Source organism: Helianthus annuus, chromosome 15 (genome assembly GCF_002127325.2).
Source record: "Helianthus annuus cultivar XRQ/B chromosome 15, HanXRQr2.0-SUNRISE, whole genome shotgun sequence".
Classification (NCBI taxonomy): Eukaryota; Viridiplantae; Streptophyta; class Magnoliopsida; order Asterales; family Asteraceae; genus Helianthus; species Helianthus annuus.
The window spans coordinates 84688161-84760249 of NC_035447.2; the positions used below are offsets into that span (position 1 = coordinate 84688161).

Here is a 72089-nt window from a genome sequence, read left to right on the forward strand (position 1 = left end):
TGTTTAACAGGCAACTAGTTAGAGCTAGAGACAAGTCTATAACCACATGTCTAGAGTACATTAGGGAATATATGAAAAAAGATTGTTTATGTTAAAAAGCTTCAAACAAAATCAATAGGTCAACTAACCCCATATGCTAAAGAGTTCTTCAAAGAAATTAAAGAAAAAAGCCGCACAGATGAACATTCTCATGGAAACTGCTACAAAATACCAGGTTACTGGTCCTAGGTCTCAGTGTATGGTGAATGTGGAACAAAAAACTTGCTCATGTAGAAAGTGGGATTTGAATGGGATTACTCGTAAACATGTTGTGGCTACAATTTGGGACATGTCTAGAAATGGTATTAGGGTTGGAATACTAGAAAACTAGGTGTCAAAAGTTTACTGGCTAGATACATGGAAAAAAACATACGACCACCACATTGAGCCAATATGTGATACTAAAATGTGGACTCCATCACAGTACCCCACATCACTAGTTCCACTAAAACATCATTGTCACACCCCAACCGATGGCGGAATCATCGGGGCGTGGCACTGAGCAAAACAGATTGTTCAAGAGAATCCATAACAGCCATTAAATGACAATATATTTAACGTTAATATCCCATACTACTAACATATAAAGCAATAACAGTCATTACAGATAGCGAGTCTCATAAACAGATACTATTCCGACAACTCAGATTTATTTAGCGTGTTCTAGACTTCCTAACTTGATTCAGCAAGCATAGCGTCCTATCAACCTGTCACATACGTTAAAATAAAATCAATACATAAAATGTAAAGGTGAGTACACAAGTTTGCATATCATATAGTATGAGAAAGCATTTTACGCATAACCAGCATGTATCACGTAACCGGCGAAAGCAAGTAACTATCACACAATGATTACAACTTAACCACGAGACTGCGTTGTAGAGTATGCGCGACACATGTTCAGCGAACACGTGAAGTAAAGTGATGTGATCCCTAGCAACCCCTGTCCATGACAGGTGCTGAGTCCAAACTATAGTACTATCATTGCTAGAGGCGGTATAGTATAACACTGTATAAGCATAGTACAAGCATTCATAGATCACGTATAACATGCGGGAGCGGTTAACGTTATAAAGTGTTTGCGTTGTGTGTTGTTGTGTTTTGATAGAGAACGTATGTAACACCCAAAAGTGCGTTAAAAGAAAATGGGTTCGAGTATACTGACAGTGTGTGTTTAAACAAGTAACACAGACTTGATTGGATTAAAGGGAGCGCGTTGGAGTTAGCCTGAGCATAGAACAGTAGCGTAAGCGTTGAACAGAGGGTAAACAGAATGTCGGATGTGTTAAGTGTCGAAAGGTGATTCGATCGGATGGGTCTCCATTCGATCGGATGGTCATCCGGACGGATGGTCATCCGAGCGGATGGCCATTCGAACGGATGGCCATTCGAATGAGAAGTGTGTGTTTGTTTGTAAAATCATTTAAGTTCGAAGTTTTAATCAATATCGTTTTGAACAAGGATCAGTTTAAGGGACAGGCCACTTGGTCGAATGGCCATTCGATCGGATGGTCATCCAATCGGATGGCCACTCGAGTGGGCGATCTGTTAATTGAAAACTTTGTAAAATTTTCTAAGTGAAAGTTTTGAGTTTAACGGAGACGGCGTGACGACGTGTCAAATAACGGAAAACACACACCAAGTCCAGGTCATTCGATCGAATGGTCTCAGCCCATTCGATCAGACTCACTGATCTTGATGGAATTTCATGTTTGACCCGTAAATTAGTCATCTTTCCGGTGTAAATCCGTTTTCAAGCCGACTCTCAACTAAAAAATGAGTAGAGAGTCTGAATGAGTCTAGATTCCATCAGTTTTGAGTAGAAAAGTTGAAAACAGATGAAAAATGTTGAGATCTTGTTGAGATCAAGTTAAATGTGTGGAAATCCTTTAGATCTGAACCAATCTTTATGAATAAGATGATCCTTAGCCGTTTGCCAAAGCAAAACGGGTGGAAACCACCTTCAAGAGGTCCAAATCAGTGATTTCAGAGAAAAAGTAAGTGTTTGTGTGTGATTTTGATGGAGAATATGATGTAGAAGGGATTAGAGATGATGATTGTACAAGATTTGAGGAGCAATACTTACGAAATAGCCTTGAATCGCGATCAAAAGTGACTGAGAGTGACTTGAGTGTGTGTGGTCGGATGGAGGTGTCAAATCAGTGAAAGGGAGGTGTACGAGTAGTATTTATAGGGTGAGAGGAGAGTTAAGTCGGTGCGCGATGTGTGTTCGGTCAAATGGCTTTTCGGTCAAATGGCTTTTCGGTCAAATGGCCATTCGGTCAGATGGCCATCCGAGCGGATGTCCATTCGATCGGTTGTCCATTCGTTTGGCCATGTTGTGCGAGTTAGTTTTCCAACTTTCGTTTCGTGTGTTAAGCGTTGCGTTGCGTTTAATCGAGTTGCGAGTGAGCGTTTGAGCGTGTAAGCGTTGCGTTGAGATAACCACATAATATCAAACAAATAATCACACAATTAACACACATGATAACCAAGATGCATAAAGTAAATCCGAGTTTCGAGTTTGCGTTGAGTTTGCGTTGCGTTTGTGTTTTTAGTCTGTACAAGCGATGTAACATGCGATAAATAGCGTGTAAATATAATAGCATTTAATTGAAATAACTGCGTTCTGATTTAGCGTTGTAATAAGCGTTTGAAAACATAGTTTAAAATAGTTAACCCATAGCGATAATCAAAATCTCAGGAGTACAAGCGGTTACGAATAGAAACGATAACGACAATTAATGACCCGAAAAGTCGTGTTGTTACAATCATAGCTAGGTATGTATACATTACACTAATGTATTAATTAACATTGTATGAAACCTGAATTGTTTATGTATTTGATTCTAGGTGGGAACACCAAAGAAAAAGAGGAAATGAAGTGTTGATGAGGTTAAAAAAAAAAAACATTTGACAAAGGAGGAAAAAAGATAAGTAAAGGGAAAACCACAAAGTGTAACAAATGTGGTAACAAAGGCCACAACCGTCATAGCTGCAAAGGTCAAGGAGGAGCTACACAAACTCAAGCTAGTCAAAATGCAACACATGGTGCACCACAACCTACTCAAGATTGATGTTTATGATGTTAAGACATGTTTCAATGTTGTAACGGTTTTTAGAGAATTTCATTTATGCTTATTTGGTTGGTATGACTTTTAAGAAAAGTTTGACTTTAGGAAGTCAAATTGAATGTTGTGTTTTTTAAGACAATTTTAGTTACCTTTGTATGTTTTGACCGTATCTTGACTTTCATAAGTGAATTATCTATGGTATATGTTTATGTTGGTGTTGTGTTACTTGAATTTGTTTGGATTATTACCATTTGGATTGTTAGGCAAGTTGACTTCCGGAGGTCAAACTGCAATGTTACCGTCACATATGTTCAATTGTTCAATAGTTTGACTTCAGGAAGTCAACCTGCAATATGGGTCAAAAACTATGGGTTAATTGTTCAGCTGTTTGACTTTTGGCAGTCAACCTAAAATATGGGTAAAAAACTATGGGTCAATTGTTCATCGGTTTGACCCCAGGAAGTCAACCTGCAATATGGTATGGGAAACATATGGTAAGTAAGAACAATTACAATGTAAATTAGCCAACAAAATAGGAACAAAGAAACCAATATTTGTCATTCATAAGTTCAAACATTACAAATAAGAAAGTTCATATTCGAACCATTGCAACCATTACATAACATTATAATTCTCTACCATTACAATTCATTTCCAATGACAAACTTTGTTGGATCATTCAGATCTAATTCATGTTCTCCTTTGTACGGATTGTGATACTAGTCGTCCTCCTCCTCTTCGTAGTCCCAAGCCTTTTTCAAACCTCACTGTCATAATCCAACTCCGAATCCTTTTCATGTTGTTCTTCCACAACTTCTACAAAGCTGTGGTAATCCATTGGATACTTTGCTTGCAACTCTTCTTGGTGCGTGTCGAGCGTGATATAATTTATTAATATTTTAAGTTCGTTTTACGCATTAGTCAAGTTTTAAATTTATACAACACGATATTGTACTAACACTAAACACACACTAGGGCAAGTGCACCCATCGCGAGCGTAGTATAGTGTTGGTAAGATACCGAGGTCGTCCAAGGACACAAGAGCTTTTAATATCGGTTTATTGTCAACATCTAATCGATCCAAATTTTTGAAAATAGTTTTTAAACATGAAAGTAAATCTAAAAACTAAAAGATAAATAAAATGAAAAACAAATAGACAAGATAGAATCACTTGGATCCAACTCATCTTTAATGTACCCTTTGATGATTTTTGCACTTTCGGACTTTTTAAGAGGTTATCTTAGTTATAGTAGTAGGCCCCTCTTTTGAAGGTGACGTTACCTCAACCCAGTGGTTTGAGTCAGCAGAGATACAATCCCATAGGGTCGGAATTTTGAAAGATAATTAAAAAAGTTATTAATGCGAAAAGTGGTAGGCCCCTCTTTTGAAGGTGACGTTACCCTCGGCTAAGTGGTTTGAGTTAGCAAGGATACAATCCCAAGAAGTCGGTTTAATGTTTTAATAGTAGTTTACATATGAGGGGTTCAAGCAATTCGCACCCCCGCCATCCAATACCTTTGGGGTATTGAAGGAGGTCGTAATTAGCTTGAACCAAGTCCTCGCAGGATCTATACACTGAATGAGACAAGAACTTTACCAAACCACCCATAACCCCCTTCCAGGTAGTTAACGCACTTTATATAGACCGTAAGGATATGATGAGCAAATCAATGACATCATGAAGAAATGGTTAGGAAAATTCACTTTCAACATAAGAAACTAGTTATTAAAGTCATTAATACATACCCAATTAAAAAGTGCCAAAAGATTAAAAATCAAAAGTAATACATTAAAGACTTGTTTTCACCAAGTGATGTAAGAGATTAGCGAAGCATTGCCTTTGATTGACAAGACCTCTTACAATCAATCTTGGATCCCGAGACTACTACACACTCTAAAGATGAAAGATGGATGATGGTGGTGGGTGTTGGTGTTGTAGTGGTGGTGGCAAAGTGGGAGAGAAGTGGTTTGCCAAGGGATGCCTTTGAAGTGAACCAATCACCCCTATTCATAGTCAGAACAAAGCCCCGGCCACGGCCCCGTGTCTACTAGGCACGGCCCGTGGCCAGCTTCTTCTCTTCCTTCATTAAATGCAGTTGTCAGCAGAGGGCCCCGCACGACCCTGTGGCTCCTGGACACGGCCCCGTGGTCAACTCTTTGCTGTACTGTCAAGATTCTGCAAATCTAAGAGTTGACCACGCCCCATGGTGTCACACCCCAACCGATGGCGGAAACATCAGAGTGAGACAAAATAGATTGTAAGAGACTTCATAACACTATTTGTGACAAGTATTTAAATAATATATTTCCATTTTATTTCTAAAGAGTCAATTACAAAGATTTGAAATAAATACAACATGAGTAACGAAATACATTACAATAACAATACAAATTTAAAGTGTGTATCTAAGCATCCTACTAGATTCCATGCATCACCAACATCATCGCTAAACCTGCAACATGTTTTAAAAGAATTCAATACAAAAAGTATTGGCGAGCATACAAGTTTGGTGCGTAGTATATAAGTATAAAAATGATAAGGAACAATCCACATGGCGAACCTAGTTATCAAGATTAACATATTAAACTGGCATGCGATTTACAAGTCAACCCTCTGTTTACGCAAGTATAAATGAATAAACCTAACATGACCTCTCGTTCATGGGCGGTGCGTTACTCCTATGGCGCTACACATGTTAAGTGGAGGCTTGTACGAAGCTAATGACAAGTTCATCACATAAGAATCACCCAGAAAACACGAATCAAGCATAACAAATAGTAAGCATGTATTGGATTGTTTGTTTGTGTGTTTGCATAAGAATATGTATACTAAGTGTGTTTTGTATATAAAAACATGTTACACCCAAAAGTGAGAAAACGGTAAAATGGGTCAAGTATACTCACAAAATTGCTAAGTCTTCTGATTATCCAAGCGTTGATGAGTGTATGAGGTTGGGAGGATGAACGTATGAGGGTTAAAGTTCTAGGTATGTTTAGAGTCGAGATTCGGGATTTAAAAAGGAATATGGAAAGTACATATGCGAAAGTAATCATCTTTAACACATATGATGTTTTAGATGATGTAACCAATACTTTAACAAGTGAACATTAGTTAATCATCAAGGTTGATTACTTAGATAATATTTAGGCTATGTAATATGTTAATATATCAAATAGATCAAGCATGAGGTAGGAGGATGAATCCTCCATTTAGGAACCTCTTAAGTGTCATCGAATTCATGTAGGAGGTAGGAAGAAAAGTCTTCCATTTAGGCACCTCTAAGTGTTCACCACTACACTTGATGGAATGAAAATTCAAGGAGGGTCATGAACTTACAAGTAATAATAAAATAAGACTAACTAATCTAGGAGAAAATATCAAGCAATGTGTGGATTTACAAGTAGGATAGCTGTCACAGCCCCCGACCCCACCCTGGGAGCGAGAGCCATGAACCAACCAGTGGTATCGGTGTATATTAATTACGCAACGGAAAATTTTTCATCAGGATCGTAGTTAGGAGACAATTTCAGAGTTTGTAAAACACCATACTTTTAATATTAAACAAATGGGCTAAAACCCATATTTCATTCAATTGTTTTTATAGGGATAAACCCAAATAAATAAAACATATATTTCATCTTTTATTCAGGTATTTATAGCCACTTTATTTAAGCCTTCAGTGCTCCATAGCTGGCTTCTATTATCTTTATAGCAAGTTACCTGAAACACATTTTGAAAACATTTTATCAGTAATAAATACTGGCGAGTTCATTCAACTTTTATAAAATATATTGTTATACCTTACAGCATTAAGGGTTTTTATATTTGTTTATATTTACCCAAAACTCAATCAGTATTTGTCACATGGTGGCAGTTCCGATGTGATAGTGGTCATATCACTCATTGGCTCACTTTCGTCCAATAGTGAAGGTTATTAAGTAATTATATCTTAATATTATTCAAAGTATCTGTCACTAGGCGATTCCCGTGACGGTGGTCATATCACTGTTGATCATTTTTTCAACTAGTGATTGGGGTCATAACACTGTTGATCATTCTCTCAACTAGTGCCGGTGGTCGTATCACTGTTGATCGTTCTCTCAACTAGTGCCGGTGGTCGTATCACTGTTGATCGTTCTCTCAACTAGTGATTCTGGTTATATCACTATTGATCATTCTCTCAACCAGTGACTCTGAATTTAGTAGTATTCCATGACATTACTTTGTCAAATATATTTTCTATGGCATAAAACCAATTAGCCCAGAAAATGATCATTTTCTTTCAAATTAATAGCTATAACTTTATCAAATATGATATATTAATTAAATAATTGTGATATTATTACTTAATAAATTAATTTGGCTAAGATTTAAAATATAATCTTAGTATATTAAAAGTAGAATTATTTTATAATATTAATAGTAAATTTAGGTTTATTAAATATACTTTCTTTAATATAATTAATATATTTTAATAATGATTAATAAAGCTCTATTTAACATAGACACCATTTAAATTTATTTCAATCGTACATTAAATTTATTAATTATTTAATGTAAAAATGATATTTGTTATAGGCTGTGGCCACTGGGGCACAATTTCCCCCCGTGCTTGTGGTCATGCTACTATTGGCTAACTTTTGGGCCAATAGTAACGAGGGTCAAGTAATATATAAAACCTCCCATACCGGCAGTTATTGCAGAATACAAAAATTTAATCACTGTAAGTATAACTGATAAATATTTAGGATTTTGGAAAGCATTTTTAAATATAACTGTATCACAAAAAGGTGATAAAACTGTGAGAAAAGAGAATGGACTCACTTTGTAACTTTAGGGTCCAACTAGAAAGCCACCTGGTATAATCTTGGGTATAACTCCTGAGCTATTTAATAAAATATATAATGCACTCGTGTTAAGTATAATAAACCAAATTCAACTTTATCCCTATGTCACGAGACAGAACCCCAACGAACTTAATTGGGCAGAGCCTTGACATGCGTTATGGGATTCCAGATCAATCGGAAAGGGTATAAGTGATCAGAGGTTAAAACACTTAAAACGGGACAGGGCTTTGGAGTATAATAAATGAAATATTAAAAGAAAAAAATGAATATAGAATTTAAATAGAGGGAGATCGCAAGACATAAGAAGGAAAAGAAAATGGACACTGGATGTTATTGTACAAGGTTGTATTTATACTATGTCCTGAAAGTAATACACGTACACATATGAAAACACACGTAAACAACTTGCATTAAATGTCATATTTTGAGGATTGTTCCACGTAGTCATGCATGCTTTCATGCATTACAAAGAATTTTCATATTAGACGGTCGGGGGGGGGATAGTGCGCGGTCCTCCCAACCGCCGGAGTGATCTCACCCCGGGAGCCGCTACCCGACTAAGCTAGCTCCGCGGTGACTTTCCCCATGCCGAGTTCTTACCCTGGGCGACATATGCCACTACCAAGACTCGAACCCGGTACCTCTTGGATGAGGTGGGTGTCGGTGGCCAACTGGGCTACCCCAGTTGGTTTTAATTATTAATTATTAGACGGTCACTAGGCTCGTCTAGGTACTTCATATTTCTAACAGTTAACTTACCCGTAATCTACCCGTTTAATAATATAAGTTTTATATACTTTATTTTAATATAGAAAATAGAAATGTCACACATATATAAGCCAATTAATTAGTCTAACATTCCAACCAAATATATATAAAATAGTTTTTTAAACTATATGGGTTGAATAATGGTTTTAAAAATAAAACTAGTTACTAATGGTTAATAAATTTAAACAACCTATAACTCTTATATGAAAAAATGGATATGTTATATCCTCCCCACCTTGTTTTAAATCATGTCCTCGAGATTTGGGCTACGATGTCTCCTCTAGAGTTATGTTATGTTTTAGTCATTAAGAATATTATTAAGGTAAATGATATAGAATCAAAACATCAAATTTTGTGAATACGAGTTATACAATAAATAGGACTCAATGGTTCAACTGAATTAGTTCAAGAAATCGATGTCAAACGAATGAGATGAAATGATATAATTTCCAAGGTGACTAGGTTCAAGCCAAAAGAGATATATGATCAATAGATGTCTAAATTGAATGTTTACAAGTTGTGAATGACTTTTAGAATCAATAAAATTCATTTTCAAAAGAAAAATTACTTTGATTGTCAACTCAAGAAGATTCAGATTCAACAAGCTCAAAATGAAATATAAGCACGAAAATAATTTGTCAACTATCAAACCATGATATGAGAAAAAATCAATGTGTTGACATTTATTGAGTTGCAATGATACACCGAAATACAACAGAGTTAGTGTATCATTGTCTTAATACATAATTGCATTAAGACTATCTTTAATGATGAGTCAAACGAAAGACGTACGTTCTTTTGCATGAATTGTATGATTATAACTAGCCCAAGCTACAAGTTTATATCGACGCTGCAAGGTTTCATAATGTTTGAAATAGATCAATAATTACGGTGACCGAACAAATTCATCGTGTAATCAACTGAAAGTTTTAATGAAACAAATCTGGATATTCAATTCAAATAAATCTTATAGGATTTTCAATTGATGATGAAAGACCAAATGCATATCATAGAATTTTCGATCAATGATGAAAGAAACTTTAGAGATACACCGGAATATGATATGAATTTGTGTACTCTTATCTTAACACTTAATTGTATTAAGACTGTTTAAGATAATGAACCAACAAAAATTAAATAAGTAAATCTGTACATCATGTGTGAAAATGAGATTAGCGCAAGCTTCAAATTAAAGAAAACGCCACCACAAGGTGTCGTAACCAATTAAATGATTCAATGAAAGTGAAGACCAAACAAGTCTGTTATGATTCTGAATAGATGAAGTACTTGACATAATGCATTTATTTATAAACTTTTATATGTACTAGAGTCAAATAATAACTTAACTTAGATATTAAATATCAGCGATTACATCTGGAATCATTTCTGCTTCCTGCGTAGTAAGTACGAATGCTCATGCGTTCTTTTTAGCTACGTTTGTTGTTTTTGCCTGGTTATCGGATGCTTTGGTCAGTTTTGGGCAATATGGTTTGATGTGTCCTCTTTCTCCGCAACTGAAACATATATTTGTTTTCCTTCTACACTCTTCCTCTATATGCCCGGTCATCTTGCAGAAGTTACAGTAGGGTGTTCTCTTAAAGCGGCATCTTCCTGAATGCTTTTTGTTACAGTTTCTGCAGGTAGGTTGTTCCAGTGACGGTGCGTTGCGGTTCCTTTCTTCTTGAATTTTTAGGAAATTTTATGGGCTAACTCTTTCTTCTTGTTTTCTTCTCTTGTGCGGATTAGTCCATCTGTCAGGATGTTAGCTAGTTCAACTGTTTCTTCAATAGTCTGTGGTCTAGCAGCCCTGACCATGTCTCGGATTTCGCTAACCAATCCCCAAATATAACGAGAAATTAGTACGGGTTCTGGCGAAGCCAGAGTTGGTACCATTCTTACGTATTCGAAGAACGTTGTCGTATATTCACGACAATTCACACCTATCATTTTATGATTTAGGAATTCGTTAGCCATTCGTTCCTTTTCATAAGGGGGACAAAATTTCCTTTCTGCCATTTCCTTGAATTTTTCCCAATTCATGGCATAAGCTGTGTCACTTCCTTTTGCCTAAAGAATTGTATTCCACCATTCTTGTAGGATCGAGGAATTGATCAAATGAATCGATCAGAAGAGTTCTAGATCAAATCAGAGGCGGAATTCATTGATTTGATCTTCATTGCAGCTAGATATACACTTAGAAGTAGATTAAATGTCGATTGTATTGATTTGACACAGTTACACGTGCTGGCGACACTTCGGCAGAGCTTCGCTACCGGAATCAGAAGTTACAAATGAAGACACAAGACCCTCTATTTATAGGAGATGTCAGACCGCACGAACCTGTTTCACACGACCTGGTCCAGGTCGCACGACCTGGTCCAGTCCGCACGAATTGGTCACTTCGTGCGAAGTGGCTGGTTCCGGTCTGTTTCCCGTTTTTCTCGTACAACGTGTCCTGGTCTATCTATTCTATTACATGACTCGATACAAGACAAAGTCAACAGACATATGCACTAACAAACTCCCCCTTGGATGATGACGAGTCTTCAGTGTATTGAGTCTTCAGTCTTGATCGGTCTTCACGCTCTTTCCAAAGTATCTTTCTCTGGAAGCATCCTTATCAATCTCTCTTCTTCTGTCTTCAGACTCCCCCTTTTGATAAGTTGGGATCGCAGTCTGAAATTCTCTATCTGCAAGCTTTGAATCGGAAACCTGGCTCTAATCTGCATACACTTATGCGGAAAATCTTCAGGAGTCGAAACCTAGCTCTTTCAAAGCTTTTTACCTGCACATACTCTACCCAAAACATAAGGTTTTTTTTTTATTTATAACAATTTGAAACATTCTCAAATCAACATGATCTTTCATTTATGATCTCTGCTTAACCACTTGTATTCGTAAGACACAAAATTTGGTCTCAAATTAATAAACCATTTAATCATTTCAAAATCATTTCTCATTTCAAACAAGCTCTCCTAACCCTGTTATCGTTCATCATGTTTAGCACTCGGAATTTTGAAAATCAGCTTTCCAAACATCAGTTGTCGAAAATAAGATGAAATAAAATCTTTTTGAATTTTCAAAATTTTATGCTAAAACACATTCTTTTTGGTTTTTTAAGATTTTCAGTGTGTTAAAATGCAATAAAGAAATATTTACGGACAATATTTTTGTGAGTTTGTGTAAGAGGATCATATCAGTTTATGAGACAAATCACTAACACCGTTGATCTTGATTTAATTTTGAGTCTTAAACAAATTCACTCCTGATTGTCAGTATTGTTATCCACTTAAACTTCTACACAAGTTTCAATTGATTCGAGATACGAATTAGTGTTTTAAAGACATAAACTTATTCGCGTGTCCCACCTTAAAATATACTCCCGTATCAAAATTCCCTAGATTCAGTCTTACAGATGAGTATACCAGTTTGATATCTGTATTCTAGGTTAGTGCGAGACCTTGGGAGCTCAGGTATGAACTTCCGTTCAGTCAAAGAGATGAAGGCTCGACTTTAGGTGTGTTCCCTTTAGGGAATCTTTTCTTCAACTGCAATTGATTCATATCTTTCGATATTTTTCAATTTTTATGCAGAGGGTAAGCTTTTTAAAGCGCTTAAAGTATTATACGAGGTCTAGGCCATTACTTTCGCAATATCAGAAGACCAGGTATAATACCCCAGATATCAAACAATATAAAGACCTACTATCTCAGAATCAGGCAATCTCCCAAACAAAATTTCGGGGGTTACCCATATATCCGAGAGATGTTCCCCACGAGATAAGTAAGTATTGATATTTAGGTTTATATCTCAAATTCAATCTACTAGTCGTGCGAAGTCTACTGGCACATCATCAGTGAGACTTGTTTAAAAACATTTTGACTTTTCATTTCTTTAGCATATTGTGATAGTCTAGTGATGTACTATCATTTCCTCTTTTTCACAACAAAACTCATTTTTGATTTTTTGATGTTTTTAGATTTTTTATTTTATCATGTTTTTAGATTTTTCAAATTTTCAAAATTTCTAAAAATTTTTTACTCCCCCCTAAAATCAAAAATATGTTTTAATTTTTGATTTTCCGGAAAAATTTGAAAGTAAAAGAAATAAACTGTACAAATAAAATGACAAACTGATGTGAATTGCTCCAATTCTCCATTCTTTTGGCATAAACAATCAGAACTCCCCCTGACAACAATCTATTTTCCCATTATGATTTCAAAACACTTAAGTTTGTTTTAATCAAAATGGTTTTTCCGGAAAATTAGTTTTGTGGATTTCACACATCATGGGGTTTAATTCATCATTTTGTTTTTTTTTTCACAGCTTATGAATGATTCCCTTTTTTTTTAACCACTTGTACAAACTATTACAAAATATTTTTCAAGAATGATGCCGATTCATGCTCCACGATTACCAACTTAGGAGCTCCGGCAAGTCAGGATTTTCAGTTAAAGAGATTCACCAAAGCCTGACGGTCCTTGGGTGATTCCGAGTCATCATCACTCGGTTTCTTTCCTTTCTTATTCTTTTCATAGAATTCCTTTACCCCTTTGACCTTCCCGTCAACCATTTTTCCAAAAATATTTAGAACTTTAGGGTTAAAGGCTTTTTCCACATCAAATTCTTTCTTTTCAGAAAAGAATTGATTTGAAATCTCAACTTTGCCAATTTTTTCTTTTAAGTTTCCGTTTGACAATGGTGGAAAATTTACATCATCCATTGTCGGAACGGAATTATCACTTTTTAGCTCAACTGGTGGCTCCTCTGACTTTGATGAGTCAGATTCATTGCTAGAAAGTGGCTCCTTTGCTTCCGAAGAAACAAATTCATCGCAAGATTTAACATCTGATTTCTTAACAACCCACTTTTGATTGTTAAGATTCACATTTCTTTGGTAAAAACGTATTGAACTCTCACCAACCTCAAATTTTGAATTTTTGAACACTTTAAATTGTTCGATTGGTTGTTCATTATCAACCAAGTTTTCTTTCAAGTTTTCAAAGACTCCCTGTTTTTGTTTGGGTTGCCTTTGGACAGTTCCATGCAACGTGCCCAACTTTTTTACATTGATAACAGGTTCTCATTTCCTTCTTCTGAGCAACAACATTCTTCATTTCCTCTTGCTTCTTATCAAGGAATTCTTTGTTCGTCTGCTTTCTGAACAAATTCTCTTTTTCTTCTTGAGAACTTGCTCCTGAAACAAATTTAGTTTTTGGTTTATAAATTTTCTCATTTTTATGATTTTCTGGTGGAATAAAACCTAATCCTTTCTTTTGAAATTACTGTTATGGTTTGGTTTCTTTTGATAACCCGAACCAGAACTGTAACCCTTTTTCTTGTTCAATCTTTGTTGAACTCTTGAAGTGTATTTTTTAGGTTTTTTAGTAAGATTTACATCTTTTATTTCAGAAATATTAGTTTCTATTAGTTTGAAAACCTTGTTAATCATTTCAGTTTTAACACCTCTTATTGGAAATTCTTCATCAGAATATAATTTGTCAGAGTCATTCAAAGTATATGCTACTTTGAATGTTTTGTCATTCAAATTATTTTTTGATATTAGAAAATCATTATTGTAAACCCTTTTGACCGGTGTACTCGAACTTCTATCTGATGAATTCGAATTTTCAGATTTAGACTCTGACTTTGACTCTTCATCTTTATCCAACACCTGATCGACCACTTTCTTAATTAACTCGGACTCATGATCAGTGTCAGACGATGTGAATGTGATGTCAATGTTGTCTGGCAATCCATCTGAAGGTTCAGATTCCCACTTTAAATTGATTGCCTTTTTGACTCTTTCTGAATTAGGATTTCGTGGAGAATATCCTTCTTCAAGCGGAGGTGGACACCTTGTATAATTGGTACTATGTTTCTTACCAGTATTCTTTACTTCAGATTTCTTTTCTTTAAACGCTTCCATGCCTTCTACTATAGGGTAAATCCTGTCAATCACGTAAGAAGCACATGAATAACTTTTCAATAACCTGTTTACCCTTTCAGTTTCAATCCTCTGAGTTTCCAATTTTTGTTCAAGTTCAGCACATTTCTCAATGTACTGATTGATGATTTTCTGCTTTGTTATGAACGCTCCATTGAGTGTCTTCATAGCTATCTCTTGTTCATTGCTTGACTTGCTATATTGATTCATAGCTTTGTTTAAAACATCATAAGATTCTTTCAGTCTGTTCATGTTATGAATCAATTTGTTGTTATGCCTTTTCACAGTATCACAATTTTCACACTTCTCAGGTATCTTTTCAGTATCTGCTTCCTTCTCAACCTTGACAGCTGAAATTTCTTTAACCTGATTCTTTACTACTCGAACATTTTCCTCAGGTTTGACCTTTTCTTCAACAGTTGCTGCCTTATGATTCTTCTTTTTCGCAGCTTGTCTTTCTTTGATCTCTTCCATTTTTCCTGCAAAATACAAATTATACCTATCAAGTGAAAATTCTCTTTTATAATATTCAAGTTTTCGAATTTCTTCACTGTCATCATCACTCTCTTCATCAGATGAGTGATCAAAGATTGGTGCTTTTTCTGAAGCCTCTTCTGTTGAAACTGTTTCTTCTTCTTTCTTTTTAGGACGAATTACTGAGATTCGTAATAAGCATACACTAATTCATCTTCAGCAGTTGAATCTTCAAAAAATTGAGCAACAAATGCTTTAGAATCTGAAGTTCTGTTAGGATCATAATGATCCCAATTAAAATCTTTCTGAATCCTTTCATCTTCTTGCCTGTATTCCCAATACATATCAATTCCAACTTTATCGTTTTCCTTTTCGTCAAACATTTTAACCACAATTTCTTTGTTAAATGACTTGATTCAAAAATTGTTTTTAGTTCAAAGTCTACAAAATTTCAACTTTAACGAAGCCCGTTTGTATCCCAATTTTAATCCACAAGCTAGATGCCCACTAATCAAACCCGGTTTAAAACTCTTGTTCCAAATTTCACAAGCCCACTATCAAATGAATATTTGTGATTAGGCAAATAACTTGTATTGATCCTCTTAAATTACATGCAAATGGCCGACAACTTTAATTCTTGATGCAGTTTTATTGGACCTCAAATATTATAGATCTTGGGTCGATGAACTTTATTGGGTCAATCAAACACATGCAGCTGACAAAACTTCATTTATTATCACATGCAATCCTCGAGCCGATATTTGACATTAGTATTGATTGGGCCGAGACAATATGTGGACTGAATTATCACATGAATAAGTCTGAGTATCTTGGGCTGCACAATCTCATACTAAGACACATCACTATGATTGGGCCGTAGATATATGAAGTCACATGGGCTGACACATATTAAATGTATTCATGTGATGTTATGACAACTAATATTGAATGCTATAGAATGATTGGGCCGTTCATAAGAATCTATCAATTCAAGAGAATCACGTGACTTCTGTTGTAGTTATTAACGGGGCCGGGACCTGTTGACTGAATTGACTTTAATAATTGGAATGAGTGACGTGTGATCAACCCGTGCGACTTGGACAAAATTTCAAACTGTCTGACTCAAACCGTACGACCTAGAATTATTTTCAAGCGACCTGGTTCAGACCGTACGACCTGGAGCAAAACTTCAAACCGTGCGACCTGGTCACTTCAAACCGTGCGACCTGATCACTGTTTCAAATGACCTGAACTCAAATCGTACGATCTGAGATATATTCACACGATCTAAATGATTTTTCAAACGATCTGAATGGTTTTCAAGCGATTTGGTTCAATAGTTCATCATTTTGTCAAATTTGATCATGTTTTAGGTTGAATTTGGTTCTGATTTGTTCACGGATTGATTAAAACTCAGTTTTACGTGTTATATCACAAAATCAGGTCATTTTAACCGTAAATTCGTTGAAATTTTGAAGAAAAAGTGTAGAAAATGAGTAGAAAGAAGTAGAAATCAGATTTTATCCGTGAAAACAAGCTGAAATGGTAAGAACTCTTCCTCCTAAGCTCTGATACCACCTGTAGGATCGGGGAATCGATCAAATGAGTCGATCAGAAGAGTTCTAGATCAAATCTGAGGCGGAATTCATTGATTTGATCTTCATTGCAGCTAGATATACACTTAGAAGTAGATTAAATGTCGATCGTATTGATTTGACACAGTTGCACGAGCTGGCGACACTTTGGCAGAGCTTCGCTACCGGAATCAGAAGTTACAAATGAAGACACAGGACCCTCTATTTATAGGAGTTGTCAGACCGCACGAACCTGTTTCACACGACCTGGTCCAGGTCGCACGACCTGGTCCAGTCCGCATGAACTGGTCACTTCGTGCGAAGTGGCTGGTTCCGGTCTGTTTCCTGTTTTTCTCGTACAGCGCGTCCTGGTCTATCTATTCTATTACATGACTCCATACAAGACGAAGTCAACAGACATACACACTAACAATTCTAAGGCTTCTTCTTTAAAGAGGTTGGAAGCATACATCACCTTATCTTCTTTGGCACATTTGCTGATCTTCAGAACAGCTTCCGTCTTTTCCAACCATCGCAGAGCAGCTGTGGCTCCTTCACTGCCTGCGAACTCAGTTCGTTTACATGCTAGAAATTCTTTGTAGGTACACCCGAGAGTCATCGCCTTCATTTTCTTGGGAAATGAAATAATATAATCATTGCCTCCATTAACACTATGGCTAAAACTTTCGTCACGAGTATGCTTGCTACTCACAGCTTTGGTGGGTTCTACGTGGTTTTTAACAGCTTTAATTATTAAAGGTATAGCATTAGCTATTCCTTGGGCTATTATATTTTCTATAGCATTTTTATCCAAAGGATTTTCATTATTAGCATGAACTTCTGGATTATGTGATACTTCATTCGACATCTGAATTGCAAACATTTTCACTTATTAATATCACAGAATAATTAAAACAAAATAATACTTTCAAGAATCATATGTGCATATATATATATATATATATATATATATATACATACATACATATATTTAAATCTACAAAAATAACACATATGTTACTTTGTACTAGTGGAAAACCCGCGCGTTGCGGCGGAGTCGACAATACGTGGTGAAAGCATGATACGCATCAAACAATCAAGAGTGAAATGAGGATGTCATGGGCCGTCGTTGTAAAATCTATTACAAATATTAGATTTAATATACAAAAGGTTTATCCGTTTTGACGGTTTTTGGATCAAACTGTGAGCCAAACCATTAGTAACAATTTTTTATTATCGAAAATCGAAACCGAACCATTGTAAACGGTTTGCTTTGGGCTTTATTGAGCTCTTATATGAAATACACAAAATAAAAATACAATGAACTATCCAAAAATGCATAATACATGTTTTCATATAGTTGAACATGTTAGATGAAGTTTAGTTTTAGACTAAAAGTGATTATTATAGAAGGTGAGCTGATGATCATCAAATGCAAATTATGTACATTACATATATACAACCGGACAAGACAAGTGAAGCATTCACACATAATTAACCTCTTAAATTAGTACATAACTACATCTAACATGTTCCACAAAATAGTAAATTTCAACATTAGTCCTTGAGGTAATACAAAAGTTACAAATTAAGCCCAAAAGTTTCAATTGCATATATCAAAAGAAAATCTCATCTATAAGTTACTGTCCAAACCTGTTGGTGCATCCGTCTGTCGCCTACGTCTTATATCGAGTCTTGCGTAGAATAGGATAGAACAGGGCACCGAATCCAAGAAACATGTCTTAGGAAGTGATTCCGCTCCAAATGAAATCTTGTCATTTGGAGCGAAACCCCATAACATTCTGATTCCGTCCGAAGTGTTATTAGGCTGATTTCGCCCGAAATGTAAAAGTTTGATTTCGCTCCTGGTGACATTGCATGTTGGAGCGAAATCAGAACAACTATATATAGGGTTCTTAGGAGTGAAATCAGATATAGTTCTAGGTCTTTGTCATTCCGGTTGCCACGAAGTGCTGCCGAAGTGTTGTCAAAGATTGTAATCGATTAAGTAATCAATAAAACAACAGTTAAAAGTGAATACGGCTGAGATTGCACCAAAACATTAGTTTCCGCCTCTTGTTTTGGATAAGAAATCTTCTGATCGACTCGTTCAGGGCCAAAAACGATCCTACAAGTGGTATCAGAGCACAGGAGGAAGAGTTCTTGCCATTTCAGCTGTGTTTTCTGTTTTTCTACACCTTCTTCTTAACAAATCAAAATTTTTCACGGTAAAAACGGTTCAATTTCACACACAACACGCGTAATCATGTTTTGATAAACCCTTGAAATTTTCAGAATTAAAATCGAAGTAAAACTTAAAATTTGTGGGGTTTCGCTTGAAAATGTTCGGTTAAATGATGACGTCAGCAGCTATTTGGACTTGATTTCGCTCGAAATCTCAGTATACACTTGATTCCGCTCCAAAGTTTCTCTCTGATTTCGCTTCTACTCCTGATTCCGCTCCAAAGTTCAAAGTTGATTCCGCTCCTATTGACCATCAAGTCTAATTTCGCTCCATGATAATTTCTGATTTCATTCCAAAATCAGAACTGTGATTCCGCTCCAAGTTACGTGTTAATTCCGCTCCAAAGATCTAGCTTGATTCCGCTCCAGTTGAACTTTGGGATTCCGCTCCAAACTTGATTTCGCCTAAAACTTTGAATTCGTGAACTTTTGGACAATTGAACAATGGACAACGAATTTTACAATGCCTTTGCTAGTCCGATTACAATCACTCAGAATGCATTACTTGAAAATGAAACTGGAACAACTCAAAAACCACCTAAGCTTATGGACATTGATGATTATAATGCATGGTCCAAACGGTTTGGAAATTGGGTTGAAGCTTATCACTTGGATGCGTGGGAACATACAGAAGAACAATATGTTAGACCCACAAGGAATGGTATTCAGCAAACGATTAGAGAAATGAGTGCTGAAGAGAAAAAGAAATATAGAGATGAAAAATTGATGGTAAGTCTGCTTCAGCAAGCAATCAAAGAGGACATTTTGATTTTGCTTCAACACGATGGAACTGCTTATTCGATCTGGACTGAATTGGAAGCAAAATTTGTAGGAAGCGATGATATGCTTAAAAACAAAATGTCACTCATGAAGAAAGAATTTGATCTGTTTCGGGGTTTGAAATCTAAAAACACCAAGCAAATTATTGAAAGATATTGTAACTTGGTGAGAAATATGTCAAAACTTGGTATTAAAAAGGATACGGATGAATTGATTGAAAAACTTGCAGATGCGCTACCACATGAAATCTGGGGAACTTTTCTGATGATGCTGAAAAGTAACAGAAAAGAATATAAAAAGCTAACACTGGGAGAATTCATCAAACATCTGGAAGCTCAAGAGATGGAGCAGCGAAAGATTGCCAGGATGAAAAACTACGATGGAGAACAAGACATCAGTTTGTATTTCAAGAGTGGTGTTAGTGAAAAGACAAAAAAGACAAATTTTTCTCCAAAAGTTGAAACAGCTTACAATGCAAAAGATTCTTCTGAAAAACTATCTCAGGGATCAAGCAGCACAACAGGATTTTCTTCATTTCCCACATATGATCCTCAGTTCACTACAACAAAGAGTGGCAAAGTTCTTCAATGCAATATTTCCTTAAAGCTGGAAAATGATCAGAACTATACTGAGGAAGTTGCTAAAAGCCACATGTCTTTGTTAGTGACCGTGCTTGAATCCTACGGAGGCTTAGTTGCAGGAAGGATTGGTAATCCAATGCTCACGAAAGAGGATTACGATCAAATCGATGCCGAGGAGATGGAATTAATGGATATTAAATGGTGCATGGCTAGTGTGTTAAGACGGGCTGAAAAGTTCAAACAAATTACAGGCAGAGATGATTTTCGTGAGGCACATGTTTCAACTTTAGGTTTTGATAAGTCTAAAGTTACTTGTTTTCGTTGCAGGGAAAAGGGGCATTTCAAGAGGGAGTGCACAAATCAAGAAGCGAGTGGAGCTCAAAACCCTTTCGGAAACAACGACTATCACAAAAAGGCGACTTATCATCAAGTCACACCACAACCGTATCAACAACAACAGGCACAACATCAAGCACAAACTGCTCATGGTAGAATGGAGATTAAAGATTCAAAGAGAGCTTGTTTGGGAAAGGATGGTGGTTTCAGTTGGGATAATTACATTCCAACAAACAGCAAAGTGTGTTTGGCAAATCAAGAAGATGAAAAATTGGCTGAAGGCTTTAGTTGGGACAATTTCTGCCCAGACCAAGAGTTCGTGGCCAAATAAATGTCCAAGGACACGTCAAATGTTAAAGCTTTTATTGCTAATGCTTACGATCTGAAATGGGCAGAAAAATGAAGAAAAGTCAGGGAAGCTGAAGAAGAAAAGCGGAGAAAGATTGAAGAAGAGGAAGAAGAAGAAGAAAGATTAAAAGCTGAAGCGGAAGCCGAGAGAAAGAGAAGAAATGAATTTTTCCAACCAAACAGAACAGTCAAAGATGTTCCAGAGTTTGAGATCAAAGTTGATACTGAAGCAATCAAAGTTCCTGAAAAGTGTCTGAACTGTGATTCTTTGATCAAGCAAAACAATGAACTGTTGCATAACATTAACAGATTGAAAAGATCATATGATACAATGAACAGAGATATCAACAAGTACACTGAGTCAAACTGAGAACAAGCTCTTGCAATGAATACACTCAAAGGAGCTTACATAAGACAGCTTGATGATGTCAAGTTTTACACAAAGAAGTGTGCTGATCTGGAGTTGAAGCTGGCAACACAAAGAATAGAAACTGAGAGAGTTAAAAATCTATTGGATAGTTACTCATGTTCTACTTTTGTTGTTGACAGGATCTATCCGATTGTGGAGAATTTGAAGACATTTGAAGAAGTAAAGACTTCAGAAGAAAAGAAGTCCGTGACAAAAGATGAAGATGAAGTAAAAATTTCTGGTAAGAAACCAAGTGTGGTTTACAATAGATGTTCGCCCCCAGTCGAAAATGGATAATCGCCTCGAAATCCAAATTCCGAAAGAGTCAAAAAGGCAATTAACTTACAATGGGAGTCTGGGCCATCAGATAACTTGCCAGAAAATATTGATGTCACGTACACGTCGTCCGACACTTATCATGAGTCAAAGTTGATAAAAAGTGTGGTCGATCAGGTGTTGGATAAAGATGATAGTGAGGAGTCAAAACAGGAGTCCAAACTCGAGTCAAAGTCTGAGTCTGATGCGTCAAAGCCAACAATCAAAAAGGACAAACGGGTTTATGATAAAGAGTTTTTACTATCAAAATCTAATTTGAATGATGAACCATTCAAAGTAGCATATACTTTAAAAGATTCTGACAAATTATATTCTGATGAGATTTTTTCAATAAGAAGCGTTAAACTTGAAATGATTAACAAGGTTTTCAAAATCACAGAAATTAATATTTCTGAAATAAAAGATTTAAATCTTTCTGGAAAACCTAAACAATACACTTCAAGAGACCAACAAAGAATTAACAAGAAAATGGGTTACAATTGTGGTTATAGTTTCCAAAAGAAACCAAACCATAATCGTAATTTCAAAAAGAAAGGTCTTGGATTTGATCAAATGAAATATTATAAGAATGAAAAAGTTTATAAACCAAAAACTGTGTTTGTTTCAGGAAAACCAACAGAGGCTGAGAAAGAGCAGGCATTCAGAAAGCAGACAAATCAAGAATTCCTTACCAAGAAGCAAGAGAACATGAAGAAGAATGTTGTTCAGAAGAAGATAGAAACGAGAACCTGTTTTCAGTGTAAAACTGCTGGTCATATTGCTAGGAATTGTCCGAAAACATTCAAACCAAAACAGGAAGTCTCTGGTAAACTAAAAAAGAAAGTTGTTGAGAAAACTGAACTTTCAACCCGAAAATTTACAGGCTTTGAAAATTCAACCTTTGAGGTGGGAGAATGTTCAAAGAATGTTTTAAAAAGAAAAGAAAATTTAAAAAATCAAAAATGGTTGTTAAAGGTTCAGGTAACAGTTCTGGTGATGAATCTGATTCCATAAAATCAGAGGAGCCACGTGTTGAAAGAAAGGTTGAAAGATCAGTTCCAACTGTGAATGATGAAAATTTTCCACTTTTGCGTGCTGAAAAATTTATGAAGAAAGTTGGAAAAGTGGAAATTTCAAATCAATTTTATTCTAACAAGAAGAAATTTGATGTTGAAAAGACTTTCAACGGAAATGTGAAACACATTTTTGGACAAATGGTCAATGGTAAGGCCAAAAGTGTCAAAGAATTTTATGCTTCTAAAAGAAGTGTTCACAAGTTCGTTGAAAGAAAAGATGAAGAAGAAGATGTTGTTACACCCGAGGCTGGTCAGGCTTGGGTGGATATATTCTTCAAAGAATAGAAACCTGACTTGCCAGAGCTCCCAAGTTGGTAATTGCGGAGCATGAATCGGCATCTTTCTTGAAAATGTTTGTAAAATTTGTTTTTGAAAAGTGTGAATTGCCGGAACTCCCAGGTTGGTAAGTGTGGAGTAGGAATCGGCACCTTGAGAATTCAACCGACAAGAGGGTAATTGGTTGAAAAACAGGTTTGAAATGTTTGGTTTTTATCCTACAAATGGTCCAATCATCGATTCTACAAGTGGTTAATCAAGGTCATTAAGTTGAACTTGATTTAACTATTATTCAAAAGATTGGTAAACAATGTGATGAAATGACCCCAAACCTACAAGTGGTTGATAAACAAACTTATTTTCCGGAAAAACCATTCTGATTAAAACAAACTTAAGTGTTTTGAAATCTTAATGGGAAAATAGTTTGTTGTGAGGGGGAGTTCCGATTGTTTATGCCAAGCGGATGGAGAGTTGAGGCAATTCATGTCGTTGTTATGTTCCTGTACAGTTTGTTTTCAATTTCTTTAAATGTTTTTGAATTTTAGGGGGAGTAAGAAATTTTCAGAAAATCAATTTTCAGAAAATCCAAAAACATTAGAAAATTCGAAAAAGCCAAAAACATGATAAAATGAAAAATGAGTTTTTGTTGCGTAAAAGAGGAAATGATAGTACATCAGTGGACTATCACAACATGCTAAAGATATGTAAAGTCAATATGTGATAAACAATCTCACTGTGGATATGTCAGTAGATTTTTACACATTTAGTAGATTGTAACAAGATATAAACTTAAATTTAAAACTTGCTTATCTCGTGGGGAACAACTTCTTGGATATATAGGTAACCCCTAAAATCTCGGTTGAAAGGTCCCTCTTTCTGAGATACTAGGTCTTTATACTCAGTGATATCTGGGGTATTATACCGGGACTTCTGCTGAATGGAAATTCTGACCTAGTGTAATAACTCTCATTAAAATCCATAATTAGAATGATAATTAATCAAAAAGGAAACCCTAATTGAGACACCCAAGTGATTCCGCATAAACCCTAAAATTTTCAGAACAATCGGAACCAGGACCAGGGCCCCTAAAACTCAGGGGGGGGGGAACCCTAGTGATAATTATCTATAAATTACGTTGTCCAGATTGAAATTCGATTTAAAAGTGAGTCAGCAAGGCTAGTCCCGAACCCAGCTAGCCTATATAATTAGACTGCATCCCTTACGGACCGTAAAGGGAAATGGCATACGGTCCGTAAGCGTGTCCAAAAAATCACTATAAATAGCAGACCTTGGCATTTGCTTTCAGAAGTTGAAACGACGGCCAAAAGCTTTCTGTACGTCGAGTTATCATAGTATTATTACAATTAAACACACACTGATCACGAAGTGCTGCCGCAAAACAGGGTAATAACTCGATCGCTATTACGATTCATTTTCCGACCGATCAATATATCCAATGGATGTTTAAGTGCCGCCCACATTAGGGTTATACTTTGTCGTTCGTCGTTAAATCGATGGATGTTTAAGTATCGCACTTTGTCGTTCGTTGTGAGAATTTGATCTCGTGAGTTATCGTAAATGCTGTATTGATCACTAACCCGGTTTTGTGTGCATTATTATTTAAATTAGGTTAATAAGGCTAAACCATATTCTGTCCGTGTTAAATCTGCAATGTGAGTCATTCTCTTTTTATCAACTGTTTTACAATACTCCAAATTATTTCAGAATTATAATTACAGTGATTAAGTTTATGTAATCACCAAATTACAGCCAGTATGTGGGGTATTGTGCACATTACTACTGTTTTAATCACTTTAGGTGGGCGAACCTAAAATTAAGTGATATACGTCATTCATTGGGGCAGCCAATGGTGATATGACCATAGTCACAGATCCGGTCGAGTGACAAATACTGTGGGTAGTTGGTAGATATCAGAAACATATGTAAAAACTCTTAATACTGTAAATTATAATAAACGAGTCATTTTAAATAAATAGAATGATTCACTCAGTATTTCCCGCTGACAAAACCTTTTTCAAACATGTTTCAGGTGATCTATTGTAATTCAGGAAAAGTGCTGGGGAGCATTTCAAGCTTAAGAAAGTGGCTCATTATAAAATAGAGAAATATGTTTTCTAAAACTAAAGATTTCTCAGTAAAATCATGTTATTGTAAATTACCGGGATTTTATCCCGAGTTGTGAAATAAAATAATCGGGAAAAGTTTTTAGCTTTAAAAAGATCTTGTTGATAAACTTCCGCTGCTAAAGTCAATTAAATAAATATCACGGGATTTCTGTTCCGCAGCTCCTGAAACGGGTCAAACCGGGTCGGGGGCCGTGACAGAAATAAGGTGGTATCAGAGCCACTGAGTTAAGCTAATTAAGTATTTAGAAATACCTAATTTTTCCTGATTACTATTATGTGATTATGTGTTTTATTAAACTGACTATGTGTTAGTTACAGTATGGGTAAGAAAAAGCTGCAAAATATCTATCTTAAATTAGATAGGTCAGTCTATGAAGAGGGAAGTTCATCCCAAACCAAATCTTCAAAACTCCCTACAATTCCTGAAGAAGGAATATTTATGCGAAAAGCACAATATGAGAAACCGCTTTCTCCTAGAAAAAGGAGTATGATTATTAAGAAAAGTAAAGAGCAAATCCGAGAAAAGAAGATTAAAAAGGAAACCCAGGAATTAATCAATAAATCACCTTGGGAAGACAAGCTAGATGAGAAATGGGCAAATTTGTATATGCTAGCCACAGTAGCAGAACATGCAGATCTTTAAAAACCCTAAGTCTAGTAATAGCACTTCCCAGTAAATAAATAAATAAATAAATCCGAGTGTGTTCTTTCCTGTTATTTTGTACAAATAGTGTGCAATAAAACTTCAATGTTTATTCATTAAACTTTGTTCCAAAGTTTTAACTTAGCCTTTTTGTGCATTTTGCATATATGCTAGACAGCATGAATGAGATATCTGAAGCCTTTTAGAACCTCAATCTTTACCCGGTGAATATAGAAGTTTCCAAAGATTTTACTGGATACTTTGCTGATGTGGAACAACCTGTAGAATTCAATGCTCCACCTTTGACAAAACCAAAACGAAAGAAAAGAAAGAATTATGTATGGGGGAGTCATATACGAAGGAAAAAAGCCAGCTACGAAACTTCCTAAAATAAACAACCCTTTAGAAAAAGGAAAAGAAATTGTACTCAAAGAAAGTTCTAAACAGCAAGAGATGGAAACTGAAGTCAAGAAAGATTCTAGGCAAATGGAAGTACAGTTTGACGAATATTCTAAAGAAATAGAAATGGAAGTAGGACAAGGTTCTAGACCAACTCAGATAGAAATTGGAGAGAGCTCCAACCAAAACCAGGGAATAACTTTTCAGGAGGAAATAGATTTTCTATTAGCAAGCTGCGAGACTATTCAGCCTGTCAATACTAATGTTTTTACCTATCCTATTGAAAACCACTCCCTATGAATTTTGAACCAGCAATCCCAGAACCAATAGTCCACTCTCAACCTGTAGAAATGGACGAATGGTGGACGAATGATTGGCAATTTCAAAATATTGTCAACGACCCTTATTCATTTCTTCCCCAATTCGATCCAGAACCCCTACCTAATCCACCAATGAGTAACGAAAATATGGCGAAACTTCGCCATTTTGGTGAAGAGTTGATGGATGCAGGAAATAGAATCAGGGAAATAGGGGGACAAATTGCCTGGAAGTATGATGAAAGGGAACTTCGTTTTTAGGACGACAAGTGGCGAGAGATAGGAGGGTGGTAAAACTATAGTTGTGTAATAGTAAAAGTAATAGTGAAATCAGTCTGTAACATAACTACGAATAAAACTTTGTAAGATATTGGTGTGTATTGATGCATACTATAACGGATATAAAATGAAATCGAGAAATCAATAGTTTTGACTATACATGTATTATTGTCTGATTGTTTGTGTGTAATTGCTATTTATCAGATACTAATAAAGAAATTATATATATTATCAGATGGCAAATATTGGTAATGAACCGGTAAATGAGGTTAATCAGTCGGAGCAACATCCAAGGGATCAATATATGACTAGACAAGATATTGAAAATATTGTTGCTCAAGGGATAGCCAATGCTATTCCAGCATTCGTTGCTGCTGTAAAAAGTCCAATCGAACTGCAACATATCGTTCCTAGTAAACGTACTTCTGAAGATAACTTCAGTAACAGTATAAACGGGGGCAATAATCATGTTAATCATGATAATGAATCCCAGCACACGCCGCTCCCTAAGAAACTGAAAGCTGCAACACCTGGTTGCACTTTCAAAGAATTCCTTACTTGTAAACCCACTGAATTTGCAGGCAATGAAGGGGCAATTGCATCACTGCGTTGGTTAGAGAAAACCGAAGCAGTAATTGCAATAAGTAAGTGTGCCAAAGATGATCAGGTCATGTACACATCAAATCTGTTTAAAGAAGGAGCACTTGAATGGTGGAACACTGTGTTACAAGCTAAAGGAAGAAATAGGGCTTATGCTATGACTTCGGAAGAATTTAAGAATCTTGTAGAAAGAAAATTCTGTCCTGAGTATGAAAAGGAACAAATGGCAAATAAGTTCCTAAATCATCGGATGATAGGTGTAGATTGTCGTGGTTATACTTCGACATTCTTCGAATATGCTAAAGTGGTACCAACACTGGCTTCGCCAGAACCGGTACTCATTTCTCGCTATATTTGTGGATTAATTGGCGAAATTCGCAATATCTTAAGGCTGCGAGACCTCGCACTATTGACGATGCAGTAGAATTAGCTAACACCCTAACTGATGAACTGATACGCACAAGAGATGAAGATAAGAAGAAGGAACTAGCTCAGAAAATTACCCAAGGACTTAGGGTGGTTATATTTTGCCATTCTGCAAAATTTTCAAAAAGAAACATTTTGGAAAATGTAATAAAATTTGCAATTTTTGCAAAACGATAGGACATCGTGAAGAAAACTGCAGAAAAAAATCCATAATTTGTTACAATTGTGGAGAAGCCGGACATTTCAAAACAGAATGTCCTAAGTTAGTCAAACAAGTAGATAACAAACCCAAGGCAACCGAAGGAGCTACTAAAAAGAATGTCAGAGCATTCCAGCTAACCACTCAAAGAAGCAGAGCTCATCCCGGATGTGATAGCCGGTACGTTTTTAGTTCACGACGTTTATGCAAAAGTATTGTTTGACTCTAGTGCAAACCAAAGTTTTATAAATACTTCATTCTGCCAAGCTCTTGAGTTACCCTTAACTACCATTAGGCAGATTTTTACAGTCGAAACCGCAGATGGGACTTCAGTAAAAATTAATCAGGTTCTGCAAAAGGTAGAAATAGAACTTTCAGGTCATAAATTTGCTGCAAACCTATTACCTATGAAATTAGCTGAATTTGATGTTGTATTAGGAATGGATTGGTTAATAGCCAACCATGCTCAAATCATTTGTGATAAAAACTCTATAGAAATTCAATCACCTACTGGAGAAGTAATCATGATTACAGGAGATAAACCTCGAAAGCGACTGAAGTTCATATCAGTAATGAAAGTTGCTAATTATGAACGAAAACAAGGAATAGTATATATGATTTCAGTAATCATTAGTACTAAAGATAAAGAACTTAACGAAATTCCTGTAGTCTCAGAATACCCAGATATATTCCCAGAAGAGTTACCTGGGTTACCACCAGATAGGGAGGTAGAATTCAGGATTCATCTAATTCCAGAAACTACACCGATAGCCAAGGCACCTTATCGATTAGCTCCTACCGAAATGCTAGAATTGAAGAAGCAATTAGATGAATTACTAAGCAAAGGATTTATACAACCTAGTTCATCCCCTTGGGGTGCACCAGTGTTGTTTGTGAAAAAGAAAGATGGATCAATGAGAATGTGTATCGATTATAGAGAGCTAAATAAGGTTACAATTAAGAATCGATACCCATTACCTAGGATTGATGATCTTTTTGATCAATTGCAAGGCGCGAAGTACTTTTCTAAGATAGACTTGCGCTCCGGATATCATCAATTAAAGGTTCAAGAAGAAGACATACCTAAAACTGCTTTTAGAACTAGGTATGGACATTATGAGTTTACAGTCATGCCCTTTGGGTTAACTAATGCACCTGCAGCATTCATGGACATGATGAACAGGATCTGTAAACCATATTTGGATAAATTTGTAATTGTTTTCATAGACGATATACTTATTTATTCAAAAAGTCGGGACGAACATTGTCAGCACTTGCATGCACTCTTAACTTTGTTAAGAAAAGAAAAGTTGTACGCCAAATTCTCGAAGTGTGAATTTTGGCTACAAGAAGTGCAATTCTTAGGACACCTGGTAAATCATGAAGGTATTCACGTAGATCCTGCTAAGATAGAAGCAATTACCAATTGGAAGGTTCCGCAAACCGCAATGGAAATTAGAAGTTTTATAGGTTTAGCCGGGTATTATAGACGGTTTATTAAGGATTTTTCCAAGATAGCTGTACCATTAACTAAGCTAACCTGTAAAGCCATTAAGTTTGAATGGGGACCTAAACAAGAAGAAGCCTTTAGAATCTTGAAGCAGAAATTAACCAATGCTCCAATCTTAGCCTTACCAGAAGGAACAAAAGACTTTGAAGTATATTGTGATGCTTCAAAATTAGGATTCGAATGTGTGTTAATGCAACGCAAGAAGGTAATTGCGTATGCTTCCAGACAATTGAAGAAGCACGAGGAAAACTATACGACTCATGATTTAGAATTAGGAGCTATAGTTTTTGCCCTTAAGATATGGAGGCATTATCTGTATGGAAGTAAGTTTACTATTTATACAGATCATAAAAGTTTAAGGTATATATTTGGGCAAAAAGAGTTAAATATGAGGCAAAGAAGATGGATAGAAATCCTGAGTGATTACGACTGTGATATTCAATATCACGAAGGAAAGGCAAACGTAGTCGCAGATGCCTTAAGTCGTAAGATTTAATGGAACAATTGAAGGAAATTCAGGAAACAGCAATCAAGGATGATGGTGAAGGAATGAAAGGTTACCTAAAAGAATTGGGACAAGGAAATGATGGAATTTGGAAATTCCACAAAAGCATAATTTGGGTACCTGAACAGGGAAATTTAAGATCAAAGATTTTAGAGGAAGCTCATAAATCTAGGTATACTGTACATCCAGGAAACAATAAGATGTACCAAGATTTAAGAAAGAATTTCTGGTGGATAGGAATGAAAAAGGATATAGCTGAATACGTATCTAAGTGTCTAACCTGTTCACAAGTTAAAGCCGAACATCAGAAATCTTCAGGTCTACTACAACAGTTAGAAATGCCTGTATGGAAATGGGAACTCATAACAATGGACTTTGTTTCTAAGTTACCCAAAACCAGAAAAGGTAATGATGCTATTTGGGTAATTGTGGATCGGTTAACCAAATCCGCTCATTTTCTACCAATAAAGGAAACCTTTAGCATGGAAAGGTTAGCCAAGTTGTACGTAGATGAAATAGTATCCTTACATGGAGTTCCACTCTCCATTGTATCGGATAGAGATAGTCGTTTCACTTCCTGTTTCTGGACAAGCTTCTAAGAAGCAATGGGAACCCGACTCAATCTAAGTACTGCATATCATCCACAAACAGACGGACAAAGTGAAAGGACGATCCAAACTCTAGAAGACATGCTCCGAGCATGTGTAATTGACTTTGGTGGTAATTGGGATAACCACTTACCCTTAATCGAATTCTCCTATAATAATAGTTATCACTCAAGCATCGAAGCTGCTCCATTCGAAGCACTGTATGGACGCAAGTGCAAAACTCCCGTATGTTGGGCAGAAATAGGAGAAAGTCAATTATCAGGTCCAGAAATCGTGCAAGAAACCACAGACAAGATAACCCAAATCAAGGAAAGATTGAAGACAGCTAGAGATCGTTAGAAAAGCTATGCAGACAATCGCCGCAAGCCACTAGAATTCCAGATAGGAGACAAAGTACTTTTGAAAGTATCTCCTTGGAAAGGAGTAGTACGATTCGGTAAGAAAGGAAAACTGAGTCCAAGATATGTTGGACCATTCCCAGTGATCCAACGAATAGGACCAGTAGCTTATCAGTTACAACTACCAGAAGAATTAGCTGGAGTACATGATGTATTTCATGTATCCAATCTTAAGAAATGTTTATCTGACGAATCCCTGGTAGTACCTCTTCAAGATGTGGAGGTAAATGAAAAGTTAAAATTCATAGAAAAACCACTACAAATAGAAGACAAGAAGGTCAAGTTTCTCAAACACAAGTGACTAGTGCTAGTCAAAGTCAAATGGGATTCAAAGAGGGGACCAGAATATACTTGGGAACTGGAGTCAGAAATGAAGCGGAAATACCCTCATCTATTTCAATGAATCTCGAGGACGAGATTTTTCTTAAAGTGGGGAGGATGTAATAACTCTCATTAAAATCCATAATTAGAATGATAATTAATCAAAAAGGAAACCCTAATTGAGACACCCAAGTGATTCCGCATAAACCCTAACATTTTCAGAACAACCGGAATCAGGATCAGGGCCCCTAAAAGTCAGGGGGGATAAACCCTAGTGATAATTATCTATAAATTACGTTGTCCAGATTGAAATTCGATTTAAAAGTGAGTCAGCAAGGCTAGTCCCGAACCTAGCTAGCCTATATAATTAGACTGCATCCCTTACGGACCGTAAAGGGAAATGGCATACGGTCCGTAAGCGTGTCCAAAAAATCACTATAAATAGCAGACCTTGGCATTTGCTTTCAGAAGTTGAAACGACGGCCAAAAGCTTTCAGTACGTCGAGTTATCATAGTATTATTACAATTAAACACACACTGATCACGAAGTGCTGCCTCAAAACAGGGTAATAACTCGATCGCTATTACGATTCATTTTCCGACCGATCAATATATCCAATGGATGTTTAAGTGCCGCCCACATTAGGGTTATACTTTGTCGTTCGTCGTTAAATCGATGGATGTTTAAGTATCGCACTTTGTCGTTCGTTGTGAGAATTTGATCTCGTGAGTTATCGTAAATGCTGTATTGATCACTAACCCGGTTTTGTGTGCATTATTATTTAAATTAGGTTAACAAGGCTAAACCGTATTCTGTCCGTGTTAAATCTGCAATGTGAGTCATTCTCTTTTTATCAACTGTTTTACAATACTCCAAATTATTTCAGAATTATAATTACAGTGATTAAGTTTATGTAATCACCAAATTACAGCCAGTATGTGGGGTATTGTGCACATTACTACTGTTTTAATCTCTTTAGGTGGGCGAACCTAAAATTAAGTGATATACGTCATTCATTGGGGCAGCCAATGGTGATATGACCATAGTCACAGATCCGGTTGAGTGACAAATACTGTGGGTAGTTGGTAGATATCAGAAACATATGTAAAAACTCTTAATACTGTAAATTATAATAAACGAGTCATTTTAAATAAATAGAATGATTCACTTAGTATTTCCCGCTGACAAAACCTTTTTCAAACATGTTTCAGGTGATCTATTGTAATTTAGGAAAAGTGCTGGGGAGCATTTCAAGCTTAAGAAAGTGGCTCATTATAAAATAGAGAAATATGTTTTCTAAAACTAAAGATTTCTCAGTAAAATCATGTTATTGTAAATTACCGGGATTTTATCCCGAGTTGTGAAATAAAATAATCGGGAAAAGTTTTTAGCTTTAAAAAGATCCTGTTGATAAACTTCTGCTGCTAAAATCAATTAAATAAATATCACGGGATTTCTGTTCCGCAGCTCCTGAAACGGGTCAAACCGGGTCGGGGGCCGTGACACCTAGTCCCTGTATAATGCTTTCTGCAAAATGCTTGAAACATAGAAAAAGCCCTCAGCAAAATGATTAAACAATAAAATTGATAATCATTGTTGTTGTAAAAAAGATCCTCTAAGGGGACACACCGAAAGTCGAAGCCGTCATCTCTCTGCGTATACGGAAGTATCGACCTGAGCTCTCACGGCCCTCTCAATTTAACCCTTTTACAGATATCATCTGTAGTATACTCACCTGTAAGACTGAATATTGGGATCTGGATACGAGAGTATATTCAAGTGGTGGGACACACGAATAAGTTTAAAGTAATTAAGACAATAATAGCGTATCTCGAAACGATTGAAATTTGTGTGAAAATTTTAAGTGGACCAATATACTGACAATCTAGGTGAATTGTTTAGAGCTTAAAATGAAATCAAGCTTAACGGTGTTAGTGATATGTCTCAAAACTGATATGATCCTCTTGCACGAACTCACAAAAATATTGTCTGTAAATATTTCATTTCTGCATTCTCGTTTATTCAAAAGCCCAAAAAGATTTTAGTGTGTTTTAGCATAAATTTTGTAAAATCCAAAAAATATTTTCGACAACTGGTGTTGAAAAGTTGACATTCGAAATTCCAAGTGCTAAACATGAAGAACAGGTTTAGGAGAGAGTGAATGAAGTTGTGATGTTTACAAGTAATTTTCAAAGAACAAATTATTTTGTATATTATCTTCAATAGTTTCTATATTTTAAAAGATGTAATCTTTGAGAAACTTATATGTTGGGTAGAGATTGTGCAGATTACCTGAGCTGGAAGAGAGCCAGGTCAAGATTTTGTGAATTCCAGACTACGATCCCAGCAAATTGAGAGGGGGAGTCTGAAGGCAAAGTTGAGGAAGCAGTTAGAGCCAGTGTTGATCCTGGATTTGCTGATGCTGATGAAGTTTAAAGATTCAATATCCGAGGAAGAGGAGTTGGTTGGTGATAAAGTTTGTTTGAGAAAAGCACGAAGACTGATAAAGACTGAAGGTTGACAACCGAAGACTCGACACTGAAGACTCCGTCAACATCCGAGGGGGAGTTTGTTGGTGCATCCGTCTGTCGCCTACGTCTTGTATCGAGTCTTGCGTAGAATAGGATAGAACAGGGCACCGAATCCAAGAAACATGTCTTAGGAAGTGATTCCGCTCCAAATGACATCTTGTCATTTGGAGCGAAACCCCATAACATTCTGATTCCGTCCGAAGTGTTATTAGGCTGATTTCGCCTGAAATGTAAAAGTTTGATTTCGCTCCTGGTGACATTGCATGTTGGAGCGAAATCAGAACAACTATATATAGGGTTCTTAGGAGCGAAATCAGATATAGTTCTAGGTCATTGTCATTCCGGTTGCCACGAAGTGCTGCCGAATTGTTGTCAGAGATTGTAATCGATTAAGTAATCAATAAAACAACAGCTAAAAGTGAATACGGCTGAGATTGCACCAAAACATTAGTTTCCGCCTCTTGTTTTGGATAAGAAATCTTCTGATCGGCTCGTTCAGGGCCAAAAACGATCCTACAAAACCTTTTTTTCTTTTCAATGTGTCTAGCATCATTGAAAATCAGAGCGGGTGAAAGAGTGCAGTTCCAGCAGATGCTTCATTTGCAACAAGATTACTTCCAAAATTCTTGCGGTTTGAGGACATGCACACACTCACACTCATGCAGTCCTTGGTAGTCCAAGCCTCTTGTGGAAGTCCTCGTCCATTGGGGGAAGTCCATAACGTAATTTGAATGTTGGTTCCCAACCAAGCACCTCCTTTGGCTTGGTTATCAATGGCTTTATTTGTCGAGGATCATCATGCGTGTTTTCCACATGTATTATTTTCACTTTCGGGTTTATCAGCTACCATATGTGGTTTTCATACTCATATTAAAAGCCAAATTCAAGGGCATTTTGGACATAATAATAAAATTGTTAAAGAACTTCCAGAACTGACCTCTTTCACATTCTCTGCAACTTCAAGCATGGTAAATTCATCTGAGTGAAAAAGAAATCATAAAATTAGTCATCCAGTACACTACTAAAAACCAGCAATAGATATTCACGTAAAAAGATATGCATACCATAATGTTGACCTGGATTTCCAAGGTTGATTGGGCCTGTATTGTTTACTTCCGTAAGCCGAATATGGCCATCGACCTGATGAACAAGTGAGACACACACACACTAACCAAATAAACTGTTTGTCGCAAATATTGAGGGGCCAAAGATGTTTGATGTTGACAAAATAGCCTTTTAATATATATATAATAACAAGTCAAACCTCCTGATTGCTTGATTTAAAAAAAATAGAAAGTTTGTATTTATAAATAACATGCTAATTGTTTATAAGAAAGTTGAATAAAATAAGCACAGACGTGTTTGCAAAATCGCTCAGCCCGGCCCGTTTTAACTTTTCAAACAAAAAACTATATGACCCGTTATGCAACCCACCCTTTTCATCGTTTATAAAAAAAGTAATAAAAGAGCATGCAAGAACTGATATCTTCATCCTATTTCATGGCTGCTTTGAGAGAATACATGGCATGCTCGGTTTTCGGAAGATCCTCTGCGGGGGTCCATATTCTCAAGGCAACTTTACGACCCAAACACGTTGTGAACATATTGTCTCGGCTCGCTAACTGGCCCGCAACTAACGCGAATAGATAGCATTGTTTCTTGAACAGGTAGATAGCATTGTTTCTTGAACGGGTCCTCCCAAAGCACAAAATGCTTCCCACCCTATAGTGTTTAGATAAATATAAAAACTATAAAACTAAAACCACTAATGAACTATTGAGCATAAACGAACACGTAATCAAACGTTCACGAACATAAATGAACGAACACATCCTTTGCTCATGTTCGTTTATTTACATGAACGAACTAAATTTCTTGTTCGTGTTCGTTCATTAATTAAACGAACGAGCACAAACGTACTTCCTGCCGAACTGTTCACTGAACGCTTGGTTCGGTTCGGTTCGGTTCGTTTACAATCCCAAATACAATAAAGCTAAAATTTTGGGCACATGTTAAATTAAAAAACTACTGCAAGTCTGCAACTAATTATCTTTGTTACAATAAAACTAAAATTTGTTACAATTAAACAAGAAGCACAATAAAAAACAGATATCGAAACAACCCTTGGACCAATCTTCTAAATTAATATAAAATCTCAAGGTAAAATTATCAAAACAAAAACAATTGAAATTTCAATTAACGCTTAATATAGAAAAAAAATTTACCTCTAGGTCTCCTTGCTCAATAAGGTTTCCGTTGGACAACAATACCGGGGTACAGTGACTTATCAGCCTCAATACGACAAGTATATTTCGCCATAATATATGGACGATCCTGAAATAATACACATAACAAATTTAAACATTAAGAAAAAAGAGAGAATCATAAACATAAATGATACTATAATACCATTCTGCAATGTATATACGAGCAACATCTTCATCCAAGCAGCCTAAGATACAAAGTTTCACAGCAAGTAATAGAATAGAAAAAATGAACCTGGAACAATATGGAAGCATACAGGTTGACAGAAGGGCCTTTTTTGTGTTCCAAAGCAAGTAAGATTCCAATTACAATGAAAGTTAAGAGTTGTAACCACAAACCCCGTGGCTAAATCTAATTGTTGGATCTGAGTTTCTTTTTGATTGTATTTTGTGTTTGAAGTTAAGATGAAAATGGATGAGTTGTGCAGCGGAATTAAAATGAAAACAAACTTTGCATACAATCAAATGAGAGTAATACTTTAATCAAACATCTTTTACACAATGAACCAAATGATTGAATTTAATTTCAACAATGATTACAAAGATAGATGTATGAATGCAAACTCCCCCTCAGCCCGAGCTCAGTAGTTTGTTTGTGCAAAGAAGACGAATGATGTAAAGAGCTAATAGAACAGTACAAAGTACTGAACTATTTGTAGGCACTTGCAAACTACTAAGCATCTTTGCTGACGTCACCATGAAAGTGACATCTAACCTCCTAACAAACTCTAACCTCTGATCTATACAGACACTGCTTGTGTTAACTACTGCCAATACATTCTATTACAAAACAGACTTTAGAGTAGCTGCTGCAACCTTCTACTGCTGTGAACCCAGCAGCACTTGTCCAGATCAGCAGTGCTTGACTCAAGGCAGTAGATTGAATCAGCAGGACTTTAGTCTTCCATCAGATCTTTAGTTGAGCAGCAGTTATGGGTCAGCAGTTTAGCAAGATCAGCAGATAGGAGGTCATCAGTAGTTGTAATCACTTTCAAGGGGAGAGATTTGTATATCAGCATTTGCTTATTCAGAATCCATTGTTCTGATCCAGTTTTGGCTTTAATTATCTGTTCCTCTGATAGGGTTCAATCCCAACAATCTCCCCCTGGAACAGATAATGCCAAAACCCTTCATTATTTGTGGATATTTTATTGCCTCATTAACAGCTCCCTTATCTGACCTTTAAATTGTAATTCAAAGTCAAGGGCATCTATATCTTCATCATCCCTGCTAAGTGGAAGATCAAGGAGATCCTGCAAATCTTCAAGACTCAGGCCAAGAGCTTGTTCCCTTGATATTTTCTCCACTTCTCCACCAGACCTGAGCAAAGTCAATACGTAGGTCTGTTTTGTCAGTTGCCCACTTTTGTATTTTTGAGCCTGGTGGGTTTCTTGGGAGATGTTTATTTGCAGAAGTATTTGGTGAGGCTGGCCTGTTCATCACTGGCTGAGCAGTGGTAGCAGAGTTTTCATGTTCAAGTTCTTCTTTTAACGTTCTTAACAAGCCTTCTTTTAAAACAACATTTCCAGCAAGAATTTCTTGAATAGTTTCAGCTCCTAACTGGCTTTGTGTCCTTCTTTTGTAGATGGCATTACCAGCTGGAGTAGTGGATCTCCTGATTTGCAGCTTTGATGGTCCTTTTGAAACCGCTGCTTCAGGGTAGTCAGGTTTTTGAGGAATTTTTGGATCTTTCTTTCTTAATTCCTCCAACCTTTTGTAGGTTGACCTGACCAAATCTTCTTTCCATCTAGCAACTTGTCTTTTGGTGCCAAATTCAGCAACAACCAGTTCTTTTTTCATTCTCTTTAGTTCCAACTGCTTTTCAGGTACATTCCTTTTGAACTTTGCCCAATCAGGAGGAGTGTGAGTGACTTTCCTTTTTATCATATCTTGAATTCTGGCTGTTTCAGCTTCAAGCTCTGGAACAGTCCACTCTTTGTACATGTGTCTCTCTCCTTTGTATTTCTTGTAAAACATAATGCTTTCAATGTAGTCTTTCTTCAAAGTTTCAGCTGCTCTTTCTGAAATTTGTTGACTGACATTTTTAGCAAAACGTTCTAGGGAACTGACTTGTGTGAGAAAATATTGGTAGTATCTTGATACTTCTTTGTCAGATTTCCCTTGTGTGTTTCTTTTCGAGATATCCTCTGCTTGCTTGGCCTTTATCTTCAAATATTCTTCAATGTTTTTGGGCCAGGGATATCCTTTGATTGAAGGCAAACTCCTTTTGGCAGGGTCATCCTCAGTATAAAAGGATTTTATTTCTTCTCTAACTGCTTCCAGTTCAAGAGGAAATTGAACACCTGCAGGAGGTAAGAGCTTGTGCATTGGAATAGAAGAGAGTGGAACTGGTTTTGGTATATTGACAAGAGCTAAAGGTTTTGAAGATGTTGGGGATGGTGAAGTGACATCATATTTAGGAATTAGCCTTCTCCTCTTTATTTGAGGAGGGACTGATGATGTTTTGGATGGAAAGGTGGTTGTAGTGGCAGTGGTTTGTGATAGACTAACAGTTGTTGAAACAACTGGTGTTCCAACTATTGTTGTCTTTACAGCAGAAGTTATAACAACTGCTGTCTTCTGCCTTTTGACAGGAGGTGATTGTGATTTTGGTGGTGATGGAGGTAAAGCATTGGATGTAGTGTGTGTTGAAGTGGTGTGTGTTGAAACTACTGAAGTACCAACAGCAGCTGATACACCAGGAGTTACAACAGCTGTTTTAGGTGGTGGTTTTTGAGCAGACTTTGAACGTCTGACCGGAACGGATTTGGGTAGCCTTACTTTTCTAGTAGGCTTCTTCTTTTCATCAATGAGATTTTCATCATCTCTTGACCCTGAAGTACCCTGATCCGGATAATCCACCCTGGCTTTCTTTTTGGCCTCTCTATCCCTTTTTACACATGCAAGTGCTTCTGCAAGTGCATTTGTGGTCACATCAATTTTCTTACTCCCATCTAGCAAAGGAATCTGTTTGGTCATATTGGAATTTTCTGGTGCGAGGTAGAGACCATCTGTTATTCCTTTCCTTCTCCATTCCTAAATTTTCTCCCCCTTTTTGGCATTATCTTCGGGGAGTTGATCAATGAAGAACACTGGTGGAGGAGCAGTGCCAGTGGAGTGCAAGATCTGAGTTTTGAGAGCCTTTAGATCAGCCTGAGTGTCTTTGTACCTAGACTCCATAACATTTCTCAATTGTTGAACATGTTCCAGAGCTCATTTGTAGCAGGTGCCTATTGGAGAGCAGGTGCTTGAGGTGGAACAGCGGTGGATTGTACCTTTTGTACTTGTAACAACTGTTGTAGCATATCTTTGAGTTCTGCAACAGAGTTATCAAGTTTTTTAACACGAGCCGTCAATTTCTGGTACTTTAAACCATCACCCAATTTAATGGGATCATCTGATTTCCAACTAACAGTGGTTTCATCAGTGGTAGAAGTAGGGAGTTTACTCCAAACCTTAACCACTGATGCCCCTTTTTCTTGGTACTGGGGTCTTCTTCCTTCAACACTTGACAACCTTTTGATGTTGCAAGTAGGATAAATGAATCCACTGGTGGTTGGCAGAGGTGCTATAAAAGGAATTGCCTCCAAGGAAGTCTTATTGATGTAACCACTGTCCAACTGTAAACCTGTAGGTTCAACAGTTTTAGTGGCTGCTTCAGTTGGATTACCACAAGGAGTTACTTGTAACTCAATGGGTGTAACCTCCTCAGGTTGTGTTGGTGGGTTAGCAATGAATGACACAGCAGGCTCAGTCATTTGTTGAGGTATATTCTCATTGACAGGTGATTGAGAAGGATTGAGTAATGCCTGGTTCAAATCAATTGCATCCAACAGTAGTTGTGTTTTTGGTGGAATTGTGGATGTAATGGTGGGTTTAGAAATCAGATTTGCTCCGGGCATTGAGCTGTGGATGATGGAGACAAGTGTATCCAGAGCATCATGATGTGGTGGCCCTTTGTGTACAACCTGTTCTTTTTGTGAAGAAGCAGGAGGAGTTATGGTTATGGGTTGAGATATTTGTACCAACTGCTGTGAGGAAGAAGCAGTAGTGGTTTCTTGTGGCATTTGTGTTGTCACAGGCATTAACTCTGGTATCTCATCCTCCAGAGTTGCCAGTTTGATTGGTTTGGGGGGTTTTTGGTTTTTCTTTTTGTAAAGCTTTTTGGGTTTTGTAGGTGTGGGTTTTAAAACAGTTGGTCTGCTGCTTTGATCACCTAGAGTAGTAGGCTCAGCAGCAGATACCTGAGGAGCAGTGGTTGCTGCTAAATTCTGCTCAGGTACCCCTGCTTGTGTTTTGCAAGGTGCTAACATTCGTGAAAAAGTTTCAGATGCTAGGCAGTTTATTACAGTTATTTCACCTTGGTTTATTAAAGCTAAATCATCCTTACTGAATTTCTTTTGAAAATAATAGCTTAAAAACCTTGGGAATAGTAAGAATGATTTGCTTTCAACATTATTAACCAAATCTTTAAAGATTTCCCGAGAATAATTATAATTTTCTTCTTGAAGAATTGCATATCCCAGATTTTGAATCTTTATAGGGATCTCATTAAAAGAAGTGGTTTTGTTTGAAACACATAGGAGGAGGGTATGAAATAGAAATCTTGGTGCAGGAGGAAAATAACCTTTTTCTAAGGTTAGTTTCTTCATCATTGTGGCTTCATACCCTCTTTCAATGAAGTCAATGTGCAACTCGTTTTTAGTGAAGGAAGTTTTACCTGCCTGGTCATCGAGTTGAAAGACTTCGGAGATGGATTGTGGTGTAATGTGGACATCTTTACCTTTTATGGAAGATTGGATTGCAGTTGCAATGTTTCCTTGTTTTTCAAGGGTTGCATTCTTCCAAAATTCCCTTTGGGTCGCCAAGTAGATGGGTGCGTCGGCGGTGAGCAAAGTTTTGTACTTTGATTTTGCCATGATGGTGATAATGGAATCGAAAACATCTGTGGTTCCTGGTTTTGTGAGAAGACCCAGCAGATTGTGAGATTTTTTGAATGGAATTTCAGTGGTAGTTGCCTTTTGAGAGGCTGTTTTCGATGATCTTGATGAGGGTTTTGCAGAGAGCTTCAATTTTTTCATTTTTGAAACGAAACGATCGAAGAAAATTGTGAGAAATGAGAAGAAAAACTGCTTTAAGAAGAGAATTTTTAAGAATTCAATTCGACAGTAAAACCCTGTTTTGATGGTGAGTGGGGATGTTATAGGAAAGAGAATGAATGCTGACGTGGCAGCCGTTACAAAAGGTCTAACTGCTATGTACTGCCCACGTGACAACCACTGGTGAAAATGAAGGACAGTACTTTTGGTGAAAGCAACTGATGAAAGCAGTGGAAAGGGGGCAGTGGATGATTTTCACTATCAGTGGATAGCATATCAGTGGATAAGACACTGCTTTTGAACAACAGTGGTTATCAAGGAATGAGAGAACAGAGGTTGCCTTTCAGTAGTGGGCAGACCTTTTGAAGTAGAGCAGACTTTTGAACAATCAGTGGTTATGGCAGACTTTTAAGGATTTTAATGAAATTTTCATTTTTAAGCTATTTTTAAGGATGGATTTTTTATTTTCTGAAAACATTTTGTTGCTTTTATTCATAGAAAACAAGATGTTGCTTGTTATTCCATGTTTAGCATCCCAATCCTAGAGACCAAGCTTTCAAAAGTGGCTGTATCAAGTGCTTTTGTGAGCACATCTGCTAGCTGGTCTTTAGTTGGGACATGATGCAGAGAAATCAAACCTTTTTCATAGCAATCCCTCACAAAGTGATGTCTGATGTCGATGTGCTTTGTGGTAGAATGGGAAACTGGATTTTTGATGATATTTTCTGCTGCCTGGCTGTCCAACATGAGTGGTGTCTTTAAGGCAGTGATACCAAAATCCAGTAACTGATTTTGAAGCCACAGGAGTTGGGCTGTACAGCTTGCAGCAGCAATGTATTCAGCCTCAGCAGTGGATGTTGAAACTGCTGCTTGCTTTTTGCTTTGCCAAGAGACTAAGCAATCACCTAGAAACTGGCACCCTCCTGAAGTGGACTTCCTTGTGGTGTGACATCCAGCAAAGTCACTGTCTGAAAAACCTGAAAGCTTGATATTCCCATTAGCTGGATACCAGATACCAAGTGTGGGAGCACCTTTTATGTATCTGAGAATCCTTTTTATAGCAATGGGATTTGATTTTCTGGGAGCTGATTGACTTCTTGCACAGACACATGTTGCAAACATGATGTCTGGTCTAGATGCAGTTAGGTACAATAAGGACCCAATCATGCTTCTATAGAGTGTTTGGTCAATCAGCTCATCCTTTTCATCAGACATAACCAGCTTATTTGTGGCCATGGGTGTGCTGCATGGTTTACAATCATTCATATCAAATTTGGTTAAAAGTTCTTTAGCATATTTGCTTTGATGAATGAAAGTTCCATTTTGCAATTGCTGTACTTGGAGACCAAGAAAGCATTGCAGCTCACCCATTGCACTCATTTCAAACTCAGCTGTCATGAGTTCTCTAAACTCTTCACACATTTTGGTACATGTGCTTCCAAAAATAATGTCATCCACATAAATTTGGACAATCATTAAATCTTTCCCTCTCCATTTAAGAAACAGTGTTTTATCAATGGTACCTCTTTTGAAACCATTTGAGAGTAGAAAGTTGGAAAGAGTTTCATACCAGGCTCTAGGTGCTTGTTTCAGGCCATACAAGGCTTTGTTTAGCCTGTATACATGATCAGGATAAAATGGATCCTCAAAGCCTGGAGGTTGACATACATATACCTCTTCTTGCAATGTACCATAGAGGAAAGCACTTTTGATATCCATCTGAAACACCTTCATGTTGTGGTTGACAGCAAAGGCCAGGAACAGTCTGATAGCTTCCAATCTTGCAACAGGGGCGAATGTTTCATCATAATCAATCCCCTCTTCCTGTCTGTAACCTTGAACCACAAGCCTGGCTTTGTTCTTGACAACAATGCCCCTTTCATCTGTTTTGTTCTTGAAGACCCACTTTGTGCCAATGGGACTAACCTCTTTTGGCAGTGGTACAAGCTCCCATACTTGTTGTCTCTTAAACTGTTGGAGCTCCTCTTGCATGGCTTCTACCCAGCTGTTGTCTTTTAGTGCCTCTTGGTACTTGACTGGCTGATGAAGTGATAGAAAACCAGCAAAAAGACAAATGTTTTGGGTTTGGCTTCTTGTGAGCACCCCTTCATTGATGTTGCCAATGATTTGATCAGGTGGATGAGATCTCAAGAAGATTAAATCTCCTTGGTATGGTATGATGGCATTTGTTTGTGAAGGCTGCAAATGTGTATCATCTGAGCTAACCACTGCTGATGACTTTGATGACCCAGCAGTGGCTTCAAAAGGTGGTGGAATGGGTGGCAATGGAGTGGACCACTGCTGACTTTTATCCCTTGTTTGAGGATTTTTGTCAACAGTGTTTGAGGATGTGGAAGCAGTGGTGAATGGGCTACTTTGGTCAACAACTGTTGATGTAGCAGTGGTTGAGCTTTGACAGATGTTTTGAACAACTGATGCTTTTCCCTTTGTGGCAGACCTTTGAGGGATGATGACTTCATACCCATAGTCTGGTGTTGTATCCTCTGATGGACCTGCACTATTAGTCTTGACAGCAGTATTTTCAAAAGTGAATTTTTCAAGATCAAACAGTTCAGCAGGATTTGCTGGGATTTTCATTGATGAAAGTTCATTGAACTTTACATCCAAAGTCTCTTCCACTACCTTGGTCCGTGCATTGAACACTTTGTAGGCCTTGGCAGTGGTTGAGTATCCCAGAAAATAACCACAATCACTTTTGGCTGCAAATTTTGAAATGGAATCTTTTAAGTTCAAAATAAAGCATGGGCAGCCAAACACCTTGAAGTATGAGATCAGTGGTTTGATTTTATACAGAATTTCATAGGTCGTCTTTTTGTGCCTGGGGTTTATTAAAACTCTGTTCTGGACATAGCAAGCAGTGTTTACTGCCTCTGCCCAGAAAGTTAATGGCAAACCTGAATCTGCAAGCATGGTTCTGGCAGCCTCAATCAAAGTTCTGTTCTTTCTTTCAACAACCCCATTTTGCTCTGGTGTTCTAGGGATGCTGTACTGCCTTACAATCCCTTTCTTCACACAGAAGGCATCCAACTCCCTATTTTTAAATTCTGTGCCATTGTCACTCCTAAAGCTTTTCACTGGAAGGTCAAATTGCTTTTCAACCTGTGTCACAAAGTCTTGCAAAATGCCTGCAGTTTCATCTTTAGAGTGCAAAAAGAAGGTCCATGTAAACCTAGAAAAGTCATCAACTATAACTAAACAATATCTTTTCTTTTTGAGGCTCATGACTTGAACTGGGCCAAACAAATCCATGTGTAGCATTTGCAAACACTGGATTGTTTTGGACTCTTCAATGGACTTGTAGGAACTTTTATGCTGTTTTCCTTTTAAACAGGAAATGCAATGTTCAGGACATGAAAACAATTTTTGTGGTAGGCCTCTCACCAAACCATTTTTTGAAATTTCTGTTATTGTCTTAAGATTTGTGTGCCCCAGTCTTTTGTGCCAAAGTTCTGTCTCTTTGTTAGAGGCAGCTGAGAACAGACAGGCATCAGCTCTGGGACACTCTTTTGACATGTCAACAACATAAACATTGCCACTTCTTTGAGCAACAAGTTTAGTTTGACCATTTTTGATTATTGCTTCAATCTTTTTGACCATTTCTGGTCCAACAATCCTACAACAATCTTTTGTGAAGAATGACCCAAACCCTTTGTCACTCATTTGAGATACACTCAGAAGGTTGAATTTTAGATTGTCTATTAGATTGACATTTTCAAATTTTACATTGCCAGATTGCACTGTTCCAGACCCCAGAACCTTTCCTTTACTATTATTTCCAAAGGATATATCACCCCCACCATGGATTTTAAATTCTTTGAGGAGGGCTTTACATCCTGTCATGTGCCTGGAGCCTCCACTATCTACATACCAAAGACTATTAAAGCATGCAAAAGCTCCCTGCACATGAAGTAAAAGGATTAGTTCATTAAGGACTCCAAAGCCAATAGGGCTTTGGATGGAGTCTCAACAGTGTCTGGTATGGATGCAGTGTGATGGACAGTGGTTAAGTCAGGGGTTTAGACAGTTTTAGTACTGTTCCTTGCTAACCACCTGTTGAGGGTCTTGCCCAATCACCTGCTGGTAACCGAAAGGATGCCTATTCACTCTGGGTTTAGAGGGCTTTTTGTAGACCTCATAAACGTGTGGAATCCTTTGGTAGGACTGTTTTTCCTTGCCTTTTCTAAACTGATTGGCAGGAGGTGCATCAGTAACCTGAACATCTCTTTTAACAGATGTTTGGTTCAGCTGTTTTGTGACAGTTGTTTGAACTGGCACAAACAGTGGTTGTTTCTTTGTGAATTTGACAGATGCTGATGCTGATGGACTCAAGGATGTTTTAGCAAGGTACTCATTCTTTTTGATGTCAAAGTTTTTGAGATACACACATGCTTGAGTTTTGTGGTTTGTTTTACCACAAACAATGCAGCTTTCAGCTGAAACTATGACACTTGTTTTGTTTATATCATAAGCTTTTAAGTGGAAACAATCTTTTGTTAGATGGTTCCTTTTCTCACAAAATTCACAAAACAAGTTATCAATTTTTTCTTTCTTCTTCCTCTTTTCAGACTCCTTTGCAGCAGAGGTTTTAACCACTGCTTGGATGTCCTTAAGAGGAATGACTTTAGCTTTTGGAGCTTTAACACCATCAGTTGATGTAAAGTCCATTGGCTTGAAATTTTCAAGAATATCACACTCATCAGACCATTTTGGTTTAAATTGATGATTTTCAATCTCCTCAAAAGCAGAGGGGCCCATTGGTCTGTCAAGTGTGATTTTGTTACCAAGTTTGTCAGTGATTTTCACTTCTTGGCCATTCTTGTTTGTGGGGATGTACTCAGCAGTTACATCAGTGGTTGAAACAGATTTTTCAAAAGCAGTGTTTTCATCATCATGTTTTCTATAACCAACCCCAAATTTCACATTGCTTTTTATCTGTTTCTCAAGCATAACCTCATACCCTTTACATGATTCCACCCATTTCTCACATGTGATCTGGGTGGATTCTAACTCCTTTTTGCAAACTTGGTATTTTTCTACCATAGTTTGGAGTTGGGTTTTGGTTATGCTTTGCTCTTCTTTCATGGTGCTAATCTCTTTCTCTTTTTCAGCCAATTTGTTTTTAAGTTCTTTTAAAGATCTTTCAAATTTGACTTCATCAGTTAAGATTTTGTTCCTAAGGTTTTCATTCACCTCTTTGATGTTAGCAAAAGCAATAATGCAATTGTCAGAACATAGTTTTTCTAGAACTTCAGGTGATACCTTGGCAGCAGCCATCATTGCACAATCACACTGAGTATTCTCTTCATCACCAGCTCTCTCTTCTTTTTCACCTGCCTTTTCTTCTTTCTTATCTTCTTCAGACCATAGATCTGTCAGTGGTTCAATCAGGGTACCTGAACTTTCTTCCAACAGTACTTCATTAGCCACAGCAGTAACCACTTCTTCAATCACCTCATCCACTGTTTCAGAGACCAGCTGTTTCTCTTCAGATTCAACACCCTCTTGTATTGACTCTAATGCCATCAAACAAAATTCATCATGAGAAGAAACATTAGAAGCATAAAGTGCAAAGTTTTCATCACTAAGGTCTTTAGGCATACTGCTCCAGTCAACAAACTCTTGAGTAAAGAAACTTTGTTGATCTGGTTGTGTTGCTACTGGAGCAGTGGTTTGTGGTGCAGGTTGCACTTGTGCCTGGGGAGTAGGGGTTTGAACATATTGAACTTGTGGAGAAGCTGTTTGGACATAATGCACTGGCACAGGAGCAACAGCATAGTGAGCAGTGTTCACATGTGCTGCTGGGGCATATTGGGCATAATGCATAGTGTTTTGATTTTGAGGTCTAGGATTTGAACTAGGGTGAGTGATTATGGGACCAGTTATTTGACTCCTACACTCTCTAGCAAAATGTCCTAACCTGTTACCCTTATAGCACTTGATTTTCGATTTATCCAACTCAACCCTTAGATTCCCATGCAACCCTGGGAATTTTCGCCCTGTTCTTTTATAAAACTTGCTAGTTCTAACACTTAGCAAGGCCAGTTGATGCAAGATGTCCATTTCCTCTAGATCAGTGGGGTCAAAATGCTGTAAATCATTTAGTTCAAAGCTTAAATTGTCTGACATCTAGTTTTCATTTGCAGTGAATGCATAACCTGTAGAGTGAGGATCAGGGTTGTTAAAATTTGCACCAACAGTTATGTCAGTGAAGTGATCATAACCCTGATTCTTACCACTACCACCAGATTCTTCTTGACCCAGAAGAGCAGTGTTACCGAATGAACAATCATCAACGGTTTTCCCTGACTCTTGTAACTTCCTTTTCTAGTTCAACTCCCTTTCGTAGGTCAGGAGTCGACCATGGAGTTGGGTCAAGGTCAGATCCTTGAACTCAGGTGAATTTCGGGTGACAAACGCTATTGTGTCCCATTTATCTGGCAGTGACCTGAGGAACCTGCTGTTTTGAGTTGAGTTTGTAAAAGTGGTTTTAACAAGCCTCAGTTCACTGATGAGACAACTGAACCGCTCAAGTTGTTGCGTCAGTGATTCACCTTTAACATGACAAAATGTTTCATACTGTTGGTTCAGGATTTCCCTATTGTTTTCTATGACCTCTTCGGTACCTCCAAACTGTTCCTTAAGCGCATCCCACAACTCTTTGGCATTGTCACAATGTAACAATCCAGCATATATTTCGTTGGGCAGCGCTGATGCTATGATACTAAATGCTTTAGCATCTAGTTCAAACTTTTGATAATCCGTTTCAGTATAATTTTCAACAGGTTTTGGAACTTGTTTTTTAGCATCTTCAGCGCTTGGCACTGTAGGAACATGAGGACCAAAGATGACAGACTTCCAACAACCTGTGCTTTGTTGAGCGAGGATGTGACCCATCCTCCTCTGCCAGATGTTGTACTCATTTCTTTTTAGCATAGGTGGTTTAAAGAGAGAACCAATGTTGTTTTTATCGTCCTGAGATTGTGACGTCATTCTTGTTGTTTTACAGGTACTGAGAAATCAACTTTAGTGGTGATTAATCCTTACTCTGTTTTTCAACGACGAACAAACGATCAGTATCAACTGTTTTGAGCTGAACTATTTACGTCAAAATGATTGTTAAATCAAATTTGACTGTCCAAGCTCTGATACCAATTGTTGGATCTGAGTTTCTTTTTGATTGTATTTTGTGTTTGAAGTTAAGATGAAAATGGATGAGTTGTGCAGCGGAATTAAAATGAAAACAAACTTTGCATACAATCAAATGAGAGTAATACTTTAATCAAACATCTTTTACACAATGAACCGAATGATTGAATTTAATTTCAACAACGATTACAAAGATAGATGTATGAATGCAAACTCCCCCTCAGCCCGAGCTCAGTAGTTTGTTCGTGCAAAGAAGACGAATGATGTAAAGAACTAATAGAACAGTACAAAGTACTGAACTATTTATAGGCACTTGCAAACTACTGAGCATCTTTGCTGACGTCACCATGAAAGTGACATCTAACCTCCAAACAAACTCTAACCTCTGATCTATACAGACACTGCTTGTGTTAACTACTGCTAATACATTCTATTACAAAACAGACTTTAGAACAGCTGCTGCAACCTTCTACTGCTGTGAACCCAGCAGTACTTGTCCGGATCAGCAGTGCTTGACTCAAGGCAGTAGATTGAATCAGCAGGACTTTAGTCTTCCATCAGATCTTTAGTTGAGCAGCAATTATGGGTCAGCAGTTTAGCAAGATCAGCAGATAGGAGGCCATCAGTAGTTGTAATCACTTTCAAGGGGAGAGATTTGTATATCAGCATCTGCTTATTCAGAATCCACTGTTTTGATCCAGTTTTGGCTTTAATTATCTGTCCCTCTGATAGGGCTCAATCCCAATACTAATAAATCACAAAATCAATTAAATCAAATTAGAATATAAAAAAACAAAAAATAAATCAAAAAAATCAACATATATATTGAAATTATGTTGGGCATCTCTAATGCCAAAACAGGGGAAGAAGCAGCAGAACAAATGAGCACCCATATTAAACACGCATCCAACGGCACCTGCAGACCTCTCTATTTCTCTTGACTGCAGCACAGACTGACTTGCGGTAGAACCCTACAACCACCGTTATTGGGGCTTCGCGTTGTCCACAACCTACCACCGCCATCATCCGAACACCATCATCACTGACTCGACGTCATCTCAGGAGGACTTCTTAATATGTGGGGGTGGCTGGAATTAAAGAATCTATTGATTGCATTGAAAGAGGAACTGTTGAGTTTAAGAAACTGGTAATGGCATTGAAGGGGAAGGGAACGTCATAGAGAGAATCAATCAATATTGATAAATGGTGGATCCATTTTGTGTGAGGAGGGGCATAAAGGGAACAAAATTGATATAAAATACACATTTTAACTTGACCTGTTACCTGCCATCTTAAAAATTGTGTAGAAAATTACATTTCAGTACATCTGAAATGCTTTATAGAGGTTTATAGATTAATCTCCTAACTTTATTGTTTAAGTTTAGGTATTAAAAGAACACATAAATAGCTTAAACAAGTGGCTCTGATACCACCTTTTGTCACAGCCCCCGACCCCACCCTGGGAGCGAGAGCCGTGAACCAGCCAGATGGTATCGGTGTTTATTAATTACGCAACGGAAAATTTTTCATCAGGATCGTAGTTAAGAGATAATTTCAGAGTTTGTAAAACACCATACTTTTAATATTAAACAAATGGGCTAAAACCCATATTCCATTCAATTGTTTTTATAGGGATAAACCCAAATAAATAAAACATATATTTCTTCTTTTATTCAGGTATTTATAGCCACTTTATTTAAGCCTTCAGTGCTCCATAGCTGGCTTCTATTATCTTTATAGGAAGTTACCTGAAACACATTTTGAAAACATTTTATAAGTAATAAATACTGGCGAGTTCATTCCATTTTTATAAAATATATTGTTATACCTTACAGCATTAAGGGTTTTTATATTTGTTTATATTTACCCAAAACTCAATCAGTATTTGTCACATGGTGGTAGTTCCGATGTGATAGTGGTCATATCACTCATTGGCTCACTTTCGTCCAATAGTGAAGGTTATTAAGTAATTATATCTTAATATTATTCAAAGTATCTGTCATTAGGCGATTCCCATGACGGTGGTCATATCACTGTTGATCATTCTTTCAACTAGTGACTAGGGTCATAACACTGTTGATCATTCTCTCAACTAGTGCCGGTGGTCGTATCACTGTTGATCGTTCTCTCAACTAGTGCCGGTGGTCGTATCACTGTTGATCGTTCTCGCAACTAGTGAATCTGGTTATATTACTGTTGATCATTCTCTCAACTAGTGACTCTGAATTTAGTAGTGTCCCATGACATTACTTTGTCAAATATACTTTCTATGGCATAAAACCAATTAGCCTAGAAAATGAAATATATCATTTTCTGTCAAATTAATAGCTATAACTTTATCAAATATAATATATTAATTAAATAATTGTGATATTATTACTTAATAAATTAACGTGACTAAGATTTAAAATATAATCTTAGTATATTAAAAGTAGAATATATTATAGTTGACATATTTTATTATGATATACATTTATTGACTAAACATTATTGTATAATGTTAATAGTAAATTTAGGTTTATTCAATATATTTTCTTTAATATTGTTGGTGCATACATCTGTCAACTTCGTCTTGTATCGAGTCTAGTACTAGATATGTTAGATCAGGGCACATTGTACGGGAAAATAGAGTTGTAGAGTTGATTTCCCACGAAATGGTGATTTCCCACGAAATGGTGATTTCCCACGAAATGGTGATTTCCCACGAAATGGACATGTCATTTCGTGGGGAATTAGAGAATTACACTTTCGTAGGGAATCAGAAATTAGTCATTTCGTGGGGAATCAGAAATACTATAAATAGGCTTGTGACATTGTCATTTGGGGGGGGAATCAGAAAATCATACCGAGGTGCTGTCGGTTTGATTCTTGAAGGTACAAGCTGTAACATCAATCAAATTAGTGATTTAAGTGAATTGCCTATTGTTTCTACATCAGTTACTTGTTTTCCGCACCTGTAACTGATTAAAACTCCTCTAAACGACTAGTTCGGGTCAACAAACGATCCTACAAGTGGTATCAGAGCTGAGGAGGAGGAGTTCTGTCGAATTCAGCTGAAAAATTCTGATTTCTACTCATTCTTTCATGTTTTTTTTTTCTGATTTTTACAAAATCGAACGGGTTTTTACGGTCCAAATCGGCTTATTTTTGGATTTGTTGTGCGTAAACATGTATTAACAAAGCCTTAAAAATTTCAGCTTTAAAATCGACCTAAAACTTGCATTTTTTCGTGATTCCGCTTCAAATGCTCGAACGTATGATGACATCAGCAATAAGTTAGATCTGATTTCGCTTTAAATCATGTTGTTTTGCCTGATTCCGCTCGAAACTTCAGCTTGATTCCACTCGAATTGAGGTTCCGCTCGAAAAATAGTTGATTCCGCTCGAAAGTTCGTTTAATTCCGCTCGAAAGTTAGTTTAATTCCGCTCGAATTGAGGTTCCGCTCGAAAAAGGTTGTTGATTCCGCTCGTATCGTGATCCCGCTCCAAATTAGATCTTGATTTCGCTCCAACAAGTATTATAAGTCAGACTCAATTAATCAGTTGTCGGATTAGTGGTTTAAAAGGTCCAATCATATTTTGTTTTAGAATTGAATAGGCCCAATCAGAATGGAATCATATAAACGGCCCAATCATATCATATTGTTACCAATCAATGTTGCAGTACAATCAGTTTAATTGAACTTTATTGTTGTCGGTTAGTGGATTAGGCGGCCCAATGGGATTTGTTTAAAAAACAGTTTGTCGGCCCAATGAGTTTAGTTGAGTATTAAGAATTTAATTAAACATTTCTTATCTGCCGTTTGCATGTGAAGAAAAGCGGCCCAATCAGACTCACTTAACCATACGGCCCAATCACATGTCTTGGATGAAAGTGTGCGGCCCAATCAGATTTATTACTGATTGACTTTGTCGGCTACTTATATTTGAGGCTCAATCACAGTTTGAGGGCATCAAGGCTTCGGCTCAATAAGATTGAAGTTTAAAACTGTTAGTCGGTCATTAAAAGCCCACAAGAATTTGTCCGTTCTGTAATTGTTTATCACTTGGAATTTGTGTTTGAATTGAGTATGTCAGGTCCATTTCTTCGGCCCATGTGACTTGGATTTGTGTCAGATACATAAAGTTGAGTTTGGCCCAATTGAATCAACTTGTATCGGCCCATTCACTCGGTTTGCACGTTTTGGAGTTTATTCAGTCCGCGAGTCTTCGACACGAGTCCTAGATCGATTCAATCGTCACACACATTTCACATATTCAGTCCATTTAAACTGATCATTTTGTTTGATTGTTTGCAGGTATTTTTTTACAAGGTGATACAGGTGTTTTACGAGGTGAACCAGTTAGTTTGAAAGCTTGTTTGAAAAATTCTTCAATACCGAAACATGGATTCTGAATTCTACAATGCGTTTGCTACTCCGACTACTCCAGCTGCTGTGGTTCAAAAGATGAACATGGAATATGAAACCGGAACGTTGCAAAAACCCCCAAAACTTATGAATATTGAAGAATACCATAGCTGGAAAGAAAGATTTGAAAACTGGGTTCAGGCGAACCATCTGAAAGCTTGGGAAAGCATTGAAACTGAATATGTTAGACCACAAAACGCTATGAGAGTTGATAAAATCATTTTAGAATTCACAGACCAAGAGAGAGAAAGCTATAAAGGAGAGAAAATGATGATAAGTCTGTTGCAACAAGCTGTCAAAGAAGATATATTTGTTTTGCTTCAGCATAATGGAACTGCGTTTTCAATCTGGGAAGCACTTAAGAAAAAGTTTGAAGGAAGTACCGAGATGCTACAGAGCAAAGCTTCTTTGTTGAAAAAGGAATTTGAATTGTTCACGTGTAACACCCCAGAATGTAATTATGTGCGTTATATATATATATATATATATATATATATATATATATATATATATATATATATATATATATATATATATATATATATATATATATATATATATATATATATATATATATATATATATATATATATATATATATATGTTGTTACAATATGTTTAAATTCTATTTTTAGAATTAACTAGAAGGTAAACATAGTTAGAAAGTGAAAAAGGGTTCTTAATTAAAAGCAGCAAGTTTCAGCCATTTAAAAACAATTGGGCATATATGAGGGATGGAATGTGTAATTAATGAAATATAAGTGATTAAAAACAAACAAAACACACAACTCACACACATACGTGTGTGGTTGGTCGCCAGGAGCAAGAAGGGAAAGAAAACCCTCCTTTCCTTCACAAAATTGAAGAATTGAAGCACAAGAAATGGCTGAAACACTTGCATGTTAACAAATTCGTGATCCTCTAGTCCTAACAAAGCTCAAGGTAACAAGAATTTTATGTTTTAGTGATCTTGGATAATTGGGGTTTCAAAGAATCCTTGAGTTTAAGTGAAATTAGTATGAGAACGAACTAAGATCACCCTTTAGAAACATGACGAATGCTTGATTTATGTTAATTTGATGTTAGAAAAGAAAACCCCATGTAGACTAAGATGATAGTGCTATGTAACATGGAATTTTGATGTAAATGGGTATAATGATGTTGTATGATAATGTTCTTGTTAAATTGTTACTATATGAAATCGAATTAGGATGAAGGTGATAAGAGACTTTGATAGAAATTGATGTTTTTGATATTATTGATATGAACTAGTCATGAATATGCAAATAATACTTGTACGCTATGCTTGATTAGTAGTACGCACGCCAAGTGTTTGATAAAATGCTTGAATGAGGTGTCCAAATGATTTCCAAGGATAAATGGTTAAAATTAGAAGTTTGTAAATTGTTAATTTGAAGTTGTCAATTTTGGAATGAAAAGGATGACATGAGCTTAAAGTATGTAATTTTGGATTGTAGGGATTAAAGAAGAAAGCTCAAGTCATTCCGGAACGCAAACAAACCACGACAAAGTTAGGTTTTCTTGCTTACGAAATGTTATTAGTATGTACTATTATAAATAACATCTTTGTACATGTTGAGATCGTATACTTTTAATGAGTTAGTTAAGGACGAAGTGTGATAAGAATGTGATTTGAGTTAGTAGAAGTGATTATGTATCAAGTTGAGAAATTCATGTTTGGAAGAAGGTTTATATGCTCTTTGAAGTTGACTAGTAAATTGATGTTGAATAAACTTATATTTTAAATTGTCTAATGGATCGGTTATATGTAGGTAAAGGAACTTGTTAGCGGCGCTACTTGGGTCGAACACACTCATGATGCACGCTTCCGCGAAGATCCTAGTTTGGTTTAAATCTTTGGGTTAAACGTTTTTGTTAAAACGGGTCTTTTGTATGTAAGTTAACCCGGTAGTGGTTAGATGTTAACTTGTAGTTAAAGACATGGTTAATATTTTGTAAAACATGTGGGGTATGAACTCTTTTATAACCATTTTACTTAGTTAAAATGAAGTTGAGTGCAGAATTTTGCTTATAAAATGACCCGTTTGGTATTTTTGTCTAATGAAGCTCGTTTGTCCCTTTTCAAAGTTTAGACCTTACAAGTTGGTATCAGAGCCTAGGTTTGAGAGATTCGAGCACGTTATGGTGCTCGGACTCAAACCGAAAGCTCTTATGAAAGTGTGTTCGTTCCGAAGCGCCACGCAAGTAAGTGATTAAGGTTTTCGAGTTACGCTTAAATGGGAAACGGGAAGGGATTATGATTAATTTGCAATAATGGGTTGGTTAAGATGTTGAGAAATGCTTCGGGGGACTTCGGGACTCCGCGGGACCGTTTCGGGTTGAGTAAAGGCCAGAAAATGGAATTTTTAAGCAAATCAGCTCCTGCAAAACGGAGAGACCGTCGGCCACGCACATATGTGCCGTCGGCGACGGCACCCTTTCACCCTACACCCTAACTCCCTGTCTACGGACATTGTCAGCGACGCAACTATTCAGAAGCCGTCGGCGACGCACATATGTGCCGTCGGTTACGGCACCTCCTGAACCACTTTTCTGATTTGCTTGTTTTGTTATGCCAAACCCTTTTAATTTAGTCCTAGCATTCCCTAAACGCTAGGAACACCTCTAATTGACTATGAAACTAAGAAATTCAAGATAATTAATGTGTCTAAATGATGAATATGTGAAAGAATGGGAGTCTTGTGCACGAACGAATGAAGTAATTAATGCATTTAGAATGTTGTAAAGAAAGATTTAAGGGGTTTACGAATTATGGGAATGAGTTATTAAGAACGAATGATGTATAGAAAGATAAGAAGAATGAATGTAACGACGTTTAACATGAAAATTCAATTGTAGATGGCAAGTGGAGGAAACACGGATACCACAGAACAGATAACTCGAAACGAGTTAAACAAGATGATTTCGGATTAAGTAACGAAGGCATTTGATGCAAACGTTTCAAAGCTAGCACAAGAAGTGGAGGGCCTGTAGGATCGCGTGCCGACCTATACGAGTCGTTCAGAGGTAATCTATTGCGTTTCAGATGCGGAATAATAAGAAACACAAGTAGAAATAGCTTGTTCTTCTCCCTAACTGCTTGTTTTATTGATTTGATAAGATTTGCAGCTCAAACGTCATACCGGCAGAACTTCGGTGCGGAAAATATCAACACGTACAAATGACTCGCTCATGTGACCTATATATAGTGGATTGGGTCCGCTTATGTGTCACCAGACCATAAGAGCGGACCATACATGTCCACATAAGCGGACCACTATGACATATAAGCGAACCATAAACCTAATGTCCCTATGAGTGCACCTAACTCATAAAACACATACAGACTCCTGTTTTCTTGTATTTCGTGCCCTAAGCTATACAATACAATGTAAGACTTGATCCTAGACAGCCTAGATGAAATCAACAGATGTAGTGCACTAACAGACTCCCCCTCAGATGTTGATGGAGTCGACTACAAAATCCTGTGTCTTCACATCTTCAGTCTAGATCAGTCTCTGGGCTTCTATATTTCTCTATCTTCAGACTCCCCCTCTCGATTTACTGGCATTCTTTTGTTCTTTAGTAACATCTTCAGGATCTTTGTCTGACTCTACACAGGCTTTCAGGATCGATCAACCTGGCTCCAACAGAGGTCTTCAGGAATTGAAACCTGACACTCTATCTTCAGATCCAAAATCGAAATCTGGCTTTCCTGCACATTCTTAACCCAGAAATAAATTTTCTAATTTTATCAATTTTATGTGCACCAACATTAACATGTAACCGCACACCAACACAGACTCCCTCTCAAACCAAACCCAAATTCTGATAAACCACATGAAAGGATATATTATGAAAACATTTAATTTCATACAAACACTTCCCCTCAAATGCTCATCATGTTTAGCATGTGGAATTTTGAAAATCAGCTTTCCAACATCAGTTGTCGAAAATCTTTTTGACTTTTTCAAAAAATTTATGCTAAAACACACTGAAAATCTTTTTGGATTTTGAAATAAAGAAACCTGTAATGCAGTAAAGAAAATATTTACAGACAATATTTTTTGTGAGTTCGTGTAAGAGGATCATATCAGTTTATGAGACATGTCACTAACACCGTTAAGCTTTAAACATACTCAGTTCTAAACAATTTACCTAGATTGTCAGTATATTGGTCCACTTAAATTTTCACACATATTTCAATCGAATCAAGATACGATATTAATGTTTTAAAGACTTAAACTTAATTGTGTATCACTCCACTTGAATATACTCCTGTATCCAGATCCCAAATATTCAGTCTTACAGGTGAGTATACCACAGCTGATATCTGTAAAGGGGTATATGCGAAACCGTGAGAGCTCAGGTAAGAACTTCCGTTCAGCAGAGAGATGACGGCTCGACTTTTGGTGGGTCCCCTTTAGAGGATCTTTTTTACAACAGCAATGACTATCAATTTTATTGTTTCATTGATTTGCTGAGGGCTGCGCTTTTTCAAGCATTTGCAGAAAGTATTATCCGGGGACTAGGTCAGTACTTCCATACAGCAGTAGTCCCGGGATAATACCCCAGATATCACAGAGCATAAAGACCTAGTATCTCAGAATACGGGACCTTTCAAACAAGATTTCGGGGGTTGCCCATATATTCAAGAATAGTTACCCACGAATTAAGCAAGTTTGATTTAGGTTTATATCTCGTTTCAATTTACTAAATGTGTGAAAATCTACTGACACATCCACAGTAAGATTGTTTATCACATTTTAACTTTACATTTCTTTAGCGTGCTGTGATAGTCCACTGATGTACTATCATTTCCTCTTTTTCACAACGAAACTCATTTTTGTTTTTTTTATGTTTTTGTGTTTTTCAAATTTTCTAATGTTTTTGGATTTTCTGAAATTTTCTTACTCCCCCTAAAATGCAAACACATTTCAAAGGAAATTTGAAAACTACTAGACTCTTGACCCACTAGAAACATGAAAAGTAAAACAAACTGTACAGAAACTGACAACTGACATCGAATCACATCAATTCGCCATTCATTTGGCATAAACAATCAGAACTCCCCCTATCACAAATCATTTTCTCATTTAGATTTCAAAACACTTAAGTTTGTTTTAATCGAAATGACTTTTCCGGAAAATGGGTTTGTGTTGATAAAAACCACTTGTAGATTTATCATTTTTAAGTACGGGGATGTGGTTCATCATCTTGTCTATCTTTTACCCATATGTAGTAAATCAAGTACAACTTAATGTCCCTGATTTACCATTTGCAATCAAGCAACCTAGAAACCAATTGTAAAAATAACCACTTGTAAAAACACATAATACCACTTGTAGGAATGTTACATCTACATCACCATTTTACCAATCAGGATGCCGATTCCTGCTTCGCACTTACCAACCTGTAAGCTCCGGCGTAGTCCTTTCACCTGCAAAATTCAAACACTATTCAAAATCTTTCAAACAAACTTTTTAAACACTAGAATGATGCCGATTCCTGATCCACGATATAAACTTGGGATCTCCGGCATAGTCCTTCGACTATCATGGAAAACAAACTTCCATCCTAGTCTTTTCAGACTTGATGGATTTCAACTCTTGAGCAGTAGGGTTATATGTCGCCTTTTTAGTTGCATAAAAATCTTTAACCCCCTTTGCCCTTCCACTTAACATTTTCCCAAATATCTTTTTAACATTCCCGTTGAATGTTTTCTCGACATCAAAATCTTTTTTCTCATTGTAAAACTGATTTGAAATCACAGTTTTTCCCACTTTCTTTTTAACTTCAAACTTCAGCGATGGAAACTCTTCATCATTCACTGAAATTTTCTCCTCAACCTGTGGCTCTTCTGGCTTTGTGGAACCAGATTCATCGCCGACATTCACATCAACCTTTTTAACAACCTACACCTGGTTGTCTTTTTCTTTCTTTTTGTAAAAATTCTTTTCCGAACACTCACCAACCTCATATTTAGAATTTTCAAAACATTTAAGTCTATCGGTTGGTGGTTCAACATCAACAACTTTTTCTTTTAGTTTCTGAAAAACTACCTATTTTGTTTTTGCATTTGCAGAACAGTTCCATGCAATGTGACCAGTTTCATTGCATCTGTAACAGGTACGAGTCTCCCTTTGATAAAACACTTCAGTTCCATTCTTCTTTCGCTCAGCAAGAAACTCTTTGTTTGACTGTCTCCAGAACGGTTTCTTCTGTTCCTCCTCAGCACTTCCACCTGACACAAATTCAGTTTTTGTTTTAGAATTTTTCATATTTTTATCATTTTCTGGTGGAACAAAACCAAGACCTTTCTTTTTGTAGCTACGATTCTGGTAAGGTTTCTTTTGAAAACCAGAACCAGAATTGTTGCCCTTTTTCTTATTTAAACGTTGCTGAACTCTAGAAGTGTATTTTTTAGATTTTTCAAAACTTTTAATTCTGGAATATTAACTTCTATAAGTTTGAAAGTTTTGTTTATTTGTTCCGTTTTAATACTCATTATTGGGAACTCTTTATTATAATATAACTTGTCAGAACCATTAAAGTGTAAACAACTTCGAATGTTTCATCATTCAAATTTGCCTTTGATAATAAAAATTCTTTACTATAAGACCGTTTGACCGACGAATTTTCCCTGTTGACTGATGATTTTAACTTTCCAAACCCAGATTTTGACTCAGACTCCTCATCAGTATCCAACACCTGATCGACCACTTTTTTTATTAACTCAGACTCATGATCAGTATCGGACGAGGTAAACGTGACATCAATGTTATCTGGTAAAGCGTCAGTTGTGTCAGTTTTAAGCTTTATATTGACTGCTTTTTCCAATTGCTCCTTATTTGGTCTCCTAGGAGAATAACCATCCCAAATCGGAGGCGGACACTTGTTATAGTTAACAGTCGGTTTCTTACCACAGTCTTTCTTCTTCTTTGGCTTCTCGTCTTGAAAAGCTTCCAATCTTGCAACAGTTGGGTAAATACGGTCAATGAGATAATCAGAGCTAGAATAACTTTGCAGTAAACGTCTAATTCTCTCATTTTCGATCTTTTCTGTCTCCAACTCTTGCTTCCACTTAGCACTCTCTTCGATATAGAAATTTATTGCCTTCTGCTTTGTCATCATGACTGCATTCATCATCGTCAGTGCTTGTTCTCTTTCTGAATTTGTCTTTTGGAGACCAGTTACTGTTTTGTTCAAGACATCGTATGATTCTTTCACATAGTTGAGATTGAACAGTAACTGCTCCTTCTTCTTCTCATACTCAGCAATAATGTCGTCTTTCGTAGCGCAATCTTTCCAAGCTTCCAAGCACTTCTCACAAGGCTTGACGACTTCAGCAATCTTCTCAACTTCAATTGTTTTATCAACTTCAACCACTTTTTCTACTTCGATCACCTTTTCTTCTTCTTTTTCAACCTCGGTACTTTTCTCAACAACACTTTCAGCATTCAGAACAACATCATCAGATTCTTTCTGTTGTTCTTTAGCAGCTCTTTTCTCCTCTAGTTTCTCTACCCGATCTGAAAAATAGAAATGAAAACTTTCATGAGAAAGATGAGTTTTAGCAACATTTATATGTTTCTCTTCGTCATCATCACTGCTACTGTGATCTAGTGATTGATCAAACTGTATAGATTTTTCAGAACTATCATCTGATATATCAGAATCAGTCGGTGTTCGATCAAACACAACTTCTTTTTCTGGAACAACTTCATTCAGTACACTTTCATCTGAACTCTGTAAACCTTCATCTGAATCTTCTGAAATTTCTCCAGATCTTTCTGAAATTTTATCAGTACTATTTGAACTATCATCAGATGACACAGACTTTTCATCTTCACTTTTCACTATTTCTCCAATAGACTTTATCCAAGTAGCAAATAGATCTGGCTCTCGTACGATCTTGGCAATGAAAGCTTTAAACTCTCCCTTCTCATCCACAAACATATCCCAACTAAAACCTTCTGGTAGTTTCTCATCATCTTGATCAACAATGCGTGCTGCTTTGCCTTCAGATGATATATAATCACTCCAGCTAAAATCTACCAAACATGCTCTTTTGGGATCTTCAATCTTTCTCCCGTGAGCTGTCTGTGGTTCTTGAGATTGACCAACTTGCTGATAGATAGCTTTGCGGTAATAATCATCTTTTCCGAATGGATTCTGTGCTCCGCTAGCTTCTCTTCCCTTACATTCCCGTTTAAAATGGTCTTTCTCCCTGCATCGAAAACAAGTAACTTTAGATTTATCAAAACCTAAAGTAGATACATGAGCATCAAGAAAGTCATTTCTCCCGGTGATTGTCTTGAACTTCACAGCACGTCGCAGAACACTTGCAAGACACCATTTGATATCCATGAGTTCCATCTCTTCGGCGTCTATTTGATCGTAATCCTCTTTGGTAAGCATAGGATTCCCGATCCGACCAGCAACAAGACCTTCATAGGATAATAGTACTGAACCCAGAAGTGCCATGTGGTCTTTCGCAGTGTCTTCAGAGAAGCTTTGACCTTCTAGAAGGTTGAGAGCTATGTTGCATTGAATCACGTATCCATTTCCAGTTTTTGTACTCTGAGACTGAAAGCTTGTGTTTGTCTCTTTAGGATTCACACTCGGAAATGATGAAAACCCGCTGCTACTCTTGTTTGAACCCTGATCAGCTTTCTCAGATGAATCACCAGCACTGAAAGCGGTTTGAATCTTTGGACTTCTCTCAGACTCAGTGGCTGTAATACTACCCCTGTAGTACATCTTCACATCCTGTTGACCACTTGGACTATTCATCCTCGCGATCTTCTGCTGTTCAAGATCCTGACTTTCAATTTTCTCGATAAATTGTGAAATCGTTAACCCATCATAAACACCCGTGTTTTTCAGAATCATCAAATACGTTCCCCACTCCTTTTGAGGTAACGCATCAGCCAACTTATCCACCCACTCTTCACGACCTTTCTCAACACCCAACATGGACAATGATCACACTAAGTGACAGTATCTCTCTATCAGTTTCTTAGTATCCTCCCCTGGCAAACTGCTAAACAGATCGAACTCCTTTTTTAGTAACGCTTTCTTGCTCTTGATCATGTTTTCGCTTCCCTCGAACTTGACCCTAAGAGCATCCCATATTGACTTAGCAGTTTTGTCGTGCTGTAACAAGATGGATATATCTTCTTTTATCGCCTGCTGCAACAAACTGATCATCATTTTCTCGGCTTTATACATCGCTCGTTCTTGATCAGTGAATTCAGATATCTGTTTGATAACTTGCAAATCTGTTCGAGGCAATGTGTACTTCTTCAATATGCACTCCCATGATCTGAAATGATTTGCTTGAACCCAGTTTTCAAACCGATCTTTCCACCCATAATACTCCTCGATACTCATCAATCTAGGGGGCTTTTGAGTTGTTCCCGTTTCGTTTTCTAAGTTCATTGCTTTAGCAATCGCGGCTGGAGTAGTCGACGATGCAAATGCATTGTAGAACTCAGAATCCATATTGACTTAGCACGTTTTTCAAGACAGGTGACTTATAAGCGAACCAAACTTGAACACAAAAGCGAAATGGATGCACTATAAGCGGACTAGATCACTGTCGTTCGAACGAATCTGTCTTTAGAGCGAACCGACCGTAAAAGCGAACCGGATAAATACTTGGAGCGAACCAACCTCAAAAATGTACTTAAAAACGGACCAGACAGCACCTTGGAGCGAACCAGACTCAAATATGTTCAGATGAGCGAACCAGAATGTGATCTAAAAGCGGATCTCTCAGATGTACGTACGAGCGCATCTCAAAACCAACATGATTTGACCCATTTTTAAGCTGTATTTTGGCCTGAAACTTTCAAGGGTTTGTCTTTGTATGATAATACACAATCTGTGAACTTTTGAACCGATTCTGACCGTGATAACTTCCCGAAATAAGAAAAAAAGTGTAGAAGTAAGAAAAAAACGTCGAAAATCAGCTATATTCTGCAGAGAACCTCCTCCTATGCTCTGATACCAATTGTAGGATCGCGTGCCGACCTATACGAGTCGTTCAGAGGTAATCTATTGCGTTTCAGATGCGGAATAATAAGAAACACAAGTAGAAATAGCTCGTTCTTCTCCCTAACTGCTTGTTTTATTGATTTGATAAGATTTGCAGCTCAAACGTCACACCGGCAGAACTTCGGTGCGGAAAATATCAACACGTACAAATGACTCGCTCATGTGACCTATATATAGTGGATTGGGTCCGCTTATGTGTAACCAGACCATAAGAGCGGACCATACATGTCCACATAAGCGGACCACTATGACATATAAGCGAACCATAAACCTAATGTCCCTATGAGCGGACCTAACTCATAAAACACATACAGACTCCTGTTTTCTTGTATTTCGTGCCCTAAGCTATACAATACAATGTAAGACTTGATCCTAGACAACCTAGACGAAATCAACAGATGTAGTGCACTAACAGGGCCAAGTACTAAGTACAGTGGAGACTATGATAACAAGCAAAGTGGATGAGTTGAAAGAAATGATAACCGGGATTCAAGGCAAGAAGGAAGCACGACAGTGCACATATAAGGATTTCATGGCGTGTAAGCCTTCGATTTATAGCGGAGAAATTGATCCTATTGAATGCCAAAGATGGATAGCTAATATGGAGGGAGTGTTCCTTCGAAGTCATTATGATAAAGAAGATCAAGTCATGTTCACCACGGGGCAACTTTTACGGAGGGCTAAAGATTGGTGGGATACGTACAGTAAAGAAATCGGCGAGGAAAGAGTTCAAACCTTGACTTGGCAAGAATTCAAGCAACCTTTTACAAAGTACCATTGTCCACAATCAGCCGTGGATCGGATCCAAGAAGATTTCCTCCGACTCTGACAAAAAGATGAATCAATCGATGAGATCACGAATACTTTCCTTGATCAATTGAAGTTTTGCGAAGAAATAGTCGGAACAGAAAGGAAGAAGATTATCCATTATCATGGCATGCTTAAGGCGGAATATCGGGAGTTCATAACTCCTTCTAAATGTGAAACTTTGGACGAGATTATTGACCTGGCAAGGGATAGGGAAATTGAGATAAAAAGGCAGGCTGAACGCGGGGAGAAAAGACAGGCTGAGAAAGGATCAACACAAGGATCTTCCAAGAAATCTAAAACACACGATCAAGGAAAGAAAGAAGCTTCCAAAGGAGGGTTTCCACGATGTAAAACATGTGGAAAACCCCATTCGGGTGAATGTTTATTGGGAAGAAAAGGGTGTTACAACTGCAGACAAGAAGGGCATCTGTAGTATAATTGTCCAAATCCCAAGAGAGTGTGCTACAACTGTAATGAATCAGACCATGTGAAGGCCGAATGCCCAAAGCTTAAACAAGGGGTGAAGAAAGAAGGAAAGAAGGAAGAACCCACTAAAGCTAAGGGAATAATATTCCAAATCTCTACGGAAGAAGCTAGAGCTCACCCGAATGTGGTGTCAGGTATCTTTATGATAAACTCTATACCCACTTATGTGTTATTTGATACTGGGGCTAGTAGGTCATTCATTTCAACTGAGTTTATATGTTCCCCTCTATTCGTGATAGAAAGAATGCCTATACCTTTAGAGGTAGAAATAGCCGACTGTAAGAGTTACCTTTTGCATGAGATATGTAGAAATTGTAAAATTACTATCGAGGATGAGGATTTTGACATTGATTTGATTCCCATGGTCTTAGGAGAATTCAAGCTAGTAGTAGGTATGGATTGGTTATCCCGTTATCATGCGGAAATCTTATGCGAAAGCAAAATCATTCATGTGTCATCTCCTAGGGGGAGACGGGTAAGTATTCATGGGGAAAGGAAGATAGAGGCAAAACTTTGTACTATTTTAGAGGAGGTTAAGTATGCGAAGAATGGAAGTAAGGCATTTTTAGCCTATGTCGTCGACACAAAATTAGATGCTTTAAGAGTCGAAAATACTAAGATTGTGAATGAATACCCGGATGTGTTTCCGGATGAATTGTTGGGACTTCCACCCGAGCGGGAAGTCGAATTCCGTATCGAGTTGGAACCAAATGCCAAACCGGTAGCTAAAGCCCCTTACCGGTTGGCACCCGCGGAAGTACGGGAATTAATGGTCCATTACAAGAACTTCTTGACAAGGGCTTCATACGCCCTAGCGTGTCCCGGTGGAGAGCACCTGTTTTATTTGTTAAAAAGAAGGATGGATCGATGAGAATGTGCATCGACTATCGTGAGCTCAACAAACTCACGGTAAAGAACCGATACCCTCTTCCGAGAATAGATGATCTTTTTGATCAACTACAAGGGGCAAGTTGGTTCTCAAAAATCGACTTGCGATCGGGCTACCATCAAGTACGAGTAAGGGAAGAGGATGTACCTAAGACTGCGTTCAGAACCCATTACGGGCATTATGAATTTTTAGTAATGTCATTCGGGTTAACTAACGCTCCGGCCGCTTTTATGGACCTAATGAATAGGGTTTGCCGAAATATGCTAGATCAGTTCGTCATAGTGTTTATTGATGACATTTTAGTATACTCTCGTAGCGAGTCTGAACATGCAAGTCATCTACGTCAGGTACTTGAGACGCTTCGAAGGGAAAGATTATATGCTAAGTTTTCTAAATGTGCGTTTTGGCTCAGGGAGGTGCAGTTTTTAGACCACGTAATTAATGAAAAGGGAATTTTGGTGGATCCTTCTAAGGTGGAAGCCGTGATAAAATGGGTATCCCCGAAGAATGTTAGTGAAATAAGAAGTTTCCTTGGTCTAGCCGGCTATTATCGGAGGTTCATCTAAGATTTCTCCAAAATAGCCCTCCCTCTAACCAAGCTGACAAAGAAGGAAGAAAGGTTTGATTGGAGTGAAGATCAACAAAAAGCCTTCCGATTGTTAAAAGAGAAATTGTCAAGCTCCCCCGTATTAACTCTGCCAGAGGGAACGGAAGACTTAGTGGTTTACGCGGATGCGTCTCATCAAGGGCTAGGATGTGTCTTGATGCAACGAGGCAAAGTTATCGCCTACGCGTCAAGACAACTTAAACAGCATGAAACCAATTATCCAACCCACGATTTAGAACTGGCGGCAGTAGTGTTTGCCTTAAAAATCTGGAGGCATTATCTGTATGGAACAAAGTGTATAATTTATTCAGACCACAAAAGTCTTAAATACTTCTTCGAGCAGAAAGATCTTAATATGAGGCAACGAAGGTGGTTGGAATTGATTAAGGATTATGACTGTGACATTCTTTACCATCCGGGTAAAGCTAATGTTGTGGCGGATGCACTAAGCCAGAAAGAATACCCACCACCTATCCGAGTGAAATCGATGAGAATGATAGTTACACCAAATCTTCTTGAAACAATACGGAAGGTACAAGATAAGTCCTTGAATGATGGTGATCCGAAAAGTGAAAGAACAAAGGGGTTTGAAAATAAACTTGAAGTAAACGCGAGTGGGTTAAAAACAAGGTATGGGCGGGTTTGGATACCACGACACTGTGAAGCAAAGACCTTAGTATTGGAAAAAGCACACAAGTCCCGTTACTCGGTTCATCCAGGAGCCACTAAAATGTACCGGGATTTGAAAGAAAATTATTGGTGGCCGGGAATGAAACGCGGCATTGTTAAGTATGTATCTAAATGCTTGACATGTTCTCAAGTAAAGGCGGAACATCAAAAACCATACGGCAAATTGCAACCCTTAGAAATCCCGGTATGGAAATGGGAAAATGTAACCATGGATCTTGTAACCAAACTACCGAAAACAAAGAAAGGGCATGACACAATATGGCCTTACCAAAAGCGCCCATTTCCTACCCATTCGGGAGACTTTTTCCTCGGAAAGGTTAGCGGAAATTTATGTGAATGAGATCGTTTCTCGCCATGGTGTACCGGTGTATATTGTTTCAGACCGGGATACGCGATTCACCTCCCGTTATTGGCGGAAATTTCATGAAGGAATGGGTACCCAATTGAATGTGAGTACCGCATACCACCCACAAACGGATGGTCAATCCGAACGAACCATTCAGACTCTCGTAGACATGTTGAGAGCGTGCGTTATGGATTTTGGGGGAAATTGGGATGAACATTTGCCATTAGTGGAACTTTCATATAATAACAGCTACCAAAGTAGCATACAAATGGCGCCGTACGAAATGTTGTATGGGAGAAGGTGTAGAACCCCGGTTTGTTGGGGAGAAGTAGGGCAAAGGGAACTCGCACCGAATGATGTGGTGGCGATAACCACTGAAAAGGTCGACGTCTTGCGGGCTCGATTAAAAGCGGCGCAAGACCGACAAAAGTCCTATGCGGATAAAAGAAGACGCCCTATTGAGTTCCAAGTGGGGGACCGAGTGTTCTTGAAGGTGTCCCCGTGGAAAGGCATAATTCAATTCCGTAAGCGAGGAAAGTTGGGTCCTCGATATATCGGACCGTTCGAAATTTTAGCTCGAGTTGGAAAGGTAGCCTACCGGTTAGAATTACCTTCCTCCTTAGAAGGGATTCACAATACCTTTCATGTGTCACAATTACGAAAATGTTTAACGGATGAAACGTGTCACACCCCCAAAATCCACCTGCGGAGTATCACCGCTTGGGAGCGTGACTAACCAGGATCAAGCCACCAATCATATAGAACAACGTATATAGTTAAAGTAATAGCAATTAAACCAAACCAAATCCATATGAAAGGTGTTCCAAAACATAAGTAAGTTATCATTGTTTTAGCCGAAGCGTATAAATAAACCCATCGTAATTAAGTACGGAATGTCATGATTGTTTAATAAGATAATCCCGATCCAAGCCCACAACGACCAGCTCCTCCCTGTGCAAGCTCCACGTATCTAACGACCTGCAAGGCATGTAACAGAGGATCAACAACTAGTTGAGCGAGTTCACAGAAAGTATATGCGTAATAGTAAGTTCGTAAGTAACATGTGGCTCTACTGGGCCGATAGTACGTTCTATTTGTGGGGGCTTCCCATGTTGTATAACCACTAGACTATTCGTAACCATAAGTATCCTTCACAACCGAGGATAGTAGTAAGTATAAATACACGTAGGTTTTACGTGAGTATCCTTCACAACCGAGGATAGTAATAAGTATAAGTACACGTAGGTTTTACGTGAGTATCCTTCACAACCGAGGATAGTAATAAGTATAAGTACACGTAGGTTTTACGTGAGTATCCTTCACAACCGAGGATAGTAATAAGTATAAGTACACATAGGTTTTACGTGAGTATCCTTCACAACCGAGGATAGTAATAAGTATAAGTCTACGTAGATTGTAAGTATGTGTCCTACACAACCGAGGACAGTGAATAGCATACGTATGTGTCCTGCACAACCGAGGACAGTGTGTAGCAAAAATATGTGTCCTGCACAACCGAGGACAGTGAATAGCAAATGTATGTGCCCTGCACAACCGAGGACAATGGTATGGTAGTCTAGTATTAGTGTCAGTACGAATCTATTCAACCTTATTCCTTCAATCCCATTCCCAAGCCCTGGGAATCCCATGCCTTAGTAAGAGTGTGAACTCACCTTGGTTTGCTCGGTATGTTATTGTTTCTAGAGTTAATTAAATGTCTAAGTCTGTTACACACAACCTAGGATACATTGCACATGATTGACGTAAGTATTTATATTCAATTAGGGTTTACAAGTCTTTGATATCCAAGCAATCGTGTTCGGTGTGATTATCGTGTACAGAATGCCATAATAAAGATTGTCGATGCATACAGTATTACCCAGTAATGCACATTATCATATAATCACATATAATCATACAAGATTCTAATCTTGGCATCCTAATACATTCTGTCTCTTCAGGTGTTATCAGACTTAGAGCATGTAACATCACTATAATTCCGTTCATACATTCAATCAGGAGTTCAGACAACTCATCAAGTGCATACAATAAACTCAGACATTAGGTGTAAAGTGTGACAACTCGAACTTTAGACTCGCTTTGTGTAACGCTATGTGCATATGTGAACTAAGTTATATGTTTGGATTTAATAAATGTTTTATTATTGTGTGTTTTGTGTATGTACGTATGTTAATAACTCGAACCGCACAACATACACATCACTCGCACAAGGCCGTTTGGGCCTCATTCTTGCACACGGAACCTTGGGCAGCCCAAGAGTGGGTTCGGCCCACTTCCTTTAGTCACGTAAACCCCATAGTTGGGGATGGATGGGCATTGTTAGTTGTTACAATTTACACATAACACACACACACAAACCCTACTTGCTCTCTCTCTCTCTCAAACCCGGCGGCAAAGGCACCAAGCGACCGGCGATCACCTCCTAGATCGAGTCACCTCTTTACTCGTAATCGGTTAGTATATTTGCTTGGTTGATGTATGATTCATGTGAAATTTCTCATGTCCATCGGCTTGTTTTGATGTGTATACAGAATGATACTAATCGATTTGTTGGTTATTATGATTGAATGATGTATGGTTTGCATGATTGTATGATGTGATACTAATTGATAGTACTCATGATAACCGGCCATGTGTGTTAACTTAATCGGATCATAGTTGGTTCATGTGCTAAGTAAATCAGATTAATTGATGATCTCGGCTATATGATTTTATGAATTGTTATGGTTTTGCTCATATGTTAGAATGTATTCATAAATGCCTCGGTTAGGGTTCTTGATAAGAACATGTGAATTATGCTTGTTTGATCGGATATTGAATAAGATAGAAACTGTTAATTGATATGGTCAAACTTGGAAACTGATAATGTTAATTGATTTGCATCAATGCGTGTAACCGAAACTGATTGGCAGGAAACATGGAAATCTGTTACAAACTGATAGACCCACACGGTTGCGAGTCGGCATCTCCAGTTGCGACTCGAAACCTCACACCGACACGACAGCACGAGCCGAAACCATGGTTGCGAGTCCCGTTACGACTCGTAACCGGACCATGATGAGCCGAGACCACCCGTTGCGACTCGTAACCCCCGGTTGCGACTCGTAATCCCCGTTGCGACTCGAGACCTATATGCATGTACACTGTTTCGGGCTTTCACTGTCACCGGCCCAATCAGTTTGGGCCCAATGATTGGATTGTTGACTGTTTGTTATTGGACCAGTATGCGTTTACTATTTGGGCCGATTGGGAATCTGGACTATTTGGTTTGGGCTGCTATATGAATTGGTTGAATGTTAATGCCATGCTCTTACCTGCTCACATGCATACGTGATAGTAACGTGTTAACATATGTGATGCACACGTGTATTACCTCAGTCAAAACCTGACTTGCATAATAACCATGATAGGATGTGGTTGACCATTTACTTGCTACCTGTACTCTTTGTGTATCTGCCGAGCAAACCAAGGTGAGTTCACACAGCCAAGGCATGGGATTCCTGGGTTGGGAATCGAGTTGGATATGTTGAATATGGAATGATTACTCGTACTTACGCATTCTCTAGACTATAGACCATCGTCCTCAGGATAGTCAGGACACGTTACGTAAAGCCTACGTAACCCAGTATTTGCCATTTGTCTCCCGGGTCGAGAGGACACGTTACGTAAAGCCTACGTAACCCAATACCATCTACTGGCTTCCAGGTCGGAAGGCCACGCTGCGTAAAGCCTACGTAGCCCCCACGCGTACCATGTCCTCGGGGAAGGGCACGTCACGTAAAGCCTACGTGACCCTGTACGTTTTCCTGTTCTCGGTAAAGAAGAACACATGGTCGGAAGTTAGTCTAGTAAGTACCGTTAATGAGAAGCCCTCATTAGCCAGGTTAAACATGGGAAGCCCCCACCAGTAATATGAACACAAGGTTTGGGAAGCCCCCACCTTTAGTACACACTAGTATGGGAAACCCCCACTAGTTATACTTATGCACTATGTTATGAACTTACTTTCTGTGAACTCGCTCAACTAGTTTGTTGATTATTTGCTGCATGCCTTGCAGGACCTTAGGTATACTGGGAGCTTGCACAGGGAGGAGTAGGTCGTTGTGGGATACGGATCGTGAACTTTTTCTGAACTTATAACTATTTTGAGATTACATACTATGCTTCCGCTATTTAAACGATGTTTGGTTTTGGAACATCAATCATGTCATGATGATTTATATTAACTACTTTTATTATTAAATGCCATGTTTGATATGATTGATGGCTTGATCCTGGTCATGTCACGCCTCCAAGCGGTGGTACTCCGCGTGTGGATTTTGGGGGTGTGACAGATTGGTATCAGAGCCATTGGTTATAGAGAACTTGGTTTTAATATGGGAAAATGTTTTTATTAAAACCGGACTATAACCAGAACAGTGCTCTCAACGATCCACAACGACGCTTCGCTCCACGTGCAAGACTCGACATCCTAGGTAATAAGGTTATGTTTATTGCCTGTTTGTTAGAACTGCTTAGAAATTTGCTCGCATTACGTTTAGATACACATAATACTATAGCATGAGAATCCCTACGTGCTTACACTTTTCTGTCATCGCCCTATTCGCGAACTATTCTTACCTATGCTATTTGTTACAATGAAGATCATGTCTGGACGAATCAACATGACACAAGCCCAGCTAGAGGCTCTCGTTCAAGCTCAAGTTGCTGCGGCAGTTGCAGCAGCTCAAGCAGGTAGTATATCCTGCAGTATAGGCACACACTAGGATCTTCAGATCCTACATTAACACTCGTATTTAACTTCGTCCTATTCGTACACAATAGGTCAACACGCGCAGCAGCCTGTCTGCACTTTCAAGAACTTCATGGACTGTCGTCCAAATTCCTTCAGCGGCACAGAGGGGGCAGTGGGACTCCTCCATTGGTTTGAAAAGCTAGAATCAGTATTCGAAATGTGTGAGTGCCCTGAGGCTCGCAAGGTCAAGTTTGCCACCGGCACCTTGGAAGGAATAGCATTGACTTGGTGGAACGCCCAAGTTCAAATCTTAGGGTTGGCAGCAGCTAACGCCACCCCATGGAACGATTTCAAGGAACTCATCAAGCGTGAGTATTGTACGCGTGAAGATATTCACAAGCTGGAAGACGAGTTGTATAATCTGAAAATGGTTGGATCAGAGATCGAAGCGTATACTAAACGGTCGAATGAGCTGGCCGTTCTGTGTCCAACTATGGTGGACCCTCCAT

General features: G+C 37.7%; 1 protein-coding gene across 1 annotated transcript; it reads right to left on the bottom strand.

The window, feature by feature from the left end:
• Positions 1 to 34631: 34631 nt before the first annotated feature.
• Positions 34632 to 49795, bottom strand: LOC110913970 (UDP-glucuronic acid decarboxylase 3). Its single transcript, XM_022158782.1, has 7 exons — positions 49789 to 49795; positions 36384 to 36426; positions 36200 to 36308; positions 35613 to 35696; positions 35039 to 35114; positions 34912 to 34952; positions 34632 to 34817 (listed from the first exon to the last, which is right to left on the bottom strand). The coding sequence occupies exons 1-7, from the start codon at positions 49793 to 49795 to the stop codon at positions 34632 to 34634; spliced, it is 546 nt and encodes a 181-aa protein (XP_022014474.1).
• Between the last annotated feature and the right edge of the window lie 22294 nt (positions 49796 to 72089).

Bases quoted from the DNA above. Each gene is read 5' to 3' on its own strand.
- LOC110913970 (XM_022158782.1), bottom strand. The intron at 35,697-36,199 runs GTAAATTTTTTT...TAAACACTATAG, and splicing joins TTGAGCAAGGAGACCTAGAG to GGTGGGAAGCATTTTGTGCT. The intron at 35,115-35,612 runs GTTAGTTGCGGG...CTTGTTCATCAG, and splicing joins AAACAATGCTATCTATTCGC to GTCGATGGCCATATTCGGCT.